General features: G+C 39.3%; 4 protein-coding genes across 11 annotated transcripts in view; 3 read left to right on the forward strand and 1 right to left on the reverse strand.

The window, feature by feature from the left end:
• Positions 1-19,451, forward strand: part of usp22 (ubiquitin specific peptidase 22) — a 47,861-nt gene extending 28,410 nt beyond the window's left edge. For all 5 annotated transcript variants that reach the window (XM_053639101.1, XM_053639098.1, XM_053639099.1 and 2 more), the window contains 11 exons: positions 1,989-2,102; positions 2,736-2,837; positions 4,239-4,405; positions 6,699-6,846; positions 7,356-7,461; positions 10,304-10,462; positions 11,126-11,252; positions 11,341-11,432; positions 13,628-13,690; positions 13,827-13,976; positions 18,028-19,451. In XM_053639101.1, coding sequence (XP_053495076.1) covers positions 1,989-2,102; positions 2,736-2,837; positions 4,239-4,405; positions 6,699-6,846; positions 7,356-7,461; positions 10,304-10,462; positions 11,126-11,252; positions 11,341-11,432; positions 13,628-13,690; positions 13,827-13,976; positions 18,028-18,070 — 1,271 coding nt within the window. In that variant the 3' untranslated portion in view covers positions 18,071-19,451. The remainder of the gene's footprint in view (positions 1-1,988; positions 2,103-2,735; positions 2,838-4,238; positions 4,406-6,698; positions 6,847-7,355; positions 7,462-10,303; positions 10,463-11,125; positions 11,253-11,340; positions 11,433-13,627; positions 13,691-13,826; positions 13,977-18,027) is intronic.
• A 5,277-nt stretch (positions 19,452-24,728) lies between these two features.
• Positions 24,729-31,422, forward strand: dnajc9 (DnaJ (Hsp40) homolog, subfamily C, member 9). The gene is made up of 7 exons (XM_053639104.1): positions 24,729-24,855; positions 27,158-27,336; positions 27,744-27,881; positions 30,126-30,380; positions 30,472-30,555; positions 30,900-30,988; positions 31,083-31,422. The coding sequence occupies exons 2-7, from the start codon at positions 27,163-27,165 to the stop codon at positions 31,138-31,140; spliced, it is 798 nt and encodes a 265-aa protein (XP_053495079.1). The 5' UTR covers positions 24,729-24,855; positions 27,158-27,162; the 3' UTR covers positions 31,141-31,422.
• Positions 31,423-34,425: 3,003 nt separating this feature from the next.
• Positions 34,426-53,013, forward strand: p4ha1a (prolyl 4-hydroxylase, alpha polypeptide I a). Of its 4 annotated transcripts, XM_053639625.1 has the most exons (16): positions 34,426-34,575; positions 37,092-37,182; positions 37,299-37,395; positions 38,618-38,769; positions 38,975-39,112; positions 39,365-39,616; positions 40,021-40,220; positions 40,376-40,552; positions 42,118-42,188; positions 44,269-44,334; positions 49,347-49,446; positions 50,460-50,513; positions 50,828-50,893; positions 51,025-51,093; positions 51,213-51,309; positions 52,311-53,013. In XM_053639625.1, exons 1-16 carry the CDS (start codon positions 34,561-34,563, stop codon positions 52,379-52,381), a joined length of 1,716 nt encoding a protein of 571 aa, XP_053495600.1. In that variant the 5' UTR covers positions 34,426-34,560; the 3' UTR covers positions 52,382-53,013. The 4 variants fall into 4 exon arrangements, with proteins under 4 accessions (XP_053495600.1, XP_053495596.1, XP_053495598.1 ...); XM_053639621.1 differs by lacking the exon at positions 44,269-44,334; XM_053639623.1 differs by lacking the exon at positions 42,118-42,188 and having other exon boundaries at positions 44,264-44,334.
• Positions 53,014-53,634: 621 nt separating this feature from the next.
• arg1 (arginase 1) lies at positions 53,635-58,092 on the reverse strand. Its single transcript, XM_053639626.1, has 8 exons — positions 57,862-58,092; positions 57,681-57,753; positions 55,751-55,925; positions 55,499-55,658; positions 54,917-55,011; positions 54,678-54,782; positions 54,443-54,579; positions 53,635-54,256 (listed from the first exon to the last, which is right to left on the reverse strand). The coding sequence occupies exons 1-8, from the start codon at positions 57,946-57,948 to the stop codon at positions 54,093-54,095; spliced, it is 996 nt and encodes a 331-aa protein (XP_053495601.1). The 5' UTR covers positions 57,949-58,092; the 3' UTR covers positions 53,635-54,092.
• Positions 58,093-59,044: the final 952 nt, after the last annotated feature.

A 59,044-nucleotide genomic window follows, 5' to 3' on the forward strand; every position in this document is an offset into this window, starting at 1 on the left:
TGTTTTCAGATGTATTCGGATTAATGTAGACGTAGCCCTAGTTGAGCGTGTGCTGTAAACTTGAGCTGTGTGCAACCTCTAGTCAGAGCAACCTCCTAAATGTGGTGGGTTTTTTGGTTTTGTTTTGTTTTAAGTGAGGGCATGTATCACACCCCAGTCCCAGTGGGAACTAAAATCCATGCATTTTGCTCATATTTTCCCTCAAGTTTTCCCTCAGGGATCAGTGAAGTCCATCCATCTCTCTGTAAGCTGTGGATCATCAGTGCTCTGCTGCTCTTCTGACTTTCTGTAAGCGCACCCCGAATCCCAGTATTGCTTGAAGATGACGCTGTTTGACCTAGATTAATGTTGTATTTATATCTCGTCAGCACGTTGTTGTCACACATTCCTGGAGTTACGCGTTCTGCTTTCCCGTTAGAATACACACGTTCCTGTTGTGTGTGATTGTCTGGGGAACAATGTAAGTAAGACCCTGGACAGTCCGAAGTGCCCAAAAATAACGAGCCGCATAGTGTTTACGAGCCTGTTCCCACTCATGCAGAGAGAAGCTCGATGCCTTTTACTACGAGCCATAACACTTAATGGCTTTAAAACGGCAGCACATTACATCTGGTGTTTAACAATGGGTATGCCTTTTTATACATGCAGTAATATCACCTGGCTTTAGAAATCTTGTCAAACATCTGTAATCTTGACTTTTATGTACTTTTACACAAATATCAGGGTCTAAGTTAAATCAGTCTGTACAGGATATCGCAGAGGTTTGGGTTTTTTTGTGATTGTTGCTGCGGAGTTTTTGCTCTATATATATATATATATATATATATATATATATATATATATATATATATATATATATATATAAAATAAAAAATTGCATGAAATTGCTTTGCATGCTCTTTTACAGTAATGTTTGTAGGTAAAAGAGCTTTTAGCGGTACTCAAATTGAAGAAGGCACTGGATGAACGTGCGTCGTGATGACGTCACATGACTCAGCCCAAATCTGAGGAAAATCTGCAGTAATTTTGACAATTTTGATCGCAACAGCACAAAATCCAGGAGGGATTGATTACTGATTAAAAAAAAATAATAATAATAAATTATACATCAGGACACACTTGGTTAATTTTTCCAGTCGTTCAAAAGCCTACACATACAGTGTGTTCACAATAGTGGTAAGTGATGAAGCGTTATTAACAGAAATATGTTTTTGGCAGGATGGCACGGCGGTGTAGCGTCGTCTCCTCACAGCTCCAGGCGTCCCCGGTTAGATCCTGAGCTCCGGTTACTGAAGATGAATGAGTTGTTTTTGCTCCCAGAACTGATTCTGTCTTTGAATGCTATCGATCCTGACAGTGAAGTGCAAAAGGGTGGGGGTGAGGGGGGTGCTGCTGCTTATTATTATTATTTATTTTATTTATTTAATTATTATTATTATGCCGTTAAAATGCATTATTTTTGCTAGTTTCAACTATGAACACGCATCGGTCATGTTTAGCATGATGGCATGTACAACACCAGTCCACCTGGAAATCTTTAGTGTGAGTGTGTGACTGTGTGAAAGAAGCAGACCTCCAGCGTGTTGTCATGGGAACAAAAGTGCATGCATCATCACTGCGGGTACGGGGAGGAAGTATCTGATTGGACAAAGCCAGGCTTTACATTACACGCACTTCCCGCATCAAACGGATGACTGAAAGTACTGAATAATACATAGCATCTCGCTCCTGAGTGACAGCAGTGAGCATCTCGTTCATCAGTGAGCAACCAGATGTGTCGAATGATATTTATTTCCCGGCGCTCACAAATCGACAAGAGCGTATTCCTGTGTCTCTCTGCAGTTATTCTTTATGCCTTTTATTAACTGTCTTCTGAATTTGTTGTGATCGATGTATGGAGTGTGTTGTTCACCATTATCTAAAGAAGAAAAACACAAAAAAACATGCTTGCTTTCTAATGCCTTCTTTTCTGCTGTTCTCTCACACAGCTATAGACCTTCTGTACGGAGGAATATACTGTTTTGTGTGCCAAGACTACATATACGATAAAGATATGGAACAGATTGCCAAAGAAGAACAAAGGAAAGCGTGGAAATTGCAAGGTAATGGTTTTTCAGATCACTTGAGCTGCCCCTTTGGTTTGCTTAATGCGATGTGGCTCGGGGATGAAATTGCGAATGCAGTTGAAATAGCAGTGCGCAGTGGAGCACGTGTCCGTCTTTCGGATGAGACGTTAAATCGAGGTCCTGACTCTCTGTGGTCGTTAAAAATCCCAGGACACTTATCGTAAAGAGTAGGGGTGTAACCCTGGAGTCGTGGCGAAATTCCCCCATTGGCCCTTCTCTATCATTGCCCCTAGTAATCTCCATCTCTGAATTGGCTACATCACTCTCTCCTCTCCACTAGTAGCTGGTGTGTGGTGGCGTTCTGGCGAACTATGGCTGCCGTCACATAATCCTGGTGGATGCTACACACTAGTGGTGGTTGAGGAGACCCCCCCCCCTTACTATATAAAGCACTTTGAGTGCCTAGAATATATAAATGTAACCGTAACTAAATAACTGATTAACACTAACGTCTATGTGCACAGATTAGCTGTGCCTGATACTTAATGAGTTGATGTGATGCCAATTGTTTTACTGATAATAAAGCACACTGTTTTGAGGTAATACAGAATGTGTGCATGCCGGCTGTGTGGCTGTCTTACTGACCTCCCCTGCTCTACTGAATTTCAGGCATTGGAGAGAAATATTCGACGTGGGAGCCTACAAAGCGAGAGCTGGAGCTGCTTCGACACAACCCGAAACGACGGAAGATCACCGCAAACTGCACCATAGGTCAGCACTCGGTTTCCCCTAAACCTCTCCGTGTGCAGGGCTGTGGGTGGGGTCTGTGCCACTCCCTGTACAGACCAATGCGGTTTAAATCTCTCCAAATTAGTTTTCGCTCAGGTTGTGTGTGAGGAGATTGCAGAACGCGGAGAAGACTCCGATTACCTCGTTTACTGGGCATCAAGCCTTACTGAGGTCTGAGAGAGCTCTCCTTCCCCTCGCTCAACTCTGTCCCCCCTAGAGTAATATAGTAAAAAATAAAAAAAGACCGGTATGACAGGCTATGATTTCATATCGTTTAGAATGGGCCATGTGTAATGACGGATATCCAGGTCCTTTGAAGATGATGTATGAAATATAAGCTGTTATTATATTGAGGGGGGAAAAAAAACCTGCAGACGTTAGAGGTGCTTTGTCATTTGCAGAGTGTGTACTAGCTGTACAGTTTGTCATTTCGGTGACTGGAAAAGCTGGTTACGAAGAGAATCTTATCCAGAGAATAAAAAAAAAAACCCTGCCCTCAGGTCACGGCACATTGTGACAAATGTTGTAGCGACGCATTCAGGGTGTCTGTCCTGAGATAACTTGCAATAATTCATCCTAAACGTAGAATAAGTCCTCATTGTCTGTCTGGAAGCAAGCTCATTTCACTAAAGTGGCAGTCCTTAAACTGGGAGCCACATACACACGTAGTTATTTCTCATTTTCAGTTGATTAAATCCGCAACAGCAAAATAAAAATAATAATAGTTTTTAAACATTATCTTTTTTTTTTTTTTTTTTTTTTACAATAGATATTTTAAAAATCATTATTCAGATGAAATGTGCCCAGCCTGTCAGTTTGGTGCAGGTCAGTGACGCTTGTACAGATACCGGGTCAACAACTTGTCTCCAATAACAAGGGCTCTCTTTCTTGCTTGGTTTAAGGTCCTTTATTTTAACTAGGTTTTATTTTAATTATCTATTATTAATAATAGTTTCATACAGATGCAGACTGTTTAATTCATGTAAAATGCTGGTCCTTTCCAAGGAAATCGAAAGTTGTTTTACTCCTAAACTACAAAACATGTAAACCTGATGTGAACAGCTGCTTACAGTCTTTACTTTTTGTTGTTGTCCTTTTCCCTGCCTCGCCATCCTCCCAGCACAGATGCTCGCAGTAGGACAGCCTTGTTTTCTGTCCCTCCGTCTCTCTCCTTTAACAGGACTGGAAGGCGTGTGAGCGAGCAGGTGTCTGACGTGTGTAGATTTGGACTGGGGCCACATTTATGCTCTCAGCAAGATCCTGGCCTTCTGGTTGGCCCGTGTCTCAGCTAGTTAGGGGGAAAAATAAACGATGCAGTCCAAGTACTCTGAGGGAGCATGTGTCAGTTCCCTCTCTCTGTGTGTGTCTGTGTGTCTGTCTCAGGTCTGAGGGGTTTGATAAACCTGGGCAACACATGCTTTATGAACTGCATTGTCCAGGCTCTGACTCACACCCCACTGCTGAGGGACTTCTTCCTGTCCGACAGACACAAGTGTGAGATGCAGGCCAACTCCTGCCTTGTGTGTGAGATGTCCCAGCTTTTTCAGGAGGTGAGATACAGGATTTGTGTTTGGGGGTTTTTTTGTTGTTTTTTTGCCTTCACTTTTATGTCACTCTGCTCTGTGCACAGAATTCTGGGATAGTCTTCACTGAAAAGATAATGCTGCCTTTCAGTTTGTCCCAAAATACACAAGCCCAGAGGACAGTCTTTCTGCAGCACCTCTTATCAGATAGGATGCAGGGGTTGTGATTTTAGCACCATGAAGATGAAACATGTACATGCTTGAGGGAGAATACGAAGCATGTGATGATGCTTCACTGGGGGAAAGTTGGCTCCTGAACACTATGAAGAGAGCCTCCCACTGTTGCGATGAGGGGCACAAAAATAACCTGTTATTTATGAAATATAAAGATGATATTAAGATTGCTCAAAGCACCCAAAGAAAACCACACAACAGAATATTCACACATTGTAATAAAATATATGCTTTGCTAATGGCTTATTTTAATATTGCAGGCTTCTGTGATAGGAGTATCGCAAAGGACAGTATAGTCATAACAATTGACCCTTTACTAATCCATAATACACTTTTACAGACGTGGAAGAACGTTAGATTTGACATTTATCTGATTGATATAACTCAGCAGTTGACGGGCCTTGCTCAAGGGGCAGTTTAACGGTCCTGGGATTAGAACTCACAACCTTCCAAGCAGTAGTTCAATGCCTTAACCACTGAGCTACCACTGACCCACCGTACATCCTGAGACAGCGCACTCGCACATCTGTGCATGTTCCTTTATTGCTAACTTAAAAGGAAAACGACTATGAAGACTTGTAGGCCTTAACAATCAGTGATTGCCTTCTCCAAAAATATGTTGTTAGAAACCCATGAAATATGTTCATTACTTTAAAAATACTTAATATTTAATACATATTTTAACCTACGGGTACCGCCATTACATGACATACGCAGTGCACTCTGAGTCGAAGATGTAAAATGGTTGCACTTGAGCACTCGGAGGAATTAGCTACTAGCCCCTGCAGCAGGAAAAGAACATTCACTGTGCTGCTTTTGGCTGTCATTTTCTAGTTCTTGTGTGCTGTGATACAGGGGATATCTGTAATTATAATCAAACCCGTAAGTATCTTGTGAGTTTTTTTCTGTGTATTCTCATAACGTAAAGCTCCTGTAAAATTAGCCTCAAACGCCTAGCCAAGGCATACCCAAAGTAAAATTAAATGGTCTCTTCTGAAAGGTGGACTAAATATTTTACATAATTGGGTTGTTTGGACCTTTGCCAGTGTAACAAGACTGTTTTTGTCAGGATGTTATGGATCAGTGGATTACTATGAGGCTTCATATGAGGTGAGTTTCCTCCCTCTTGTAAGTGTTTGTTTGTATGTTGCTGGTCTGACAGAGATGTTGATTGTAGCTGCTGTTGTGATTGTATCTCAAAACGGTTTATATCAATCCAATCACAAGAATCTTAGCTTTCCAAAGATACAAGTACCTTCATACACACAGAAGCTTTGTAGAGAGCACAGATTTGCTCATAACATGGCGACAGTCAGAATTTTAACAGGATAAAGTATACGACGGCGAGATGGCTGATAATCTCTAAAGTTATTATTAGAATGCTCTCGGCTGGCATAGATGTGCATTTGCTGCACAGACCCCATGGATTTTGCCCCACGCTCGCCTCCTCACCTCTCTGATCGTCTTCATTTTGAGTAATGTCTTCTATATTAGCCTCCTTGCTTGTGTCACCCTCGGGTTCAAATTGAAAAGGCTGAAGACATGTTTATATCACTGTAGGGTCGCTGGAGTATCAAGACCATTGCAACCATTTGAAGTCACTACCCAGAATGCATTGTGACATAAACAGCAATGGTGGCCAATGAGTGCAAGGATTTTTATTTATTATTATTTTTAAAAAACTGACACTTAGTGTTTTTGTATAGCAGATTTGTATAGTAGATGTCAGCGTTAATCTAATAAGCCATACAAGTCTTCATAGTCGGGATTCCGTTTAAAGTACCAGGACAAGAATCCTAATGAACAGATTCATCACAAGACTACAGAGCTCTTGCCTTTGTCTTGGTGTAAAATCAGTCAAAAGTGGACTGAAGATTGTTTTGACCAATTTGTTCCAATAGTCTTAATGAGCTTTCTATCAGTAACTCCAGCTAAAGCCCCGCTTCAGTTTTTCAACTTGTTTTGTTGGTGTGACAAAGACCCAAGTGTACTGGGTTCTGAAGTACGTGAGGATTAAAGGGAAATTGACCATTTGAATGCGTGTAGATAAACACAGATGATAAGAATCTTTGTCTTGTTCTCTCAGTTCTACTCGGGCCATCGCTCTCCCCACATTCCCTTTCGGCTGCTGCACCTGGTGTGGACACACGCACGTCACCTGGCTGGCTATGAGCAGCAGGATGCACACGAGTTCCTCATCGCAGCACTGGACGTGCTACATCGCCACTGCAAAGGTAGATTTGAATTTCACGTCGTCTTGAAATGTAAATGATATACTGTGATATACTGAAACATATGGTTCTTGTACCGCAAATTCTTCATACACTTTAAACTCGATTAACAAATAACTATCGAATGCCTTTGTCAGGATGACTGTTATTGGATGTGACAAAGTACTGTGTTATATACTGAACACACGGAGTATAGCTGATTGCTGGTCTCGTGAATCTGAGGTTAATGTAAGGTGACGAAGGACGTGACCTGTTTCTCTGCAGAGAGAGAACAGAAGACGAGAGACAGAAACTGTGAAAATGGAAAGAGAGGCGAGGTTATGACATTTTTATACAAGGCAGTCATGGAGTGGAAGGCCAGACCAAACAATCGTTAAAGGAATATCAAACGCTTCCTCGTCCGTCTCTCCTGTGCTGTGACTCGGAATGGGATGGGCTTTTCTGCAGTGCTTATTTTTTAACCACACTGTGTGTCTGCTTGTATTCCTGTGCTGCGCTGATCGTCCACCAAGGGGATGACAACGGGAAGAAGGCCAACAACCCGAATCACTGCAACTGCATCATTGACCAAATCTTTACCGGAGGCTTGCAGTCAGATGTCACATGTCAAGTCTGCCAGTAAGCCAGTCTGTCTGTCTGCGTGTGATTTAGGAACAATAATAGTGGGATGAAAACGGGATGATTTTCTGAGAACATGTTCCTTTAATAACATTGTTCTCCAATCTTTTAAGAAAGACAAAAATCAATTGTAATGAACGTACACATTTTACAGTATTTTGTAAATGAATCAAATTATTATTTCAAATTATAATTATTATGTGCTGTCCACAGTGCAGGTTGCTCTTTTTGTAAGATCCACGAGTAGGGTTACTAGGTTCCATGTGTAATGTCCATGTACTGCAGATATATATATATATATATATATATATATATATATATATATATATATATATATATATATATATATATATATATAATATATATACTGCAAATCATAAATGTGCACCAGTGTTAACTTGCACCCAGTGTTTCCCATTAAAAGACTGAGGAAAAAGAAGTACAGTATGCTTAATTTTACCCATGTCCAAACATTTTGGGGCATGTTTCAAGTATTTTGTGTGGTTTTTGAGTATTTCGGGTGGGGAATTTTACTGAAACCTGAAAACCGACCTAAAACTTCATCAGATTTTCACACAACTTCTCAAATTAGATAAAGAGAACCCAATTAAACAAATGAGACAAAAATATTATACTTGGTCATTTATTTACTGAGGAAAATGATCCAATATTACATTTCTGTGAGTGGCAAAAATATGTGAACCTTTATTTTCAGTATCTGGTGATACTTGTGCAGCAATAACCTCAACTGAACATTTCCAGTAACTGTTGATCAGTCCTGCACATCGGCTTGGAGTCATTTTAGCCCATTTCTCAGTACAAAACAGCTTCAACTCTGGGATGTTGGTGGGTTTCCTCACATGAACTGTTTGCTTTGGGTCCTTCCACAATATTTGTATTGAATTAAGGTCATGACTTTGCCTTGTCATCTATTTCACAGATAGGATAAGGTTCTTATGCTGGAATACAGTGTTTTCCTTTCTCCATACATAATGCTTCTCATTTAAACCAAAAAGGTCTATTTTGGTCTCATCTATCCACAAAACATCCCAATAGCCTTCTGATTTGTCCACATGATATTTAGCAAACTGCAGAAAGGCAGCAATGTTCTCTTTGGAGAGCACTGACTTTCTCTTTGCAATCCTGCCATGCACACTATTGTTGTTGTTCAGTGTTCTCCTGATGGTGGACTAATGAACATTAACTGTAGCCTTTAGTTGCGAGAGAGGCCTTTAGTTGCTTAGAAGTTACCCTGGGTTCCTCTGTGACCTCGTGGACTATGACACATCTTGCTCTTGGGGTGATCTTTGTTGGCTGACCACTCCTGAGAAGAGTAACTATAGTCTTGAATTTCCTCCATTTGTACACCATCTGTCTGACTGTGGATTGGTGGAGTCCAAACTCTTTAGAAATGGTTCTGTAACCTTTTTCAGCCTGATGAGCATCAACTATTTTCTGAGGTCCTCAGAAATCTCCTTTTGTTCGTGCCATAATACACTTCCACAAACGTATGTTGAGAAGATCAGACAGTGTTAGATCCCTGTTCTTTAAATAAAACAGGGTGCTCACTCACACCTGATTTTCATCCCATAGATTGAAAACACCTGACTCTAATTTCACCTTCAAATTAACTGCTAATTAGAGGTGCACATACGTTTGCCACTTGCAGATATGTAATATTGGATCATTTTCCTCAATAAATAAATGACCAAGTATTTTTGTATCATTTGTTTAATTAGGTTCTCCTTATCTACTTTTAGGACTTGTGTGAAAATCAGATGATGATTTAGGTCATATTTAGGCAGATATATAGAAACTTCTAAAGGGTTCACAAACTTTCAAGCACCACTGTGCGTGTATATATAAAACGTTATATGAAAAAAATAAACTATGGAGTGTGTGATGAGGCCTGGCCCGAAGCAGAGAAACAGTTTTTTAATTCCTATTAAATTCCTCTTATGCCACAGCAATTTGGCAACAATTACAGTATTTTAATTTATTATCAAACGCATCATAATGGTGTAGAATCTTTAAAAGGACATTCCTCTCTATTTTTTCCCCTCTCTCGCTTGAAGTTGAGAAGTTAAAAAGCATGCGCATCAGCATGATTCCGTTAACCATAAAGTACAAACTCGGATTTTCCCATGGCTGAAAATTTGCTGACTATTACAAAGCACTGACACAGGAGACTCTTTCCATAAACGTCGCCTAAACATCTCCTTTCGGAAAGCTTCACCATATCGACGATTTTCACATTTTTCTTTGTCGAATTACGAGTTTTTTAATCAGTTTATTAGACTTTGATTACGTAGAGTGTCTGCCATACAAGCCCCTCTGTTTGAGATGTTAGAAATGGAAACAGTAATGTGTTTGCGTTTAAGCCGGCACTACTATCACAGCTGCTGTGAATGTAATCAACACCTTCTGACCATTCAGATTGCAGTATTCAACAACTCTGTGGTATTAAAAGGTTTTATGACATGAGTGTTTTAGTCAACAGCACAAATCTATATAGTATCTTACTAATGTTCAATTGATATTTGTACAGTTTTTAAATATACATAACATTACCATGTTAGTTTTTTTTAGTATATTGCTCTTTATATTACTTTACTATTATTCATTTCTAAGATTGGTGTTTATTATGTAAGGTAAAGCTGTGTTTTGGTCAGACTGAGTGGTTTGGAAATTTTGTGTATATTTTCACTGTGATGCCATCTGGTGTTCAAAAAAAATTCAATTCAGCAACATTATTCCTTGTCCAGATTTTGCTCATAACTTGCGATCATCTAGTCTAAGTAATATTAAGATATGTGATATAACGCTTTTATTCTTCTCGTAGTGGTGTATCAACAACAATAGACCCCTTCTGGGACATCAGTTTAGACCTTCCGGGTTCTTCCACTCCGTTCTGGCCACTCAGTCCTGGCTCTGATGGGAGCGTGGTGAACGGAGAGAGCCATCCAAGTGGAGCTACCACACTAACGGACTGCTTACGCAGGTACACACACATTCTCACATCCGTCTGACACGCTGAGTTGTATTAACAACCACAATAAAAGTTATAATCTGATCTGGAATGAATGAAATGCATACATGCATGAATGGTTACTAGTTTGGAGATGATATGTAGCTGTATTAAATTAGCATTGTGAATACTGTTAGAATAGGTTACGCTACGATACGTCCGCAACACGTCTATACTTGTAATCTCGCTTCGCTACGATACGTCCGCAACACGTCTACACTTGTAATCTCGCTTTGCTGCGATACGTCTGCAACACGTCTACGCGTGTAATCTCGCTTCGCTGCGATACGTCCACAACACGTCTACGCGTGTAATCTACTGAGATTGTGTGTTGTAGTAAGATTATGATGGTATACTTGTAGGGACTGCCACAATCCCACTACAACACATCTACAGCTGTAATCTCACTCGCCACACCACAAGTACTTCCGATAATCTCAGTTGCTACCACCCGTCTACAGCTATAATCTCACTCACTACGGCACGTTTACTGTTATAGTGTCACCGTCTACAATGCACATTTGGCCATAATCTGAGTCGCTACAGCATGTTTACAGCCATAAACTCACTACAATATTCCTCCAGTTTAATGATAATTGAGCTCCAGGTAACGTGACGTGTATACCTGTGCTGCAGATTCACACGACCCGAGCACTTAGGAAGCAGTGCGAAAATCAAATGCAGTGGTTGCCATAGTTACCAGGAGTCCACCAAGCAGCTGACAATGAAGAGGCTCCCCATCGTGGCTTGCTTTCACCTCAAAGTGAGTGTGTGTATGTGTGTTTTCCTGACTTTTCTACAAAAATTTTAACTTGCACTGAATTCTGCTGTTTCTCTCACGTGTGCTTCAGAGGTTTGAGCATTCCGCAAAGCTCCGAAGGAAAATCACCACGTATGTCTCGTTTCCATTAGAGCTTGATATGACTCCCTTCATGGCCTCCAGGTAAATAAAGTTTTATAGATCACATGATTTATTTTAATTATTTAAAATATATATATAAAATATATAACACTCATGTTCCATTCACTGTTGCACATTACATCAGTACATTGACTAAGGCCTTATCTTTAGATGTTATTACAATTCATTTAACATTGTTTCACATTGTTATTCTTAAAATAATCCGAACGTAGTGTTTGTAACAGAAATATCCGTCTCTCACAGAGGCTACAAAAAAAGTCTACACACCTCTGTTAAAATGTAATGTAAAAGGGGGGGGGTTGAACAAAACCAAGATAAATCGTGTCAGAAAAATGAAAAATGAATAGAAATGGTTGGGGGGTGCTTTTTATAACCTAGTTGCACAAGTGTGAACACCGTATAACTGATATGTTGTTAAAGCGATAGTTCACCCAAGAATAAAAATTCTGTCTTCAAATTGTTCACCCTCATGGTGTTCCAAACCCATAAGACTTTTGTTCATCTTCGGAATACCTACAATGAGCATCGGAACTGCACCATGGGGCATTGGAAGAAGACGGCCTGGTCTGATGAATCCTTGTTTTCTTTTACATCATGTGGACGACTGGGTGCGTGTGCGTCGCTTACCTGAGAAAGAGATGGCACCAGGATGCACTATGGGAAGAAGGCAAGCTGGTGGAGGCAGTGTGATGCTCTGCGCAATGTTCTGCTGGAAAACTTTGAGTGCTGGCATTCATGTGGATGTTACTTTGACACGTAGCTCTTACCTAAACATAGTTGCAGACCATGTACATCCCTGGCAGTGGCCTCTTTCAGCAGGATAATGCTCCCTGTCACACTGCAGAAATAGTTCAGGAATGGTTTGAGGAACATGACAGAGTTCAAGCTGTTGATTTGTCCTCTAAATTCCACAGATCTCAATCCGATTGAGTATCTGTGGGATGTGCTGGACAAACAAGTCCGATCCATGGAGGACCTACCTTGCAACTTGCAGGACTTAAAGGATCTGCTGTGAACATCTTGGTGCCAAATACTACAGCACACCTTCAGAGGTCTTGTTGAGTCCATGCCTCGATGAGTCAGAGCTGTTTTGGGGTTCACAGGGGGGGACCATACACCCGCTGTAGAATAGGTCACTCCAGGATGACCCACAAGTTTTTAATATTCGGAGAAGTCTCACCAACATGTACCTCCTGCCAGAATCCATTATCCTCGAAACATGTTTTATGACTGTACTGGTCTTAACCCTGTGGGAAACCTTTTTTTTTATTCAGTCAACACTGGAAGAAATTTTTAACAAAGTCATTTTGAGAGTTTTTAGGATTTAAAAAACCTTATATAGAGTTTCTTAGATGTTTCTCGCCATGGAAATAGCTATAGAAGCTGGCATGGCGTTAAACCGAACAAACACAAGGGGACCTACAAAATATTAGGCTGGTGGTTTTAATGTTATGGCTGATCGGTGTATGTAGAACACTGAGTTTGTACAGATTGGCAGTGAGTTCAAATCACTCTTCTAGAGCCACAGACATTAACCTGCTAGCTTCATTCCTCAGCTGTAATTGATTGTAGAGTGTGAACTGCACAGAATGTACAGGCTGTGAGCCACCTGCAGTGACGAACTCAATTAGCAGCATGCAGATGGACCGAGAAGTCTCTCTCTCTCTCTCTCTCTGTCGAGCTGTTTTGCTCTGTTTCGCTCTCGCTCTGTTTCAGTCCGTTTCTCTTTCTCTCTCTCTCTGTCGAGCTGTGTGTTTCTCTTTCTCTCTCTCTGTCTGTGTTTCTGTCTCTCTGTGTTTCTTTCTCTCTCTCTGTGTTTCTCTCTCTCTCTCTCTGTCTTTCTCTCTCTCTCTCTGTGTCTTTCTCTCTCTCTCTCTCTCTGTCTTTCTCTCTCTCTCTCTCTCTCTCTCTCTCTCTCTGTGTGTGTTTCTCTCTCTCTCTGTGTGTGTTTCTCTCTCTCTCTCTCTCTCTGTTTCTCTCTCTCTCTCTCTCTCTCTCTCTGTGTTTCTCTCTCTCTCTATCTCTCTCTCTGTGTTTCTCTCTCTCTCTCTCTCTCTTTCACACGCACACAGCTACTTGTAGTACTCGATTGTATTCATGGTATTGTGTGAACCTTTTATCGAATTAATCTGAGGTAACTATGATGAAATCCCTGAACATATCAGGAGAGGTTAATGTGGCCGTGTGCTGTGAATAATAAGTGTTTGTGTTCACAGTAAAGAGAGCCGGATGAATGGACAGTACCAGCAGCCAGTAGATTCATTAAACAATGATAATAAGTAAGTGTCTCCTCCTGGCTTTACCTCCACATCACGTACTGTGCAGTACTGGTGTTCCCAGCTGTTTTTTTTTAATTTACTCTTACATCTTATTATCAGCTATAATTGCATATGTCCCCTCCTCTTGTCCCTGCAGGTATTCTCTCTTTGCTGTAGTGAATCATCAGGGCACACTGGAGAGCGGCCATTACACCACGTTCATCCGCCAACATAAGGACCAATGGTTTAAATGTGATGATGCAATCATCACTAAAGCCAGCATTAAGGACGTGCTGGACAGTGAAGGGTCAGTCACACACACGTTTGAAGGAATGCCTCTGTAGCCCTTGTACTACATGTAGTACTTGGTCATATTATAGCGACAAGATTACATTACTGTCATTTAATTATTACATACCTATGCATACGCTGCCTGGCCAAAAAAAAGTCGCACACTCTTTTTAAAAAAGAAAAAAAAAAAAAAAAACATCTTTGTTGCACCACCTTTAGCTTTGATTACAGCGCACATTCATCATGGCATTGTTTCGACATCCTTGTGCAACATGACAACATTTATGTCCATCCAGAGGCGCATTCATTTTCGGCCAGGACAGGAGAGTAGAACCGCTCTGTAAAGGTCTCTGTGGTGGCCAGTTCATGCGTGAAAATGATTCCTCAAGCTCCCTGAACCGCTCTTTAACAATTTGAGCCCAATGAATCTTGGCATTGTTCCAGATTTTGAACGTTTTTCCGACCACTTTTCTTCCTCAAAGTGGACAGTTCGCCACTCTCCTTCCAGGATTTAATAATGCACTAGACAGTTCTTAACCCAATTCCATGGATTTCACCAATCTCCTAAATTGTTTTCTTTGCTTGATGCAGACCAGTAATTTGCCCCTTCTGAAACACAGTAGCATCTTTTCCACGACTACCTGATACGTCTTCTGACATGGTTTATTTTAAGAAATGCGAAGGTATACACTGCATCAGTTGGGGTTAAAAGAATTGTAGCCAGCTGAAACATACAGTATTAATCACTGCAGTAATGATCCAATCATAGGCTCTTGAGTATTTGCGCATTTAAATCCAAACAGCGACCTTTTTTTTTTTTTTTTTTAAAGCCAGGCAGTTTATATGTTGTTAAATATGTAGTGTTTTTAATACATGGTTAGTTTGAACCATCTGGGCTCTCATTTATCAGTGCTATGAATTCACAATTATGTGCATAGTGACTAAATGAACATTTGTGTGTGGATGTGCACAAGGGGTGTTGCAGTTTTAAATTTTCACAGTATGATAACCTAGTCTAAAAACATTTCACAGTATCACAGTGTTAATCGACCATTTAAAATAGGGCTGCACAATTAATCGAATATCGATCTCGATTACGATTTTGACTACCCATGATTACATGAACATGATCGACTGCGATATTGACATTTAAAGTTCGTCCTCCGCTCATAGAAAACTCCGCTGCAGATCAAATCAAGCGCTTCCTACACTTACAACCAATCACCATAGAGCGGCGCAGGGATGACGTCATTTTGTAACGCCAAAACCTGGAAACGAGTTAGCATTTTAACTGAGGGGAAATCATGACACTAACATGTTGCTAAATAAGACTACAGATGATGTTGGGGACATTAAACGTCATCACGCCGAACAGGAAATGTCTTGGTAGATAAACTGGATCAGGTGTGCTGTGCACATTTCCCACAAAAAACGTGGATGAAGATTCCTCCACAGAGTAAATCCGTATTATGGAAAATGTTTTAAATAAACTTTGGAAAAGTTTGTCGAAAGCTTGGTGATGGTGAAGTCGAGTGACCGTGGTGTAGTTCGTTTATTTCTGGCGATTGTATTTAGGCTTCAAACTTCATAAAAGTTGTGTTCATTTGTGAAAATGATCTTGATGGACAAAACGTGTTAGTGTTGTAAACTTTTGTTGATCACAGAGATTATTTTTTGCAATAATCCAAAAGCCTATGGGAAAATCCTATTGGGTTTTTGTCGAGGGAACCCGTGTGATTATAACTTCCGGATTTCGGTACAAAATGACATCATCCTTGTGTCACCACTCTATTGGGTGATTTGGCTGCGTCTCTCCTCCTGTAAACACTGTTATTGCCTTTTCTCCATAGGCCTGAATTGTTTTCATTTGGTTGATGGCATTTTTATTTTTACTTATCCTATATTTTGGGTACAATTTTATTTATATTTTTCTTCTACGAGATGATGCACTTTAAGGATTAGTCTAATTTGATGCAAAGATATTTGTACAGTAGCAGGAATTTAGCACAACATGGAGGTGAAAGTGCAATAAAAATATGTTGTCCCTAAAATCAATGAATAATCGTGATAAATAATCGTGATCTCAATATTGATCAAAAATAATCGTGATTTATCATTTTGGCCATAATCGTGCAGCACTAGTTTAAAACCACACAAGCTGGTCTTGAAAATGAAAGAAAACATTCATTAATAAATCTTTGTACAAAAGTCTCTTTGGACATTCTCGTATAGATAACAAAAACTAAAAGGCTCAGAAAAAGATAAAATCCTGTAATTATAATAAAAAGAACTTCTTTCTTAAACATGAAGGAAAGTTGTGGTGCAGAAAGGTGAGGGTGTTGACATGGTTTTGAGAACACATTTTTAAGGAAATCTTTTAAAATCTCTTCCATGAAATCCCTTATACTGCTAGTTGTAGAATCTGGCGTGTGAGGGTGGGGAGGCAGGCGGATTTTAAGCCGAACGTTCATTCAGTTTGCACTTTTCAGCACACTTTTTTTTAAAAAATAAATAAATAAAAAATTAATTAATAAATAAGAACAAGACAGTGGGAAAACTGGTCCATCCTCGCAGCTTTCACTCCTCAAGGTTCAAGTTCACGCTCTGTGGCGTGTGTGCAAGTGTGTCACAAGCTCTGCCAGCTGTATCACGTTCTCTCGCTGGTTATGGGAAGTCACTGAAAGCACAAAGAGACCCAAATAAGTAGGCTGGTGGTAATAAGACACTGGTGAGAATCATCACCCATGACCTGCCGGTTTGATCTGCCTCCAGTCCATCCACAGCTGATGCTCGACCACGCCCCCACAGCCCGACTCAGACTAGGAAGTTGTCTGGCCTGCAGTTGACGACACCCCCACCCCCTCCCCCAAGCTGCAGAACAATACAGAGAGAAAAGTCAAGAGAATGCAACAATATGCCCCCAACACAAAACTGCTTTAACCTGGTAGAAAGCCCACTTGTATGGCTTCGTCCACTGGACCCGGATCTGCTGCTCCCTATTTTGTGAGGTCAGTCAGCGGACTGGTGTTATCCGAAAAATTGGGTACAAACCTCTGATGATGGCCAGCCAGTCCTAGTAACTGCCTCATCCCCTTTTCAGTCTTGGGTCTTGGGAAGGCTGCAGTCACTGCTGTCTCATCAATTTGGGGATGCATGGGCCTACGGCCCAAGTGAAAGCTCAGATCCCCAGGACAGACCTCAGATGTTGTAAATGCCACTGTCAACCATTACTATAAATGATTGTCTCTGGGGCTCCAAACAAACCAAACAGTTTGGGGGAAAATACCTAACTAGTGTTAATGGTAAATGGTCTGCACTTATATAGTGCTTTTTTTAAACTTAGCAGTTCTACAAAGCGCTTTACACTGTCTCATTCACCCATTTTCTCACTCACACACGTGCACACACACACACACACACACACACGGTAGCAGAGCTGCCATGCAAGGCTCTAACTTGCCATCGGGAGCAACTTGGGGTTTCATATCTTGCCCAAGGACACTTCCATATGTGGAATCACGTGGGCCGGGAATCGAGCCGCCAACCCTAAGATTAGTGGACAACCCGCTCTACCACCTGAGCCACAGCCGCCCTCTAGTGTCAGCGATGCCGTGTTCTTCTCTGCATTTGATAACCCTTGTATAGTTATGAACATGCTTGGAGTGGCAGCGGAGGGAGTGATGTAACATTTACGTTTACATTGTTTACAGCAGTAATAGATTACACAGCCAAAGGGTTTTCAGTGTAGTCACGACCACTGTGCTTAGAAACAGAGGTTGCTTTAGTATGATTCAGAACGAGTCCAGAGTAAAGGGGTTGTGAAATCCAGCATACCTTATTTGCACTTGGACCCAAAATGGATGAGAACCACTGGAGTAAGGAACTTGATTGGGTTCCTAAAAAAAACAACAACAACAAAAAAAATACGAGTAGACAGTAATGGGTGTAAATGCAGGAGGATTTAAAATTTTATAAACGATTATTTTCTGCACAGTGCTGATAAATGAGGCCATGGGTATCATCATTTAAGTGCATCTTACACTAACTCAACTGTTTATTTTTTGCAGGTATCTGCTGTTTTATCATAAACAGTTCCTTGAGTATGAGTAACCCCTAAAAGCAGATGTTGAAGATGGACACCTAAAACGAGATGGACCATTAGAGTGAATGGGATGGAGAAAGAAAACCAGAAAAGTAAAGATGGCTGTCAGTCTCGCACAAGTACAGCTGGGAGCAGCAGAAGCAGCAAGAAAGTGCATAAATACCATAATTATTCCTCGAGTAAAATAAATCGAATAAGAAATGAAAACCAAATGCATAGCTAACAAGCTGTGTCAGTCCACACTGAGCTACCAAGATCTATTTGGGGAGGGGGTAGAATTGAGTGAGAAGTGATCGAAGATGGAGCTCCTTGTCCGTTCACACACGAATGGAGAGGACGGAAAGGCCGTTTATCTAGCTCAGCCTCAGTTTTCTGCCTTTTCCACACCTGATTATTCAGCTTTAGTTCATGATCCCTTTTCCTTGTGACCTCAGAATGACAGAGCATTTCAGTCACCACAGCCAGTGAGGAATAATGTTTCTGTTGTTAAGTGTGTTTCTTTTTCTGCATTAATTGCCTGAAAGCAAATATGAAAGAAAACCATGTGGTACTAAAGGTTTTGTGGAAATTGTTGATAGTTTTTATCCTCTGTGAATTCAGTTATGAAATACTGTATACCTGTAAGTCCTGCACATGTTTCCCCCCGTGTGGATGGGTGAAATGATGGATTGTATGAAAAGAGATGGAGCGTGAATAAGGTTGGCACATTGTACACATTGGTTCTCCTGATTCTTTCTCTCACTGCATTTCTGGGGGGGTTTTTTGTTTTTGTTTTTTTGATTGAGGGCAGGGAAATATTGTGTATATATACGTACATCTATTTTTATAAAGACATTGGACTCTTGTTTGAGATACTTTCCCCACCCACATCCTTGACTTTCTCAAATCTCTGCTGTTTTTTTTTTTATTATTATTTTTATTTCAGGAAATGCAGCTATGTCTCTCACCTTTTTTTTTTTCAACTGAAAATTTAGTCATTGTTTGTTAAATATTGCAAGTTTGGATGGCAAAGGCTTCTCGTCAAGGTTTGGGTGATGCATTATGGACATGTAATGTTCTCTCATGGTGCGTCCTGACATGGCTTGATTCAGCAGTGTTAGCCCTGCCACATGTTGCTCGGATTTTGTGCGTGCGTGTGTGTGTGAGATGCGTCTATGCAGTGTGTGTGCACGCGTGTGCTTGTGTCATTTTAAGTCTGTGTGTGTGTGTGTGTGTGTGCGCGCGCATGCGCGTGCGTACTGAATCAGTACTTAAACTTGGCATGCTGTCTAAACTGGATTGTAAAAAACTTTGGGAGAGGAGTGAATTTTTATAAATGTTAACCATGTATGTATGTATAGTATGTACGTATGTATCATATGTATGTATATAAAACAGATGAATGAAAAATTGTTTCATTTATGACTTCTGTTAATAATAATCCCTGTGTAGCATATACACACACTTACTGCCTAATCACATGCACACATTGTCATATTATGTGGTGATGTGTGATTCTTCCTTAGCAAGCTAAATGTTTTATTCTGTAAGCATGTCTCACTTCTAAAGAACTAAATCACGGGTTTCACAACAACTGCATGTATACTTAGCAGATTTATTTTTTTTGTAAATTATTTAGCAAAATATGTCGATTTTCTCTCCACTCCCATAACATACTCACATCAGATGTTGGTGCAGATAAATTGGCCGTTTTATCAGGTGGCCACAGGTCACAAATGCTGACTGTAGCCCATCTGTTGCTATGACAAGTGATATCTGCTCAGTGGTTGTGTGGGGGATCTCGGAGCATGAGCGACACTGACCTGATAGTGTGTGTTTGGGATTTAAAATACCTTTTATATTGTTGCCTGGTTGAGAAACAGTCCACCAGCCAAAACAATCCAGCCTAAATGTGAAGGTTCGAGTCACCCATGATCGACCGTCTGACACTTCAGACTTCCCCTCAGGCGGATATGGTATATTGTTTAGTATCTTATTTTAATGTAATGTACTGTTCTGATTAGATTTCTGACAGAATGATGAGGGTTTTCATTAATATCTTTAACTGAAAAAGCCATAAAATAACAAGGCTCGTATAGGCTAACAAGAAACACGGGCAATGTCAAGTTGATCGACAACAGAGTAACTATTATACTAGGCCAATGGTCACCAACCCTGTTCCTGGAGATCTACCTTCCTGAAGACTGTAGCTCCAACCATATTCATCCCCACCTTACCATCTAATCATTGCCTTAAGAAGTTTTTGATCATATTTTATCATTTATAAACAAAGCAGAAAAGCACCACAGAACACACAACATTTGAGGTGGAAAACCATATCAGGTTCCACTCCTGACAGCCAAGAACAAGAATCTGATGTTATCATGGATAAACACAGACTCACCCTACCTGGAAAGTTGAAGACTGGAAAAAGACCAGGTGATTCCCCTCCATGATGCTGCCACCACCACACTTCACCCTGGGTATGGTGCAGTTGGGATGATCTTGATTTTATGCCAAACATTTCCTTTCGAATTCAACAAGAAGTTCTACCTTGCTCTCATCAGACCATAACACATTTTGCCACATGGTTTTTGTCAGAATTTAGGATGGTTCTGGATGTTTGTTTGTTTCTCAGTCTCCTTGGTAAGTTTCTTTCATCTTTCATTGTCTGTTTGTCTATTTTGGAGAGATGTCCTGTTCTTGTTGCTGTGGTGTCCCATTTTCTCCATTTGATGATGATGGCCTTCACACTATTCCATGGTTACAGCTAACAGGGCCTACCTGGGCAACAAGAAACACCTGTCAATTGCAGGTTCCAGTATTTCTGATCACTTGAAAAATGGGTGGGTTCAAAAAAAAAGGTGCCATGTTCTAACCTTTTTAACACATCTAGATGTACACAACCGGTCAAAAGTTTATACACACTCATTCTGAATTTATTTATTTATTTTCCCACATTTTAGAATAATAATAAAGTCATCAAAACTCTGGAGTAACACAAATGGAACGATGGGAATTAGGTTGTGATAAAAAAAATTGTATTTTAGCATCTTCAAAGCAGACATGCTTTTGCCTAGAATTTTCCAGAAATATATTCTTGGCATTTTCTCAACTTATTTCTTGAGGAATTTCCCTGAGATGCTTTTTAAACCATATTAAAGGAGTTCACACCTACGCTGGACACTTACTGGCTGCTTTTTGGAATATTTCACTCGAGTCATCCGTTTAAAAAAAGATTTTTTTGTAAATAAAATATTATTTTTCTAATGAAAGAAATTAATATGTTGGCACGATTATATTTTTGTCTACAACACAGATTTCAAACATTTAATCATACACCATCAAAAGTGCCAAAAGAAAGTTTGGTTCAACCAAAACAAGGTTTTTAAGATCATAAACATTTCAGTCGAGTGTCTCCAAACTATTGACCAGTAGTGTATATATCACGAAATTAAAGCTAAAATTCTGATCTATCGTCTCATATTCATCTTTTGATCACAAACCAATATAGCAAAAACAAAAGGCCTTGCCATTCCAACGCCAAATGCACCCCAGGCCTCCTCACCCAACACCAGTACCTGACCTCAACCTCACTAATCCCCTTGTGGCTGAATGAACACGAATCCCCACAACCACGCTCCAAAATCCAGCCATACAGGCCCATGACATAAGATGAGGTTCTATGCTTTGAATCGTGAGCATTTCCTTCCCTTCTCCTGCTCTTCTCTTCCCATGATGCCATAGACACAAGATACAACTGTTCGTTTTTTTTACACATGAGCAAGCATGTTTTTCTAATGATGCTGAACAAGAGCCGACTGGGATCCAAGATAACTGACAGTCACCTTTGCAGTATGCTTCAAATCTTCGCAAAAAACTTGACAGACATTCTTCATTCCCACTCACATCACTGCTCCTATTAACTGACATCTTTATTTACACAACTCTATCAAACATTCAACATTAAAATGCAATATTAGTGGTTATAAATTTTATTACTACTGAGAGTCTGTGTCACATAACTGTATATATTTTCATACATCTGGCCCCCAACAAGAAAATTTTGGAAACCCCTGTCTTAAATAATAAGGAGAAAAATATATTGTGATCACATATTATTTACTAATAGTCCTGCCTTTTAAAATGAGCCCTTTGTTTTTGGCCAGGGAATTATTCAGGGACTGGTACAGTGTGTAGCATAGCACTGCCTTGGTCGAGCCTGAGCTTGGGTTAGTGTCTGCGCAGAGTTTCACAGCAGTGTGGGTTTCGTCCAGGTTCTCTGGTTTCCTCCCACCTCTGAAAAACATGCCAGTAGATGTATTGTCTAGGGTAAATTGCACCTGTTCTAAGTTGTTTAACACATTTAGATGTAAATATCAAGCACGTTCACCTCACAACTCCAGGCTTGGGGGTTCGAATCCCATCGCTGCCCTGTGTCTGGGGTTTGCATGTTCTCCCCGTGCTGCAGGGGTTTCCTCCATTTACTCCGGTTTCAAAGACATGCATTGTAGGCTGATTGGCATGTGCAATGTCCATAGTGTATGAATGGGTGTGTGAATGTGTATGTGATTGTGCCCTGCGATGGATTGGTACCTCGCCTTGTGCCCCATACCTCCCGGGATAGGCTCCAGGTTCCCCGCGACCCTGAAGGATAAGTGGTATAGAAGATGGGTGAGTGGATGGATGGATGTTTTATGCTTTTTATCACCAGATCATTATGTTCTTGAGGATGTTCCAGCATGCAGTCCCCTTCTGGAGTGGTTTGTGAATAATGTTGAGTTTTTAGCAGTAAACTGTAGGGGGCAGCAAAACGGCGCGCTGCATCCAATCCCGCCATAAACCGTAGAAGAAAAACACTAACACTAATCTTTATGTCTGAAATCGCTCCCCTTGCTCACTATTCCCTACACTGAAGAATCTCGCGCACTATATGATAGCGGACTGTTTATTCATCGTTCAGCGGCAGCAGACACTTTTCTTGACACCAACAAACACCACTGCGTATTTTATATCGTTCTGACATGTTTGCAGCTGTGTGTAATGTTTTACACCGCTTGTTCCTGGCGCCCTATGGAGTAAGTGTGGTGTGGTTTGTAACGTGGCCTTTTCCTCGTGCGCGCGGTAAATTTTTGCCGCGTTCGTGCTGCGGGTTTGTAAAAGCGACAGAGACGCGTGTAGGAGCCGGTGTTGTGTCAAACTCGGGATAGGTCCCCTTCCCCCCGCCTAAACAGAGAAAAAAAGCACGCGTGCACGAAAAACTCACCCCCGAGGTACTGTGCTCATACCGCTGAAGTACTATGGAAAGCCCTAAGGCTCAAAACTAAGATTTTTATCCACTTTTATCTGTAAAATGTTGTAGTCCAGAAGTGAAAGGCATATTTCATGCCTGTCTAGTTTATTTAGGGATAACAGGCTAAAAAAATATACAGGACTTACCTGTTAAACAAGTCATGAATTTGACACATGTATAAGCTTTCTTTCTTATTGAAAAGTATCGGACAGTACCATCCTCAGCTGTCAGGATGCGCTCACCCTGATATTATAGACAAATTTGCTATGATGGAGGTGGTCTTAAGACAAAGATAAAAGCTAAACCTTGTATGATATTGTTTTTATCTTCAATTTCTTTGGACCTTTTCTCAGTAAATTGCAGTGAAAGTGTACTTGTTGGGACAGAAAACCATCAGGTTTAGTTTACTCTAAACAGCTGAACTAAAGTGGAGCTGTTTTGTGCTTGATAAGTTTCAGGCATGATCTCGGTGTCTCAATTCTGAAAGTCTGTAGTTTGTGTCACGATGTACAGGAACCTAACTGTTTTGTGTTCTTGGTATGTGTTGTTTTTAGCATTCCTAAATCACCCTGCCTCTTATTCTCTTATTATCTGGTAGACTAGACCAGTGGTTTTCAAAGTGGGGGCCACCAGGGCCCAACAATTTCGGGTCAAAAATAAATTCTCACTCTGACAACCACACACACACACAATCAATTCCTAATGTAATTTAATGTAAAGATGTAAGATGTAATTAATAATAAAAAAAGGAGGGATATATTCAGAAATCTGTATTTTTATGTGTTTTAAAGACATCTTGCAAAAAGGAGGCCTCGGTCAAATGTTTGGGGGGCTTTGCCCTGGAAAAGTTTGGGAACCCCTGGACTAGACGTCTTGTAGATTTTTTTCTCACTCGAACATATGTAATAGATGTTTTGATTTTATTTGTGACCTGTTCCAGTTGACATTTATCATTCTTTATCAAAATTCCTGTGTGTACTATATATACTATGGTTTCTGTATCATTAAACTAAGAAGCTTTCACTAAAAAAAATAATGTACTAAGGGGAAAAAAGAGAAATATGATCAATATGTCCAGGTATTGTGACTTTTGAGAACGGGCAAATATTTAGCCTAGAAAATCACAGTTATATGTGAGTGAGCGCACATTTCTTCCAGAAGTCTACAATATTCAAAATGAAAACTCTCTCACAAATATAACATTATTTATTGATAGAAATAACAGTAGGTTTTTGTGTTAATAAAGACATAAAAACGCAACAAACATAAGTTCTGTTACCCCATGTTCACAATATAACTTGACAGTCATGAAATATGCCTTTCACTTCTGGAATACATTCTACAGATAAAAGTCGATAAAAACGTTAGTTTTGAGCCTTAGGGCTTTCCACAGTACCTCAGTGCTACGAGCACAGCATATCGGGGGCGAGTTTTTCGTGCACGCGCGCGTTTTCGCGGTTTAGGCGGGGGAGGGAGTTCGATACAACACCGGTGTGCACAAAGCCGACACTTATTTTGTGGGTAAGTCAAAACATTAACAGTGATTTTTATATGAATGAGTGCAGGTACAGGAGCAGAATAAGGAGCAGTGGTGTAGGTTTGAGACTCACAGCTAGTTTAGCAGTTTAGCAGTTTTAGCTAGTTTAGCAGTTTAGCAGTTTTAGCTAGTTTAGCAGTTTTTAGCTAGTTTAGCAGTTTTTAGCTAGTTTAGCAGTTTTTAGCTAGTTAGCGTGTCTAGGCGGTAAGAGGTTGTGTGTCTGTGCGTGACGAAATGTTTGGGTGTCAATAAAAGCTAAATTTGACAGCTTTGCTAAAAATATGTGGCAGTTGGATGACACCAGTTATTTACAGCAATGTGCAAAGAAATGCTGTAAAGCAAATGTGCTTTTCAAAATAATAAACGGAACTGTTTCTACGTTAAAAAAATCTATATAAATAAAGCGCAGTAAACAGTAATGCAATTAACTGTCAGTACTGGTAATGCTAATAAAATAATAAATAATAAATAAATGCAGTAATGTCAGATGTAATTTGCACAGTTTATAAGGAAATTAGTTTGTAGGTGTTTCTGAGCATCTTGGAGTTTTTCTGGAGACTTGGACCTTCACACTGGTTTCTGAAGGTAAAATCCCAACACTATGTTCATTATGGGGGTTTTTTTGTCTGAAAAGTGCTCTGTTATGTAAAAAAATATTTTGCACTGACTCAGTAATGCAGAAGTCATAAAATAACAATTTTTGCACATTGCTGTATAATAATATCCTCACCTTCAATACGCTGAAATGTTTTACTTCTGTGATCAAGCAAATGCAGAAATTCACACCGATACACTCCATACACATTCAGGTCGAATATCTCGAGCACAATTTTAATGACGAGAAAACGACGACTGTAAGTTCTGAATCATAAACAAATGTGAAACAGTGTGTGTTTTTTGTCTGTCCAAACCTAAACAAATCAAAGTGCTGGGAACAGAGGTGTAATAAGGAAAACAAAATGGACTACAGGTTCACCATATCTTAAAAAGAAATAGATCCGTTCACAAATTCCCCCCGATATTTGTTTGAATAACAAAGCCTTTGACTTGTGGTGGAAAATGATTGATAGCAGTACCTGAGGTGTCACTGTAACTAGAAATACAGCTCCAGAGTGGCCTAAAATGCCTGTTTTCTGGAGCCTCTTTATCAGACAGATGGTACAGGGCTGGTGTAAACTGTTAAACAGTTCTGATGTGGTCGTGTATTATAGTTTACGTGTTTACATGTCTGTCATTGTGATCTGGAGCTGTCAGTCACTTCAAAGTGCAGACGAATCCAGTTGTGTGATCATGTGACCAGCGTGCTTTCAGTCACTCACTCACTCTCTCACACACACATTCAGAGCTCTGGTGTTCAGTGTCATTTTATTATATGCATAATTTTAATAGAATGCTGACTTCCCTTATGTCAGTGACTACGTTTACATGGACAGCAATAATCTAATTATTGACCTTATTATGAATAAGACAATATTCTGAGTTTACATGAGTTGCTTTTAGAATACTCCTTTCATGTTCCTGTTTTACGTGTTATAGAACATAGATGGATTAACATCACACGTCATTATGTCCGCATGCTACATCGTCCGACGTCCCTCTAGAATTTCACAGTTCACCTTTGTTATGGTACCATATACAGTTTTGTGTTTTTATTTTTAATTTTACGAAAGCTTCAAGTGCAGTTAATTATTTATCATGCTATACATGCAAATAGACAACTGCTTGAAACCATGGGCTGCTTCTGAAACCGCATACTTACCATGTATACATGTATTTAACCTACTATGTAGTAAGTAAGAACGCTGTTTCAGACGCAGCCGTGCTCTCTTGTTTGCCGTCAAACGGTTGAGCACTGCCGTGTGTGTACGTGTCCTGTCGCAAAATGCGGTGAAAACTCTCACACGACGTTAATAGTGTGATTAAGGTGTGTACATGTCTGTAATACATGTCGATAATGCGACTAAAACAGGAATACTCCACATGTCTTAATTCGGTTTGTTTACTTTGAGTATGACTTTAATCGGATTAAGGTAATCAAAAATCGCTGTTTACATGGTAGTTTCTTAAGATGAGTATCGTCTTAATCTGGTTAATATCGGATTATTGCGGTTCATGTAAACGTACTGAGTGTTAGACCGCTATAAAATGGTTTAACATAAAGCAAATGACACATCTAAAAGATTCATACTATATCTGCGCCTGACGCTGCCAGTCATTTAGCAGCCCTCGTGTCCCACCGAAATCTGTCCATGTTATAACACTGATGAGTTAATACTGTTATTCCAGGAGCCATGGGTTTGTTACAGCTATGTGCAGAGCTCTTCCACACATCCGACCTTTACAAGGTGCTCTGTGTGGCGAAGGAGGCGTCGGACGCAGAGCTGCGGCGTGGTTATTATAAACTCTCCCTGCAGGTTCACCCAGACAGAGCACCGGATGATCAACAGGCCACCATCAAGTTTCAGGTATAGCATGTCGTGCTTTCATTTATAAACTCTTACTGGAGTTCGTATACAGTAGTAGTGTTTAAAAATAAATAAATAAATCTGTCTTAAAAGTGAGTAATCCCATCATTACACGATCAGATTTTTCCTAAAGTGAAATCACATGTTGGATCTTTCACTTTGTCAGTAAAATAATTTAGATGACTTTCCTATACAGGAAACCTAATGGCTCTTTCCTCATGGAAAGAATATTATTTATTTATTTTGATAAATGATGTCACAAGTGTTTTCCAGTCTCTGCATGACACTTGTTTGATGCTCTTCCGAGTAACTTGCCCTACTTCACAGTACTTTCTTTTGCTAATGCGAACAGAACAAAGTCCTAAAACATCTCATTTCACTATCCCAATATTGGATGTGCTAAACAGGTACTAGGAAAAGTCTATGCTGTGTTGAGCGACAAGGACCAAAGAGCGGTGTATGATGAGCAGGGTGTAGTAGATGAAGAGGATTCGCTTAACCAAGACCGCAACTGGGAAGAACATTGGAGAAGGCTATTTCCAAAGGTATGGTACTAATATAGGTTTAGGGTTTTTTTTTCCTATCCATATTCACAATTGTTCATTTGGAAACCTGTTTTAAGAAGTTCTGGGTATTTCCCTGGCTGAAAACACTATTTACTGTTTCTAATATGTTATTTTAAAAGTAATTGTCAAGCAGAAGAGATTGTTGTGAGGCAAATTAATGGTCTGTTTAAAAATAATAGTTATGTAAACAGGGGTATTTATTTCCACCACTGGCTCTGTAAGTATTTTGCCCTGGATTAACTGAAGTGGTGTTTTCACTCTCTTTCATTGGGTGTCTGTCATAAAGCGTTTATATCTAATTATTTTTTAAATGTATATATTTTTGTATCGTTCCTGAGTGTCTATCAGGCGCACATTAAGTGATTTTTACCCTTAAATTCCTGTCTATTTGTTTTTTAATGAAGTGTTGTAGAGAGGCTTTTTTTATATAATAGAAAACACATTTATTAATGGGAGTGGACAAATCAGTAGCATGTGCAGTCAGGACTAGCAGATGTGACCAGGCAGTCACTCTATGCTAACCTAGTCTTAAAATTTCACAGTATTATGGTATTAATTAGGGATGCACTGAAATGAAAATTCTTGGCCGAAACCGAATATAATGAAAAACTTGGCCGTTTTTGCCATTTATTTTGCCATTTTTTTCACCATTGCATAAATTAAATAGTCAAAATGTGCTTTTTACTATTTTGTCTTGCTTTTCAAAGAAAAAAATCAATTACAAAAACTACAATTTCAAAATATTTAACACTGAACATTTTTTTTAATCCAGCAGGCATAGGCTACCAACAAGGCACACTATAACTTTAAATAAATAAATGAGTATAATAAAAATATTTTGATGTGGTCATCTTTGAGCCCCCTTGAATAGCCTATGTTAGGCCTATAATTGACTGCTAAAAGAATGTAGCACTCTGTAGCCTACAGCAAAAAAGTGCATTGACAAGAGTGCAGAAAATGGTTTTATCGGTTATATACGGCTGATTATATTGGGGATATATACCGCTCGTGTCCCTGTACACCTCGCGGAGTATTATAGTAGATACTGGATTTGTCTGCCTGCCCTTAAATAAATACGTCTTTACCTGCTTCCGTACTCAACTCCCTTACGTCTCGTGACGTGACAGAAACAAAACAAACGCACAGTAAACATCCGAAGAGCACGTAGCTCATGCACGTAGCTCATGCACGTAGCTCGTGCATGCGCGCGCCCCCTCATCGAGGTCGTGACATTTGCAAGTCTCACTCTGGTTGCTAGGCTATATTTGGTCGCGTCATCAAACACGTCATTGTTCGGTCAAATTTATTCGGCCTTTTCACTTATTCAATAATTTCGGTTGCCGAACATTCGGTGCATCCCTAGTATTATTGAATGATTTAAAAACATGCATATGGTGCTGAAAATACATCCTTGTATGAACAAAAAAAAAAAAGGAAAACGACTCAGGGGGGGGGGATTCAAAGAACTCTAATTGAGATTTGGATGTCCTAAATGCATCCAAAAGTCCTACTGTCCCACCCTAGCTGTCTCATTTCATGTGGCAAACTTGCAAAAATAACATTACTGTGTACTGTTTTCACACTAGACCAATAATATCTAGTGTTTGCAGCAGACCCCTAGTGTAGGACCTCATGCATTCTGCCCATGCCACTGTACAGGGCATCTCACAGTGCTGAAGATCTGGTTAAAATCTACACCTGTCTGCTGTGTTTAATGTCAGACCCTGTCTAAAATCAAATTCAGAAATGTGTTGGGTGTTTTGTCTTTAGTGTGATTAATTGATTAACTCCAAATCCCAAAATGCTAAAAAAAAAAAAAAAAATAATAATAGAAAAATTAAGTGTACCTACAGTTAGGGTTCATATTAGGGTTGTCAATTGATTAAAATTGTTAATTGATTTAATTACATGATGTGCCGATTAATTAATCGAACCTGAGAGATTTTGACAAGGGCCGAGCACACAATGCATCGTAGCTTGCTGCATATGGGGCTTTGTAGCCAGAGACCAGTCAAGTGCCCATGCTGGCCCCTGTGATTAGACTCAAAGATCTGCCAGTCTGGTCTTAGGCACCACCAGTAGACCATTATTGGAGGACCTTGTAGTCAGAGCTGTATTAGCTCAGAGAGGTAAGGCAGGGTGAGTCCATTCTTACTCATGATCTAAGGGAAGATGCCCTAAATGAATAAATTCTTTGATGTGTACAAATCTGTGTTGTCTCAGATAACGTTGCAGGACATAATTGACTTTGAGAAGCAGTATAAGGACTCTGAGGAAGAGAAGCAGGACTTAAAGAGGCTCTACCTGCAGCATGAGGGAGACATGGACCGCATCATGGAGTCAGCACTGTGCAGCAGTCATGATGACGAGCCTCGTGTGCGGGACATCCTGAAACAAGCCATAGATGCTAAAGATGTGCCAGCCTACAAAGTCTTTACTCATGAAAGTGCCAAGAAAAAGGCCAGACGCAGGAGGAAGGTCAGTGGTTTGTCCTTCATCTGGACTTCTTAGCCAACACGTGGAGCTTTGTCTGTGTGTAGCATTAATGTCGCTCATCTGTGTTGTCCAGGCAGAGAACGAGCAGCAAGAGGCAGAGGAGCTCCAAAGAGAGATGGGGCTGAATACAGAGGATAGCCTAGTGGCCATGATCCAGGTGAAATAAATACTATGAGTGACTTGTGACCAAAGATTTTGGTTGGGCAGTATGACCTTAAATAGCATTAAAAAAAAAAAAAGTCAGCAGGCAATCATACATGACTTACACTGTAGGCTATTTTAAGTGTGACCCTGTAATAATCAACCGAGGGTCGACAAAACTTGAATGAACTTGAACAAACTATGTACACAAAAAAAACCTCAAATGAGCAAGCAGAAAAATTACTCTGGTCTAAAATCCCGCTGTCCCTGTGGATGAACTTGTCCCAGTGCAATTATTACTTATTTATTATTAATTATATTTTCAATATTCATCTGTTTGTCTCTTACTTCTCTCTCTAGCAAAGACAGAAATCCAAAGAAAAAGATTTTAACTCGCTCATCTCAGATCTGGAGGCCAAGTACTGCAAGAAGTCTTCCAAGGGGAAAAGGTCAAAGAAAAACTGAAATTTTATATTGTAAATATGAAACAAGGAATAGCTTGTGTTGAGTGTTGGGTTTTTTTCACCATCAACCATCTTTCAGAGCCCAAAGTTTCATGATTGGAACTGATCTCCCAGCAAAACCGTCAGGAAGGCAGTAGGTGTATGTATTTCTTCGGTTGCACCAACTCCATACTGCATATCTATATCAGACCAATGTAAATATTAAATTGAATACACCACAGTCATACATGAATGAGTGCAAGTGTGTAACACCATTCATTGAATTTTTCCCATCATGTATGACAAACAATTTAGACTATGATAAGTTCAAAATGATCCTACCCTTCTGTCAGCAATTCTTTATTCACGTTTTGAGGCACTTGTATGTATATTGATTTGGACAAAGTCTAAATGTAATAAACATTACTTTTTTCATTGAACTGGTCATGTATGACTGAACAGCATTCGCTGTATGTGTGACGTGTAAAGCAAGATATGTCTGAACATATGTCTGAACATAGAGCCCAAAATGGTTGCATTTCTTTTTTAAAAAGAATAGAATGAAAACGGTTCAGGGTGACTGATACAGTTGTCCTTAAATGTCTACAAAGCTTTGTGATTTTGTGATTGTTCCATGGCCAAGCAATTAGACAATAGCAGCAACTGCATATTTAACTAAATTCCTACCTGTCATGTAAGCATGAAGACAAAATACATATACAGTGAGGCCTAAATTGAAAATTAGGGTGTTTTTTAATTTAAAATCGGAAATAAACTAAAGGTTTTGGAATTTTTAAATATTTAAAACCAAGAAATTAAATGTTCGATATCACAGTTTTTATGTCCCTATTTAAATGTAAGCAAATTTTGTACCTTTTTGTACAGAAGGTCACATTTTCCTCATCAAAAGGTCAAGATTCATATTCTCTGACGGATTTGATCTAAAATGGATTATAAAGTTTTTACAAACTTGTGGAGTCCATGCACAAGTGTACAATGTCAATAACGCAAAAAGGGAACATACTAAATACTAGGAACCTCCAAAATTCATGTAAATATTTCAGAGATTCTGCTTTTCAATCAGTTGTAAATAATTTGTAATGAAAATTTTTTAATTAAATTAGAAAATAATGCAGCGTTTTCGCTAGTGGTTTCATACTTTTGGACCCCAGTGTGTGTGTGTGTGTTTTTATCTATACATTCACTGTCCACTTTAATAGGAACACCTGCTCATTTATGCAGTTATCCAATAAGCCGATCATGTGGCCGCAGCACAATGTATAAAACCATGCAGATAACTGTGGCATGGTTGTTTGTGCCAGATGGGCTGGTTTGAGTATTTCAGAAACTACTGATCTGGCACTAACGACAGTCTCTAGAGTTTACACAGAACATTTCTCTAGGTTTCTGATCCTCTGCAACACTGACCAGGGTAAAGCGGCTACTGAATCCCTTATTTTGAGGTTAAAACTTAACATTATAAAAGATGCCACACTGATGCAATTATGATGGAATACTTTTAAAATTCACCAAAGTTTTTGCAGTAGCAATGATTTACAAAAGTGAATATACATATAAAATGCCTTAACATATTCCAATCACTTCAGTGAAGTCTTCAGAATCTACTACCTCAGATATGCTAACTTTATTAGTTTTATCCACTACAGGAAACCAACACACAGGCTTTCGATAACGGTTGTCCACATGCAGCAGCTTTATGAAGATGAACCTTCTGGGATTTACATCAGTGCAATCACTCAGATTAAGCCTTAATTTCCATACTGGCCTGAACAGGCTCGAGACTCGAGGTTGCAACTTGAGGCTGTAATTCTCCACCTCCAAGTAATAAAAGCCAAATAAAACCCTCCTCAAATTGAAATTCCTACTCGTCAACTTCGGGTACGGAGTGACGTCAAATCAACATGGCGGCGCACAGCATCATAAATAAACATCATACCTTTAAATGAGTTAGACTGTATATACAAGTATTTGCTTTAGAAGAATCAACATAAGGACATATTCGATTGTTGACTCTATAACACTTGATTATACACTTCGCTGTCTGAGGAAGAATATATACATCACTTGTCACAGTTAGCTAGCTTGTTGCTAACAAAGACAAACACGGAGGCGTCCATGTTTTTTCCCACTTCGCAAGTCGAATATCTTTAATGAACTGGTATACGTCGTCAGCTGACGCGTCACACATACACGGATGTAATTAGAGATATTTTTAATTAAATTCTGACTAGTCAAAATGATATTTTCAGATATCTGAATTGAGTTTTTGCTAGTACAGTTTGCTTTGTAATGAAGTGAGTGGGATGTGGAAACCATGGCGGCTGCTGTACTGAACCTTTTGGCCTCTTGGAGTCGCTATTTCTCCGATATTTTAAAAGCGCATAAGAATATACTGGCGTATGATACAAAATGTGGACTGTAAACATACAAATTGATTTTTATGGATTGATGAACTTGAAGTGTGTGGCACTTTTCAATGGCTTTTTCACCATTCAAAGAATATGTAGATTAACATTTCTTAAAGCGTTATTCTATCCTGATTTAATAACATTATGTAGGAACATAGTTTGTTGCACAGTCATTCTGTTCGCAGATTAACAGGCATATTTAATTTGGTATATAGGTTTTACTTTGTCTTAACTTTGTCCGAACTGCACTAATTGAGTGGTTAGAAAAGGAAAGACACGGCTTAGCAAAAGGGTTATTTGAATACATAATTTAGATATCTATAAAATAATTTAGACTAGTCAGAATGCTAATTCAAGATATGTCTATTGAGATTTGTCCTAGTCAGAATGACATTTGAGATCTCTGTGACTAAAGATTGCCTAGTCAGAGATCTATTTGAGATATCTATATAGATCTCTATAAATACATTATAGACGTCTTTAAATAAGATTCGACTAATAATACATTTAATTAAAGATATCTTTAATTAAGTTTGGACTAGACATAAATCAAATTCAAGATATCTACAGTTGTAGTTTGACTAGTTATTTGTTCGTTTCAGATATCTAAAATGTAATTTTGGATATATTTTGATGCAAACTCAGTTCAGGTATCTGAAAATATAATTTTGACTAGTCAGAATTGAATTAAAGATATCTGTTTACCTCTGTGTATGTGTGACGCGTCAGCTGACGATATATATGACGTCATTAAAGATATCTTAAATGGAATTTTGATGTAAAGTTGTATTTACAGATATCTCGAATCAGATTACTTTCTAGTCAAATTATCATTAAAGACATCTCTAATTACCATTCTGAGTAGTCAAATTATAATTATGACTCGTCGAAACACAATTGTAACTGTCTAAATATAATTATGGATACTCAATCCAACGTTTAATATTTTATAATTCCGCTTGCCATACCGCGCCCCCCGCAAAAAAATAGGGTGCTGAATGTCTATAGGCTGTGTGACGTTAGAGCCGGTGCAGTATCGCCTTTCTGCCCTCAGGGGGCGACACTCAGCAGCAGCACTGCAGTCCCTGGAGCTGCACTGGTCAGTCTAGACACGGTGATACATCAGTAATCCACTCTTTTGGTAGGAAAATGAAAAGAATGATGGTAGGTTTCATGTTTTGTTCAGGTTATTAATCTTCGAATGAAAAACAGCCGACGGAGCAAGTGGTTTATTAATTGTGAACGGGGGTCTGAGAGAGTCTAGAAATTTCTGTGTGTGTCTCTGAGCCGCTGCATGTCGGAGTAAGAAGAGCATGTCTAGCTCCACTTTCTATGATGTTTACACCATCTTTATTTATTCCTGCTCGGTAGTGTTTCGTGCTCCGTGCTGTTGCCGACCCCCTGTGTGTGGTATTTACCGTGTGGATACTGTGTGCTGTGTTTACTAACACCGCCAGTGTGAGAGAGGTCACTGATCAGTTCCTCGAGCTGGGCAAAAAGTTTTTGCTACAGAGGAGTATTTAGTTCATTTTTACTTCTCCCGGGTTACGCAATCCGGAAATCTACAGACTAAACCCCTTCTGTTTGACTGGATATACTGTTAGACGCGATTAGCAGTTAACTTTCTTTTCATATCTTTCATTACTTTTCATTTCATAGGCTGCGGTGCCTTATTACAGGCCGCTGTTAACACGAGTAAAGCAAGGGAATAAATCTGTATTACAAAGGAGAAGAAAACAAGCTGGTTATGAGTTGTATTCAACTCCTGCAGTGTGTGCGCGCGTGCGCCCGAGGGACTGAATGAGTGTACGGGGGGGTAGGGCCGGGGACGTGGCACACTTTCCTCTTCACATATACAGTGAATCCTGTGCGTTTTCCTCTTTGCTGAGGTGTGTGTTGTGTGTGTGTTTACAGCATGTCATGCAGATGCAGCTTGCTAACCTAATAACCTAGAAGAGCCAACTGAATCCAAATAAATAAATAAAATAAAAACAACTAAAGCGTAAAGTTGTAGCGATGAAGAAATGTGTTCTGGATATTTACAGCAAAAATAAACGCTTGATGTGTAACACACAAAAAATGTTTGAAACATCCAAAATATATTTACATAATACACATTATTATACAGCACTGCACAAGTAATTGCACATATCTGCATTTTATCGCAATTATTGTCAGACTGTTGCCGTCACCCATATTTATATCCTACGTTTTGTTTTGATATTTTTTTACCAGCAAGTTCTGGTCAGTGTAAATTCTACACTGTAAATGTGCATTTTCACTACACGTCGTACTGTGTATGGTTGTGTGCGTGATATAAAATTTGAAATGAAATTTGACTATTCAAGTACAGGTTTGTTTACGTTCTTCAGTTGCTGTATTTCTGACCGTTTCCTTACAGTGGCGCTATAGCACCAGGGTTTACATTTTGGCGAGACCTCGAGAACCTTAGGGTTCTTATTTTCTCCTCCCGCTGATTCATTGGCTACTGCCAAACAAAAAAAAAGCATCGAGAGCAATTTAGCTCCACCCATTTAGATTTTGAGCTAATTTGTATACTATGCAAATAGTTTGCTACGGTTATGTTGCATAGTTAAGTTGAAATGGATGTTGCTCAAGAAAAGTAAGTCTGATGGAGCTGAAATTTCTTTAACTGTATTGTTATGATAGTCTGTAAGAGATTTAACGAGATTTAAAAGAAAATGGGGCTCATCTGACCATGTTGCCAAGGTCCAGTTCCGAAGCTTGCGTGTCTGTTGTACTTGCTGTCGATGATGGACAGGGGTCAGCATGGACACTGACCAGTCTGTGGTTACGTAGCTCCATGTGCAGCAGGGTGTGATGCATTGTGCATTGTGACACGTTCCTCCCATAAAAATCATTAAAATTTTCTGTGACTTGTGCCACAGTAACCCATTATGTCGGTTTGGACTAGACGGGATAGCCTTCATTGCCCTTGTGCATCGATGAGCCTTGGGTACCCAACACCCTGTCACTGGTTTGTATTTTGCCCCTCCTCAGACCACTGTCTGTAGGTACTCACCACTGCTGACCAGGAGCACCTCACAACCCTTGCCGTTTGGGAGATGCTCTCACCCAGTCGTCCGGCCATAACGCAATCCTAATCAGTATAGAGTGCCTTAGGAACTTTTGCTCAAAATCCCACCAATTCTTTCAGATTAGATGGAGACCATTGGTGAATGAATAATCTTGCCACAGATTCTCAATCAGATTGAGGTCTGGGCTTTGATGGCTCAATCCATTTTGTCCTCAACACTGACTAGTTTCTGAGGCCCTGCTGAAGAAAAGCATCCCTAAAAAATGATGCTACCACAATCATGCATCACTGTGGGTGATAAGTGCTGTGTTTCAACCAAACTTAGTATTGTGTACCAAGGCCAAAAATGTACATTTTGATCTCATCAGACGAGAGAACCATTTATTGCGTTTGCTTAGTCTCCATTGAGCCCAGAACCCTGGAGTTATAAGGCGGCAATGCTACTGACAGGGGCACCGTGCCTTCGCTGTATAACACGAAGCAAGAAAAAGTATAATACGATAAGAGTGTATGGGTGCGTTTTTACATTTTTGTATTTATGTATGTGGTTGAAGGTACAGCGTGCACTAATTAGCTCTTTCAGAAATCAGCGTAATTTGTGTATCTTTATGTATGTGTGTAGATGGAGACTTGGAGTGTATGGTGTATATTGCTGATCAGCTCGCTTTTTTTCTACGACTGCTCTGCCCACAATGACCTCTACTCTTCCATTGGTCAGTTGATATTTATGAGTTTGCAAAAACAGTTTGATTACTATTCATTTAGCATAACATGCTCTTAGGCTCTTCCATTTATGTTTGTGTGTTTGTCTACCCTGTTATGTCCATAGGCCAAATGACAGATCTGCTGTTTATGGAGAAGGACCTGGTGACCTCTCTGAAAGACTATATCAAAGCAGAAGAGAGCAAGCTGCAGCAGGTCAAACAGTATGTCATGGACAGTGTTCCTTAAAATGTTTTCTACTGGCCAGACACTCGTGCCAGTTGAGCAGAAATACCCCATGAGCCGCACAGTGTTGACTGTATTATAATTACATAGAAATTCTACAAAATTTAAAACCATGTAATATTTATTTCTTTATTAGGCCAATCATCAAATATTCCCAGTCCCTCCGTTTTGAGGTTCTTTTCACACACTAACTAAAAAAATATTGTAATTGTGGCAGGATGATGTTAGTTATTTTATATGACAAGGTTATACGCTAAGCTGTGCCCACTCCGTTATGTTTCCCTAATATGACAGAAGTGCCATCAGAGGTCAGCATGACCATTTTCTGCATCAAGGTCGTTATTGGCATAGAATTGTGTGACTGCTTTCACTATGTCTAGGCTATTTAATTGCCCCATACAGACATCCACTTCAGGTTCTAACGCTATAATGCCAACTATGACTGGACTGAACTGCGCTGCAGTTATCTGTTGGTTGAAGTGCTCAGCTTTGAGGGAACGGTGTTCACAGCCCTTAGATTAACAGTCACAAAGTGGATTTAGAGCTTTAATTAACCATAGTCCGAGAATATTTTCCTTTCCTGATCCAACGTAGGGTACCACTGAATCGGATTCTTACTACAGCCAGACAAAATTCTGTCCAAAACCAACTCCCTCCAATCAGAGGCCGAATAAAACCAGACTGTCCAGATGATAAGACATGTAACTGTAATGAGATCATCAGTAAACAAAATCCAAATTTTAATTAGAATATAATTTGTATGCTCAGCAGGAAAGTGTATGGAGATCGTGAGTTTGAATCCTAATGATTCCACGGTTAAGGTCCAAGAGAACAAAATTGGCTATGCTCTCTGGGTGGGAGGAATGGCATACTCTCTCCTCTGTTAGTCACACTGACGCTAGCCAATTATGAGTGTCTGTGGGCTCATCTATGCAGAAGAGGGTAGATGGCACTTTCTTCTGAGTGTGTTAGACTGTTCTGTGATGCAGCGTGAGTAGTAGTTTGAAAGTTTAAAATTAAGCTTAAATTTAACTTTAATTATACATTGATCAGTGCATTAAAAAACAACACAACAAAACATTTTGTCTCAATAAGCTGGCCTTTTGTACTGACACAAACAAAAGACAAGCGTAAGCCTGCTTTGAATGTTAAGTGAGATCAGTAAAAACATTTCATGGATATGTGCATGTGTTTTTTCAGGTGGGTTGAGAAAATGGAGACACTAGTAACCATTGCTACGTACGACCCTGAGGGCTTCCTTGGTCACCCAGTCAATGCCTTCAAACTGATGAAAAGGCTGAACACAGAGTGGGGTGAAGTAGAAGACCTGGTGCTTAGAGACATGTCTGATGGTCAGTGTTGTATATCTTGTGTGAAGCCTTTAGATCAAAATAATGAATCTCTGTGAGAATGTGGCATTGGTTCATTAAAAAAATATGTATACTCTGTGCAGTATTTTCTGTCAAGGTTGGATAGGAATACATAAGTTTAGAAAAGTTTAATCTAAAACTGCAGAAGATAAATATATCAAATAAACAAATATCTAATCTTACACAGGATTTATCTCCAACTTAACCATCCACCGGCAATACTTCCCTAGCGATGAAGATCAGACTGGAGCAGCCAAAGCTTTGCTCCGTCTTCAGGACACCTATAAGCTAGAAGCACAGGCTATCTCCACTGGAGATCTTCCTGGTGAGTATGATCTGAATTGAATGGAATTAGGGGAAAGAGAGGTTATGGGCTGCTGACTAAGGCTGCAAAATATATTGCTTATTAATAATAACACAAGCCTCTCCATAATTCTGTTACTTCAGTGTGATATCAATATATTGTGAGGAACATTTTGTAATGTAGTTATAATATGATATTGTGTCAGTGTTATATAGGCCTAACTACGAATTTACATGGTTAACTTGCTACAAATGATTATATGTGTTATCATAGGTTTGCCTGCTGATTTGCCATATAAGGGCACTCTGGCAGTGGAGGACTGTTTTGAGCTGGGGAAGATTGCATACTCGGAAGCAGATTACTATCACACAGAGCTGTGGATGGCACAGGCTCTGGAACAGTTAGATGGCGGTGAGAAGTCAAGCATTGATGCTGTGACCGTCCTGGACTACCTGAGCTACTCTATCTACCAGCAGGGGGAGCTAGAGAGAGCCTTGGAGCATACCAAAAGACTACTGATGCTTGGTAAGGCCTGCTACAAGATTATTCAAATCCTAACCAATGTTGCAAACTGTTCACTGATTTTTCATCCTTGCCTAACTCATTTGGTTCTCAAAAAAATACACAGCGTTGTTCATATTTGATAGTGTTACAACTGTCAGAACCTGGATTATTCACTGATTATTGTTGTAGTGGTTGGTATAGGTTGTACAAAAACATTAAAAGAATATGGATGAAGCCACGGTGGGAAGCCGGGTCCAGCATGGTCTGTATATCGTGCAGTGCAGGGTACTAATTTCATGATATGTATCTAAACATTTCATTTAGAAATTGTTTGGAAATCGATTTGCATGATGCTTTGTTAGAAGGGCTATACTTTCCTGATGTGATATTTTCTAACAGCTAATATAATCATTTCTGTTGTACAGATCCAGCTCATCAGAGAGCCAATGGCAACCTAAAGTACTTTGAATACCAGCTGGCCAAGCAGATGAAAGCCGAGAGGGATCAGAGAGGAACAGGGGAGGAGAAAAAGGAGCGAGAGAAGAGAGAGTTGGACAGGAAGAAGGAGTTTCTTACAGAAAAGGGCAAATATGAGCAGCTTTGCAGAGGGGAAGGTATCAAGCTGGTAAGAGTCATCGATATGTGCTTCCTTTAGTTCAGAAAGTACACAGGAAGAGTCCTCACAGTAGGGTTGCAGTGATAACCACAGAAAATATAGAATTGGCAGAGCTATATAGGACTGGATTGACAGTTTCTTACTGTTCATTTTGAACCACACAGACCCCACGCAAACAGAGACGGCTGTTTTGCCGTTTCTACGACAACAACAGGCACCCGTACTATGTGCTGGGCCCTGTGAAACAGGAGGATGAGTGGGATCAGCCACGCATTGTACGTTTCCACGACATCATCAGTGAAAGAGAGATGGAAAAAGTAAAGGAAATGGCCAAGCCCAGGGTGAGTTCAACAAGATCTACAGCTCTTTATCAGTTATAGATGTTTTCATTTTAGATCACTTTTAATATTTGTGCTTAATGAACTTTGTTACTTGTTATAAAAATGGATCACAGATCACTGGTTTTCAAGACTAGTGCTAAAAACCTTATATTCTACACATTAGTAAATTACAAAGCTCTTTCTGAGCTGATTTGGTGTGTACAACTGGAGTAACCATACTAGACATAGTTTTCACTAAACTAGGCAGTTTCTGACTCTTTGAGAAATGCATTCCATCAGATATTAATTTTATGTAACTTAGACCTGATTTTTATGCTGGTATTGCTAAGGATCTACATTTGGTTTACTACCACATGCTATAATATGCTGTAATATGGTGCTGTAGTGCAGTTATATAGCTAATGCTATTGCCAGCACAGTAGACCTTGTAGTACAGGCTAACTGAGGGATGTGTTCATTTATGAAACATTGGGCCTCATTTATCAAGCTGTATACAAATGGATTTATTTGTAAAATGGTTCGTAGGAACATTTACACAAGAAATTCGTTTGAATGAAAATCGCATAATTTCAGAAAGGAAAAAAAATGTTCCTGTGTGTGTAAATTTACACATAGGAATACTATCTAATGCAGGGGTGTCCAATCTTATCCGGAAAGAGCCGGTGTGTGTGCAGGTTTTCATTCCAACCGAGCAGAAGCCACACCTGAGTCTATTGAAAGTCAAGCTCAACTGATTAAACAGGTGGAATCAGCTGTGGCTCCAGATAGGTTGGAATGAAAACCTGCACCCACATCGGCCCTTTCCGGATAAGATTGGACACCCCTGATCTAATGTAAACCTTGGCTTGACTGAGTTCAAATCAGATCATTTGTATGAATAACTGTACTTTTATTTATGTACTATATTGTAAGTTTAAATAGCTTATTTCTATTATATTTACAGCATTAGAACAGTGCTTAGAGAAGTGCTTTATAGTCTCTATTAAAAACACATTCCCATGCTAATTCACTACATCAGAGACTAAAAGTACCATCAAATATTTTGTGTAACTCAGTCGTTTTATATTATTAGCATTAATTAAAAAAATAAATATAAAGAAACCCATCAACCCTTTCTCTAATTTATCTCTAGATTCTGACCTTTTCAGGTGCTGTTACACTGCTAAACATTTCTTTTTATTGGCATAGAAGTGAGTCAGATAACTTCTGCAGCTCTGCCTTTTCTTTTACCAGTTAGTAGTCATTTTGTGTTTCCAGCCCTGTATGCACTTTTATGGAGGTTTGTGGGCATCACTAAATGCAAATGAGCCGTGTCGGGAATGTGCTTTGCACTTTATGGGTGATCAGCATACATATGCAAGTATGAAGAAAATCAGCCTTTCTGAAAGCTTTGTAAATCCAGCAGAAAGTTCAGTTTGGCTTACATTTGCACACAGTTTTACAAAAAAGATGGATAAATGAGGCCCATTGAGGTTTAGTGTTATGGGAACATCGTAATCCCCAAACCAATGTACATAATTGGCGTAGTGAGTAATTCGTCTCCTCTCGGCCGGTTGGCTTCACAGCTGCGCCGAGCTACCATTTCCAACCCTGTCACTGGTGTACTGGAGACTGCCCACTATCGTGTCAGCAAGAGGTAAGACGCCTATAGGCACACCGGTCATGCCAGTCATCCAGACACCTTTTTTCACCACATTCTACCTCAGCAACTTTAGCAAGACAGGACACACAGGGGACACTGTACACTTCTGTTTTAAGTAATGTGTGTGTGTGTGTGTGTGTGTGTGTGTGTGTGTGTGTGTATGTGTGTGTGTGATGTATAAAATATATATATAATAAAATATATGAAAAGTTTGTTCCAATCCAAACATGGGGTTGAGGTCAGGGCTCTGTGCAGGCCACTCAAATTCTTCCACTCCATCCTTGGTACACCATGTCTTCATGGAACTCACTTTGTACACAGAAGCATCGTCATGCAGAAACATGTTTGGGCTTCTTAGTTCCAGTGAAGGGGAAATTGTAATGCTACAGCAAAGAAAGACATTATACAGTTGTGTGCTTCCAACACTGTGGGAAGTGTGTGGGTGTGATGTCAGGTGTGGACACATGTGGGTGTGATGGTCAGGTGTCCACAAACTTTTGGGAATATAGTACATATGCAAAATTTGTATTAAAAAAAATACAGGGCGTAAGACTTTTGCACAGTACTCTCTCTCTCTCTCTCTCTCTCTCTCTCTCTATATATATATATATATATATATCATTTCAATTTTATTTGTATAGCGCTTTTTACAATAGACATTGTCTCAAAACAGCTTTACAGAAATATCAACACGGTATACAGATATTAAAGTTGCGAATTTATTCCAACTGAGTGGCGATGGTGGCAAGGAAAAACTCCCTAAGACGTTTTAAGAGGAAGAAACCTTGAGAGGAACCAGACTCAGAAGGGAACCCATCCTCATCTGGGTAACAACAGATAGTGTGAAAAAGTTCATTATTGACTTATATGAAGTCTAATATATAATTAGACTTCATATATGTATGTGTGTATATATATATATATATATATATATATATATATATATATATATATATAGTACTGTGCAAAAGTCTTATGCACTGTAATTTTTTTAATACAAATTTTGTTAAAATATGTTTGTTTTATGACTTTTGCAAGGTTGAGTCAGTACAAAAAAACATTTTAGATTTCCAAAAATGACATTTTCAGCAATTTTTTTTTTATGTTACAGAAAAATATTTATATAATCACCAGCATAGAAAGAAACAAATTAAATAGACTTCTTTTTAAACAATTTAGTGTCTACTAGGTTTTACCTGCAAAAACAGAAGTCAGTTTCCATTAGAACTGTTGTGTCCAAGATATGCAGTAAACCTTACCAGCTGTTTCCTTATAAAATTGCTCAAAATGTACCTGAGACTACTGATGTATTTACAAAAAACAAACAAACAAAAGCAAAGGGTTGGCACACTAAATATTGACTGTTTCATATATTACTGTTTACTCTTAGTCTTTATAGCAGATTTTATGTAGAAGACGCAAGGCTATCTGTTCCAATACTTTTGCTCACCTGAAAATTGGGTGGTCTACCACCAAAGATGCCATGTTCTAAGTTGTGTAACAAATCTAGATGTTAATATCAGGGAATGAAAGCTGAAATTGTGATCTATCATCTCATATTCATCTTTGATATCTCAGCCTTGCCTTTCCAATACTTTTGGACAGGAATGTATGACAAATAGCTGTACTTGTTATCATCCTCACCACGTAAATGAGTAGGTTTCATTTATTTTTTGGCATGATAGTATGTTATTTCATTTAAACTCTTCATTGAATCATGCAGGAGGTTTATTTTTAAAAGTCATTTCACAGAGATCTTGAAACTGAAGATGTTTTAAAAGGAGTGTGCAGGCTGTTCCTCTAGGTGTCACTGATCATGGTAGGGTTGCTGCAACACCTATCTTAGTACAGCGGAGATAGAGAATTAAAATGGCTGTTTTACTGCTTATAATTGCATTACCTGAGAGAACTTAAGCAGGTGCTACTCACCAAATAAGATACAAAGGGAGATCTTATCGGGCATGCATGCTCTTACCCTTTTCCTCTCTCTCTCTCTCTCTCTCTCTCTCTCTCTCTCTCTCTCTCTCTCTGTGTGTGTGTGTCTGTATTCCCCTGTGCCTTCTCCTTAGCTGAGGCGTGCCACCGTGCATGACCCCCAAACAGGGCAACTCACCACAGCCCAATACAGAGTCTCCAAGAGGTAAGGGGCTAAAGGTGAAGTGTAGAAGCTCAGGAAGCATGTGTCCATTTGTTTTCCTGTCATGGTGCTCTAGTGTACCTCATGCATTCATGCTTTATGTTGAGGTTCGGCTTTTACTGAGTATATGAGGATGAAAAAAACAAACTTGGATTAGCATTAGAATTAATGCACATTCATCTGAATGATCACTCGCACAAAGGTGCTGTGTTGGGACTGAGGTAAAGCAAACTTAAATATAGCATAAAAGAGTACAGTGCTTATCCCAACTTTAAAAATTGACCTCTGGCACTTTTCATTTAGCATGTATAAATTCAGGCTAATAGGGTTAAATTAATCATTGTGTTTGTGTGTGTGTGTGTGTGTGTGTGAGAGAGAGAGAGAGAGAGCGAGAGAAAATAATTATTATGATGGACTGCATTTAATACAGTGGAAAACTTTAGTGGGGAACAGGCTGTGGGCCAAGCTTAAAAAATGTTGCATGTTGACCATTAAGATTTGTGTAAAAAAGCTCAGGCACGATCTCAGCATACCTACAGTACATAGGCACTTCTATGATACTTCAAGAGGAAGTAAGCCAATCAGATCATTTGTTGGGCAGGACAAACCCACAACGCAAACATTACATGTGACTAGTAGAGCACCACAAAAACAAGTTTAGCTAAATTATCTTCTGATTGCCAAGAAATGCACAAACAGGATTGATAAAAATATTATATACAGTGGATATGAAAGTATTCAGAGCCCTTCAGATTTTGCACATTTTGTGTTCTAGATTAATTAAATGGATTAATTTACCTATTGGATATCTACACACAATAATCCATAATGACAAGTTTATTTATTAAAATCAAAAACTGAAATTATTTGGATGCATATTCAGAACTTTGTAGTAACACCTTTGTCACCGGTTACAGCTTTGAGTCTTCTTTGCACACTTGGATTTGGGCAGTTTCTCCCATTCTTCCTAGCAGATCCTCTGAAGCACAATCAGATTCTAGAGAATGTATTTCAAGATAATCAAACCAACAGGATGCACCTGAACACAATTTGGAGTGCCACAGCCAAGGGACTGAATACTTAGCTAAATGAGATTGTAACAGTAACTGTAACAGTGTTTAAAATATATATATATATTCTTAATCACAGATCTCAACATAGAGATAAAAATAAATGCTAACATGAATACTGTCAATTTTCAGCAAAATAACAACGGTCATTTCACATGGGTATTTCCAGAATACCTGGTAAAAGATAATCACTGACAGACCATTTTTGGCTAATATAATATGCTGTTAATGTCGTAATTATCAGCATGCAATTTCAACTGCCTTTTTGGCGTTGGTGCTCGCACACACACATATACATATTAGTTATTTTGAGGGGTCAGCAAATTTACACTGTTACACAAGCTGTACACTCACTACTTTACATTGTAGCAAAGTGTCATTTCTTCAGTGTTGTCACATGAAAAGATATAATCAAATATTTACAAAAATGTGAGGGGTGTACTCACTTTTGTGAGATACTGTATATACATACACACATCATGAGATATACAGTACTGTGCAAAAGACTTGCAGACAAGGCACATGCATAGAAATGTTGTAGAGCAAAGATGCCTTCAAAAATAATGAAGTTAAATGTTTCTCCATTTTAAAAAAATACTATAAAGAGCAGTAAACAGTAATAAAAGAAACAAAGGCAGTATTTGGTGTGGCGACGCTTTGCTTTAAAAAAAAAAAAAGTAGTCTCTGGTAGAATTAGTGCAGTTTTATAAGATAATGAGCTGTAAGTTTTATTGAGCATCTTGCAGTTGCCACAGTTCTTCTGGAGACTTTGACTGTCGCACTTGCTTCTTATATTTTCAGCAAAACCCATCAGCCTTCATTGTGTTTTTTTGTCTGAAAAGTGTCACTTAATATGCTGCTTTCTTTACTGACATACAAACATTTTTTGTAACATTTAATTTTGTGCTAGAAAACTAACGTTTGGAAATCTTAAATGTTTTTTGTACTGACTCGATAATGTAGAAGTCATAAAATAAAAATCTATTACAAAGTTTGTACTAAAAAAATAGGGTTCCCAAAACTTTTGCACAGTACTGTACATACACAACAATATCTCACGTGGTAGGTAGAATGGATAAACAGACAGAGTAACTCAGTGTCGGGTATACATACCCTCTTCCTCACAGCACCAGCACTGATTAATGTACAAGCATATACTCTTGACTTTTCCCCGTAGCGAGTGCATCTCTGTCTAGCCTGACAGGAGCACTGAAGCTGCTGATAATCAGGTCAGTGTTTTCAGTGGCTGTCAACCACAACTCAGTAAGCAGTAATAGCCTTTATTTGTCATATAAAAAATAGACTTTCGTTATTAAGGGCCTTGATCAAGGGCCCAACAGTGGCAGCTTGTCGGTGCTTGGGCTTGAACCCCCGACCTTATGATCAGTAACCCCGAGCCTTAACCGTTGAGCCACCACTGCCCTAAAGCCAGTGTAAAAGCCAGTGTAAAAGCCAGTGTATTTCCATGAGTGCATTGTGTTAACTTGAACGTCATCCATTTTGTTCTCTGACGTCACACTGGCCAGTATTTTAGAGAGAAGCTCTGTTTCAAAACATTCATTCTTTTGTCTTTTTCTGCATTTCTATTCTCTTTTAACTTTTCCTTGGTTATAGATATTGTTTGAAAGTTTTCTTTACAACACTTAAAGAACAAGTCAGAGTTTGATCTGAATGCAAGTGAAGATGTAACGAGCACTCTACAGTACAGAATCCTGTGGTGTTCATCTTCATGGTGATACAAACGCTGAGCAAATAAAATAAGTTCCCTTAAAATAATAAAGAAAAAGAGTGCCATAATCCAGTATTATTTAAATAAAACACTTGTTAGTCACAAAACATAAAATTGTGATAAGATTAGTCAATACAAACACGTGACGCCAACAGGAACAGCACTGCTCCTGGCCGCTACAAGAGCAGTACCTGCTCTCCCCCTCCAAGTAGGTCAAAAGGACCAGCCAACAGTTTTTTCAATCTTCAGTTGTCTAGTGTCAGTGAGTAGCCTCAGATTCTTGTTCTGGGTTGAAAGGAGTACTGTGTGATGTCTTCATCTGCTGTCTTCATAACCTCAAGGTGTAACTGCTTCTGAGATGCATTTCGGCTTACAACAGTTGTTAAGATATAGCCACTATTTGAGTTACATTAGCCTTCCTGTCAGCTCTGTCAGCTCCTCTGACCTCTATCAGCAACAAAGAGTAAAGTCAGTGTAAAGTCATTCTGTATAAAGTCCAGAGACTGTTGTGTATGAAAAGCCCAGGAGAGCAGTAGTTTCTAAAATATTCAAAGGTCCTGCCACAGCATCTCAATTGGTTCAAGTCAGGACTTTGACTAGGCCACTTTAATTTAGCTTGGTTTTTTTTAGTCATTCAGAGGTGACTGTGCTTTGGATCATTGTCTTGCTGCATAATCCAGTTGTCCTTGAGTTTCATCTTACAGACATTGTCCTTTAAGATTTTCTGGTAGAGAGCAGAATTCATGTTTCTCTCAGTTAGTGCAAGTTGCCCAGGCCCTGAAGCAGCAAAGCATCCCCACACCATCACACTACCACCACCATGCTTGACAGAGCTGATGATGTTGATGTTCTTTTTGTGTAATTCTGTGTTTGGTTTATGATCAGAAGTAACAGGACCCCTGTCTTCCAAACAATTCCTCTTTTGACTCATCAGTCCACAGAACATTCTCCCAAAAGGTTTGAGGATCATCAAGGTGTGTTTTGGCAAAATTCAGACGAGCCTTAATGTTCTTCTGGGTTAGCAGTGGTTTTCACCTCGCCACTCTTCCATGGATGCCATTTTTGCCCAGTGTCTTTCTGATAGTGGAGTCATGAACAGTGACCTTTATTGATGCAGGAGAGGCCTGTAGTTTCTTTGATGTTGTCCTTGGTGCTTTTGTGACTTCCTGGATGAGTCGTCGCTGTGCTCTTGGAGGACTTTTGGAAGGTGATCTACTTCTGGGAAGGTTCACTACTGTGCTGTGTTTTTCCATTTGGAGATAATGGCTCTCACTGTGGTTCTTTGGAGTCACAGAGCTTTTGAAATAGCTTTGTAACCCTTCACAGACTGATGTATTTCAATCACCTTCTTCCTCATCATTTCTGGAGTTTCTTTCAACTTTGACATAGTGTGTTACTGGGTAAGACCTTTTAACCAACTGTTAAACTGCTGTTGAAAAAGTTCTATTTAAGTGTTGATTTGATTGAACAGGGTTTGCAGTAATCAGGTCTGGTTGTGTCTAGTCCAGCTGAACCCCATTATGAATGCAGTTTCATAGATTTGGGGAATTACTATGGGGGCAAATAAATTTTCACACAGGCCCAGGTGGTATTGGATAACTTTTTTGCTTCAATAAATAACATTATCATTTTAAAAACTGTATTGTCTGTTTATTCAGGTTTCCTTTGTTTTATCTTAGATTGTGTTTTAAATTTCTGAAACAATTTAGTATGAGATATACATAAAAACAGAAGAAATCAGGATACTTTTTCACAGCACTGTACTATTGCTGTATTGGACCTGTTTCAACTGGATTAATGTCAGAATATTGATCAATTTGTAAATGTAGTAATTCAAGCTTCATTAACATGCAGTACCTCCAAGGTTTCTGGATAGTCAGAACTTAGTGGTGTTTCCCAGAGTATCAATATCTACTGATCAGTGAGTGAGAGGGCCCCTTACTCATCAAAAACACATTAGGATAATGGAACATTTGATGTTTTTTCTTGGGGGGAATAAAGAAATGGGGCCTAGCAATAATCTCCCTACAGATGACTAATCAAACCTAAATCTTAGTAACTACACACTGCATGCTATCATTTCTACTAACTCAAAACACAACTAATTCTTGACCATTTCCCAACGACGATTGTGACTCTGTATGATTGTGACTGTCTGAGCAGACTGCTTTCATGCTGATTCAGAGAAAGGCTGATTGATTGTTTTCTGCTTGCAGTGCCTGGTTAGCAGCCTATGAGCACCCAGTGGTGGACCGCATTAATCAGAGAATTGAAGATATTACAGGTTTGGATGTCACAACAGCAGAGGAGCTACAGGTGTGGCACTGTGTGTGTGTGTGTGTGTGTGTGTGTGTGTGTGCGCGTGTGTGTATTTGTGTGTGTGTGTGTGTGTGTGTACTAACACTGCTGTTTGTTAACAAGTTAAATATGTTGTATTTTTGAAGATTTGCAGAATGGATAAGAAAACCATTGTATGTGATACTGTCAAAATTACTGCCTAAGGCATTAATAAGAGGAAAGGCTAATACATTCGGTTCAGAAAATATTCCAACTTCTTCTGGTTTTGCACACTGTTATACATTTTCTTTTAAAATAGATGAAATTGACTTTTTGCCTTTAATCTATGCCCAATAATCCATGACAAAGTGGAAACGTGGTTTTAGATTTTTTTTTTTTTTAATTAAAAACTGAAATAATTAAATGAGATAAATATATAGAACCTTGCCAAATTGAGGTACTCCAAATGAACTCCGGTGTAGTCTGTTTGCTCTGATTAGCTATTATATCTCTAAACCATGACTGGACTCCACCTGTTGCAAATTCAACTGATTGAACATGATTTAGAAAGGCACACACCTGTGTTTATAACAATTCACAGTTGATGTCAGACCAAAAACCAAACCCTGAACTGAACCCCATAGAACATCTTTGGCGAGACCTGAAGATGGCAGTTCACAGATGCTCCCGTCCAATCTGATCGAGCTTGCGAGAATCAGCCCGAATGAATGTGAGGAACTGCCCAACTCCATGTGTGCCAAGAACACTCAAAGCTGTAATTATTGCTAAAGGTGTTTCTACAAAGAACTAATTTCAGTTTTTGATTTTTATTACACAGGCAAAAATTTCTAAACACTTGTATTCATTTAATCATTATGGATTATTGTGTGTAGATTGATTACCTTAATCCATTTTAAATTTAAGGTATTAGACAAAGTGTGCCAAAGCTGAAGAAGGGTTTTTATAATTTCCAAACCCACTGTATACCATTTTATAGTGTATTATAATATAATGTGTTATGCATACTATACCACTCTTTGTATTTCTTTTAGGTGGCTAATTATGGTGTAGGAGGCCAGTATGAGCCACACTTTGACTTTGGGCGGGTAAACAACATTGTCATTTTACGCTTTAACAGCTCTCAACATTGGTGAGCAAATAGGCGAAATGTATGTCAGTCTCCCATGGACTGATTTCAGTGTTGATCTGTATTCTTCCCTGATCTGCACATCAGCTGATAACAAAACTCAAGATTAAAGGCAAATGATTCATGGCAGTAATATTTTTAAGCTCATAAAATTAATAATGTGCATGGGACCTCTGTTGAAAGCTGTTTTGAATTATTCTGAGCCTTCTGCATTGAGCTCAAAGGCAACTGAAGCATTCGACACTTGTTTTGTTTTTTTATGATCTCCAATAGAAAGATGAGCCAGACGCCTTTAAGGAGCTGGGCACAGGGAACCGCATTGCCACCTGGCTCTTCTATGTAAGTGATCCACGACAACTGAAATGCGTACTTGTATTTCCTCTGTTTCTACTGATAGGCTGATTTTTCTTTTTAAATTACTGTCTGAAGAAGCGGTCTCTCTGTAATATGGGCGCATGTTTCTTCTGTAGATGAGTGATGTGGCAGCAGGGGGTGCCACAGTCTTCCCAGAAGTAGGAGCAGCGGTAAAGCCAATGAAGGTACAGCATGTCCATGCTAGTGAAACAGGCTTGCTTAGTCTTGATTATGTTTTCAATCTTTTGTCCATCATTGATTTTCCTTGTTTTTTCTAAAGCTTGTGTTTGTTTTTGAACTACAGGGTACAGCAGTGTTCTGGTACAACCTGTTCCCAAGTGGAGAGGGAGACTACAGCACAAGGCATGCTGCATGCCCAGTACTTATGGGCAATAAGTGGGGTGAGTGACCTGAAGGTCATCTTCATTTGAGCTCCTTTCGCTTTACTCCACACTGCATGTGCTTCTTTTTTCATTTAAATAGTTCATTTCTGTTCTTTTCTATTTAACTTCCACCCTGAGCATCTTGCATTGACTTTTAGTTTAAACTTGGACAAGTTGGTGTATTTTCACTTTGGTTAATGGTTTCCTACCCACAAGGCCGTTCTACAACCTGCTGATAGGTGTAACAGTGAGAATTTGACCTCAGTTCATCTCGAGCTAAAGAGTGATGCAGCGGTGCTTTGGTCCTTTACTCTGTCCAGCTCACCTTCTCATCTTTACACTTTGCTGAAGTAGATAAGGTTCCAAAGCTTTCATTAAATAATGCCATCAACTGTCATGCCATATTCGAGCTAAGTCTCTGCCATAACTCTGTCTCGGAGTTGTATAGCTGCATCCACTACCTCAATGTTGATTTTTTTTTTCACTAATATTGCATACAGTTAATCATGTCACTAGAAAATGGCGAGTGAGAAAAGCCTCTTGTTCTTTTGTTTTTAGGAGTGGACAGCAAAATCTGTCATTGTCCCTTATGTTTGAGATCGTTGAAACTGTTCCTTCTGTTAAACATTATAGTAACTGCGCTAGCAATGACCCCGTGCGGTGCCAGCATGGCTAAAAGTGGCAACCGGTAATGTCTGACAGGAATAACAAAAATACAGCAGCAGAAAATGACCACGAAGAATCACTAAGCACAGTTTAACATGACATCCCTCTGACTTCCTGTTTCAGAAGGAAATACACCAACATATAGACTCAAATCATAGCTAAGAAGTTATTTCATGGGGACTTTAATGTGTTTCAGAGCAGAGTTTTTCTTCTAATCACATCCCAACTTTAGAAAATTTATATCCCAGGAACTTTCTCTTGACAAAGAGAAGATAAGATATACATTTATTGATCCCTCTGAGAAATTCAAAAATTGCTTTGTTGAACATTCTTTCTGTGTCTTTCTTGTGTAGTTTCAAACAAGTGGATCCATGAAAGGGGTCAGGAGTTCAGAAGGCCCTGTAGTCTGCATAAGACAGACTGATGATACCCTTCCTCATCCCATCCTCCTCCTCGTTTGTGTCCACTCTGTGGTTTAAGACCTATGAGATGCTCCTAATTCAACCCCCAGCCCCACCCACATTTGCCTTTAACGATCAACCTAGGTCTGCCATATTTTATTTTTATTTAAATGTGTGTGTGTGTGTGTATGTATGTGTGTCTGCCAGCAAATTGCATTGATGCCACTAGTGCCTTTTATCGTTGCGCAGAATAGCTGCAGAGAAGAAAGATGTCCCTCATGACACTCCATCTTTCCAGGTCTTAATATAGCTGAGGTACTATGGGGAAAATCTCAAATTTCAGTACAGTACCCTCATGGTACCAGATTTAACTGAACTCACAAATAAAAAAAACATGACATTTCAAATCTAAAACTATTTCATCTAAACATTTCCTGCGCACAAAGTCTACACTCTGGAGCCCTGAATTCGGATTGTAGCTAAGAATGTGTCAGGATGTCTGTCGACCTATAGCTACAACTGTGTCAGATTCCATTAGCTGTGCCATTGGAGTATTTTGCAATACCGTGCTTGCTCTTTGTCTGTGTCTGTGTGTGTGTGTCCATGTGTTGGGAAGGTAAAGGATAGGCTTATTGCACTGATTATCCTGTAGGAATGCTGATGAGAGTTAGGGCTTATAGATCTATGCACGCTTTCCCCTGAATGTCCGCCATATGTTTGTTTCCCCCTTCTCTTCCCATTCTCTCGCCACCACTCTTAAGCACACACACGCGCACACGTCTGATGCCAGGACATTGTATAAGGCTTCACTTGCACTGAGGTCATTCACACAGGGGAAAACAGATTAATGTCCTGTCCTGTTTAAAACCAAAAGGTCCAACTATGTTTAAGGTTTCTCCTTCCTCAAGTGGAACAAGGATTAAAGAACAACAGATATAAAGTGCCCAAGAACTACTTGCCAATCAAATCAGTGCAAACCGTGTATGAAATGCCCTAGGCCAAGATTTCTTGTACTATTGACAATTACAGTGGCTACACCAAGGTTTGAAATGATGAAATGCTAACATCCTTTTCTTCTCTGCTAGCAAAGTTTTTAATAATAGTGAGACTGTAGCACTCAAACATGACTCCAGTTACTCCTGATCAGGAAATGAACACCTCTATTTAGTTATCATTTCATGTAGTCTTTTCACTCCAGTGACATTAGATTTGGGTTCAAATACTGTATAAATGTGTGAAAATTGTTTAGTATGGAAAGAAATAATTCTCTGATCTATTTATCTGTTTGGATGCTTTTATTCTGTCAAAGCTTTCCAACAAATCTGTCAGCAGTGAAACACCACAAGAGAGATAAATACTCATGTCGGTAATTGAATAAAAATAAGTAATAAAAATGATTGTGGTTATTTCATTTTTTTATGCTGCTACCACTAGGTGGTCTATCTGTCTATCTGTCAGTTCCAAGGGCTCAAGGACGAGTAGATGGAGGGTTGTTCTATTTATAGTTGGAATATAGAATTGAATTGATTTGATTGGATTTCTGAAATAGATTTTCTTCAATAGCTTACTTCCTGTATATTTTAAGGGTATTTCAGGCATAAAAGAAATTGTTACAGGATGACTTAGTGCTGTTTTAGGCATGTCCGTTGACGCTGACGCCCAAAGTTTTGTTTTACAACAATTAATCTTGTGGCACACATGAAATTTCCAGGAATACGTCTGAACATTTTGCATTTATGGGTCTGGGATTTTGTAATCGGCTGCGTGTGATCCTTCACGCACTCGTCCAAAACAGCCTAACACAAGATCCACCGCCACATTTGCTGTAAAACGTGCCTCTTCCTCTCTTTTGGCTCGCTTTGGGTTCACCTCCACAACGTCAACAGCAGACAGGAGCCCTGTTTGTGAAACACCATGGGATGGGTCGGCTCCTAATACTACATTTCCATTTCTACATCTGAATCCCTAAAAAGCTTCTCAACATTGCACCTAAGACTTTTGCATGTTTTATTTATATATCACATGTTACTTTATTTATATGCTTGTCTAATTATGTTCAATGCAAAACAGCAGGTTTCTCTCACCTGTTTGACACACGTACTCCGTGATGTAGATGCCCTCTCTGTACGTCAGGCCTCCTATCACTGGGGTCCCTGTGGCTGGTGCCACTGAGGGGTCCAGGGCGTCAATATCATAACTCAGATGGATGGGTTTTTTTATCCTGTGTGTCAAAGCATGGTTTAATAGTTGATATATTTATAGCGTGGAATAATTTGAATATAGATATTATTTGTTTTAAGAATGTGAATGAGTACTTACTTTGAAAATATGTGATCACACATCTGTTCCATAACCTTGGCAATTCCAAGACTATCTACCTCTGTCATAGAGAAAGTCTTAATACCCAGGTGTTTCAGGATGTGACTGGAATATAACACATTATAGGGTATTATATGTCCATATTTAAAACAAAAAAAAGAACATGTGCCTTCATTCAGAGCCAAATAATACAAAAGTTTTATCTGAAACTGTATATTAGCCACTGATTAAGAATTTACTGTTCCTCTGGGTCTACATCTCTGAGTCCAATGTACACTACATCTTGTGCTGCTATGCAAGGCTTAATCCATGAGAAGTTTGGCAGGACAGGAATCTGAAGGAGACAGAAAGACAATAAAATAAAACAAACATATTTCTATATAAATAGTCTCTGTATGTTAAAGTTATAAATGTGACAACTAACAAGTGTCCATAGCAGGGGTCAAAGTCTGTGATATTCTGATCCATAATCAATGTTCAAAACATCAGGTTGGTTGGAAAAAAAAAAAAAAAAATTAAAAAACTTAACGTTCAAAACTAAGAAAACAGGATACTTTGATCTACATATGTATATGTACACACTGGAAGCGTCTGTGACAGCTATATTTTTGCAGTAAGACTAGCCCATTCTCATCATATTACATGACCACACACATCACAGAACAAAGTCCTATAAATATAGTCCATAACACAGCCTTGATGAACACCTTTCACATGGGTCTCTTGTATGGTGTACCATAATTTTATTAACACAGAGGGTGTATTACATGCACTGAATAAAAATACTTTCTCCAAAATGGTAAATAATTGCTATGAGTCACCTTAGTGCACAGCTCACGGATGAGGTAGGACATGGGCTGCCCGTGGATATTTCCTGTCGGACTGGTTAAAGGTGTGTTAATGTCAGCATGGGCATCCACCCACACCACACTCAGCTCAGGTCTATAGGCTGCGTGACCATGGATCGAACCAATTGCTAAACTACAGGAACAAACAAAAACACTGGTGCATAAACATGTCCAGTCCTCATTTTCAATCTTCAGACTTCAGTTTATGACATGAACTTGCTGAACCTGTGATCTCCTCCAAGCATCACGCAGGTGTGACCATCATTCTTAACTCTCTGCACAGCATCAGCAACTTGTTTGTTGGCAAGACCAACCACCCGGGGTTGCTTTGTCCTCCCGATGGGCTCATCATTGGACACGTCTTCAAATATTAGATTGCCATAATCCTTCACCACACAACCTGAAAGACAGAGCCTGGACCAGATTATTTCCTGATAGAAACACTCACCAAACAATTTATTAGGACCACCTGCCAATTCATGCAATTATCCAATCAGCCAATAATGTGGCAGTAAAATGCATAAAATAGTGCAGATACAGGTCAAGAGCTTGAATAAATGTTCACACCAAACATCAGCATAAGGAAAATGTGACCTTGACCATGGTATAGTTGATGGTGGCAAATGTGCTGGTTTAAATTTTTTAGAACCCTGGAACTTTCATGCATAACAGTCTCTAGAGCAGTTGCCAACATTGTTCCTGGAGATCACCCTTCCTGAAGACTTTAGGTCCAACCATAATCATGCCCACCTAACCATCTAATCATTGCATTAAGAAGTTCTTGATCAACTGAATCAGATATGTAAGATTTTGGTTGGAGATGAAACCTGCAGGAAGGTAGATCTGCAGGAACAGGGTTGGTGCTCTAGAGTTTACATAGAGTAGTGCAACAAAAAAAATCCAGTGAGTGGCAGTTCTGTGAGCGGAAACACTCACGCTTCAAGCTGACAGGACAGCTATCGTAACAAATAACCACGCTTAACAACTTAACAACGGTGAGCAGAAAAGCATCTCAGGACACACAAAACTTCAGCTCTTGAGGTAAATGGGCTACAACAGCAGAATACCACATCAGGTTCCACTCTTGTCAACCAAGCACAATGGGCACAGGCTCACCAAAACTGGACAGCTGAAAGTTTAAAAAAGCCCATGGATGTTTTTCCACAAATTCTTAAACCATTCAACCAACAGCCATGCCATATTTTCCCACATTTGGATGTTTAATATGAACATTACCTGAAGCCCTTGACCTGAAGCTACATGATATTATGCACTGCGCTGTTGCCATGTGATTGGATCATTTCATTTATATGCAGGTTTATAAGTGTTCCTAATAAAGTGGTCAGTGAGGTAGTGCCTACACAAGAAAAATAAATGCCTGACGTCTGTTTTAAATTCTCTGGACTTGGAAAATACATATTTAAAAGTAATAATGGCACTAAATGGAAAACCTCAAGCCTAATGAGTGACAGAAAAGTAAAATAAAGGCATAATCATGCATGATTAAAAAACAGGCTGAGTTTGACTGTATGCCAAAAAGTCACTCATGATACACAGGCTGCCTTACTGGTTGCACTTGGCTCTCTGCTGGTGAATTACTGTTTATGCAAGGAGAAGATCAACAGTAATGTCATCTCATTCTGACTATAACAGGAGGTGTGTACTGTACATATACAAACAAACACACACAGAGGTGGGTGTTGCAAGGTCAGCCAGCTCTGTCCTATCAGATCCCATCTCGTCTCTCTCTCTCACACACACTACAATGTACTAGTCAGATTAGAGAGCTGAATTGTGTTAAGAGAAACTGTAATAATACAGCAATTTATTTAAATGTTGCAACATGATCTTTGAGGCATTATGCAAATCCTGAATTTGTTTGAAGATTAATGATCCACAAAAGGGACTGATTTGAATAACACGTTTGAACACATTTTGGTTATGAAACCATGTGAATCCAGTATTACAATGCAAACCTCGCCGTTAATACTCGAAACTAGTTAGTATTGCTAGAAAACGTGCGTGTTCTCCTAAACAGAGAAGTTTAACAGTACAAGATTGTATTTAAAATATCAAATACTGGACATTTTATTGGTAGATATTAGTATTTTTTTTTTATTTGACTTTTAAATTTCCAGCACAGTAACACGGTTACCTTGGCCTTCAAGTTTCTTCACCAGTCCCGCTTCCCGAATCACATCTGGTCCCAGCTGGACACCATCCCTGGGCTGTAGCAGGACACTTCACATTATTTCTCATTTCATTTACTATCCATCCTTTAAACAGGGAAATCAAAGCACGCTTCCAAATATCTTTCTTCTCCAACTGGAGCTCACCTGTCCTTTAGAAAACGGTGCTCCGATGATCCCGACAGAGTGCAGGTCTCTGCGGAAAATTCTGACCGCGGTGTTTAAAAGCTTCATTGCGGTGCTGATGCGGTGGCTCTCTCTGTAAACGCCTCACGCGCTCCAGCGCTCTCCCGCACCTGGGATCTGATCCATTACTTAAATAGCACCTCGGGCCAGGACTCGCCCCTTTCCCTCACATCACTGTGTTTATTAGGAAGCCGGGTCAAAAAAGTGGCCCGGCCACCAACCTGACCATGTACTTTAAACAGTCCGAGTGAGGACACCAGTTAAGATGAAAAAAAAAACAAAAAAGGTAATCACTAACGTAATCCAAGTATAACAATATGAAAGGTATGTAATCTGATTACTTTGTTTTTTTGGAGACTTCTCCACGCATACTGAGGTTAAATTTGGTGTTCCACAAGGCTCTGTTTTAGGTCCACTGTTTTTTACTTTATATATGCTACCTCTATGTCAAATTATTCGTAAACATGGGATTAGCTTCCACTGTTATGCTGATGATACACAGCTGTATGTTTCAGCAAAGAAAGGACAGACAGCAGCTTAATAAAGTTGAGGATTGTGTAAAGGACATTAGCCGTTGGATGCTTATTAACTTCCTCTTACTTAATTCTGATAAGCCAGAAGTACTTGTACTAGGACCACATGTAGCTAGAAATGATCTTTCTGATCTCATAGTAACTCTGGATGGTCTTTCTGTTTCATCATGTGCTTGATACTTGTGTATCAAGTAAAAGACCTTGGTGTGATTATTGACTCCAGTCTATCATTTGATGCTCATGAAGATACTATTACTAGGATAGCCTTCTTTCATCTCAGAAATATTGCTAAGGTAAGAAATATAATGTCACTACATGATGCAGAAATATTAGTTCATGCGTTTGTCACCTCTAGACTAGATTACTGTAATGCCTTACTGTCTGGATGTTCCAGTAGGAGCATAAACAAACTCCAGTTAGTCCAGAATGCAGCTGCTAGAGTCCTAACTAGAACCAGAAGATATGACCACATCACCCCGATCTTATCCACACTGCATTGGCTCCCAGTGAAATCTCGCATTGATTATAATATACTACTATTGCACTAAACGGTCTCAAGCCAGAGTACCTAAGCGAACATTTTGGTTTTCTATGATCCGCCACGCCTACTT

Source organism: Ictalurus furcatus, chromosome 13 (genome assembly GCF_023375685.1).
Source record: "Ictalurus furcatus strain D&B chromosome 13, Billie_1.0, whole genome shotgun sequence".
Taxonomy (NCBI): domain Eukaryota; kingdom Metazoa; phylum Chordata; class Actinopteri; order Siluriformes; family Ictaluridae; genus Ictalurus; species Ictalurus furcatus.

What these genes read in the sequence shown, in the direction of transcription:
- dnajc9 (XM_053639104.1), top strand. Translation starts at nt 27,163, where the DNA reads ATGGGTTTGTTACAGCTATGTGCAGAGCTCTTCCACACATCCGACCTT. An exon ending in AGGCCACCATCAAGTTTCAG is followed by an intron (nt 27,337 to 27,743) that starts GTATAGCATGTC and finishes TGTGCTAAACAG; the next exon opens with GTACTAGGAAAAGTCTATGC. An exon ending in GGAGAAGGCTATTTCCAAAG is followed by an intron (nt 27,882 to 30,125) that starts GTATGGTACTAA and finishes GTGTTGTCTCAG; the next exon opens with ATAACGTTGCAGGACATAAT.
- p4ha1a (XM_053639625.1), top strand. An exon ending in CTCCACTGGAGATCTTCCTG is followed by an intron (nt 39,113 to 39,364) that starts GTGAGTATGATC and finishes GTGTTATCATAG; the next exon opens with GTTTGCCTGCTGATTTGCCA. An exon ending in AGGAAATGGCCAAGCCCAGG is followed by an intron (nt 40,553 to 42,117) that starts GTGAGTTCAACA and finishes TTGGCTTCACAG; the next exon opens with CTGCGCCGAGCTACCATTTC.
- arg1 (XM_053639626.1), bottom strand. Translation starts at nt 57,948, where the DNA reads ATGAAGCTTTTAAACACCGCGGTCAGAATTTTCCGCAGAGACCTGCAC. An exon ending in TCCGTGAGCTGTGCACTAAG is followed by an intron (nt 55,012 to 55,498) that starts GTGACTCATAGC and finishes TGTCTCCTTCAG; the next exon opens with ATTCCTGTCCTGCCAAACTT. An exon ending in GGAGTACGTGTGTCAAACAG is followed by an intron (nt 54,257 to 54,442) that starts GTGAGAGAAACC and finishes TTTCACAAACAG; the next exon opens with GGCTCCTGTCTGCTGTTGAC.